We start from the raw sequence: 72,089 nt of genomic DNA, 5'->3' as shown, positions 1-72,089 counted from the left end.
TTGATATATCAGCAAAGGTTACCGCTGTGTCTTCAGTTAACCCAACATCATGTTGGATTTGCTTAGCAATCTGTTCTATTTGAAAACTGCTTCTTCCAGGATTCAAAAGTTGTATAACGCATAAAGCAAAACACATGTTGTCTCATTTTTTTTTGAACAACTTCTGAACTGAAGACCGACCGCATTTTTCTATTACCTGTACCGCCGCGAGGTGCCCGAACTATTGGGATTACTAATTCAAGAGTATTGTCCATAAAAATTTCACGCTTACTTTGAATTGCTTTTTTAAGCATGGTCAGAAAAGACTGCAAATCGATAGACCCATTAACAAGTTGAATGCGCGATAACAAATTGAGCGTATCACCTCTAATTTTAACAGTGACAACATCCTTGGGCGAAATCATTTAATTTGCCACATCTTTCAAACTGTTTAAAATCTCTAAAACATAATTATAAAAGTCTGCAAAGCTGTCAACATTAGCGATTGAGGAAAAATTCACCCTCCTTCTTATCTCGGTGTTGTTAAATCTGTCACGATTAATTATCCTAATATTAGGATCCAACCCGTTACCGAATTGTGCATTTTGAACATCGGAAGATGTTACGCACTCCTCAGCATTATCTATTTGAGGGTTTGACGTTTCAGGGATGTGTTGATTATCAGTTACAGAGTTTTGTGAAACGTTGACAGGGGGATCGATTAAGTTAACCAGATTGTCATTTAACATTATAAGACTTTGATTAAGATCATGAAACACATCTAGAGGAGGTAATGGTTCTTGAGATGTGTTTTCTGGAGATGTGACGTTACCGATGTGATATTGAGAAGGTAAGGTCAACGTCTCGTTCAAACCATTGACGGCTTCAATTAAATCCGGGTTTAACTGCGTAGATGACGGTTGATCATTTAGGCTATTTTGCAACATTAACAAATTACGATTTAATTTAAAAAAATATGTCCTCTTGTGATGTTGGTATATTGGGTGCATTTGGGACTGAGTTTTGGCTGAAATCTTCTGTCCGAGTATTGCTTATGTAACCCAGGTTAGAAATCAGTGTATTTAAAACAAAAATAAATAAATAAATAATAATAATGAAAAAGATGTATATTGAAGTAATTGTACAAAAATAATAATAAAGAAAAACAACAGGAATGCTAAATTTAAATGGGTATTTAAATTTGTTAATAAAACTTCTAAACTATTGGGATAACTATGGGTTTTGTGAGGTACGCACTGTGATGATGTCATCAGTGTGACGGACAGGCGCAGGGAGAGAGAACATGCGCTTTTCAACCAGCGAGTGTCAGCACTGATTCAAAGACGGGTATATCGGTCATTTTTGTTTAAAATGCATAAATAATGCATTAGATAATATTTTAACATGTGTAAAAATCTTATTTGGGTCATCTTAACATGGTTATTGATGTTATTGAAGTGGATGAAGTGCGATTGTAAACTCTGCCAGCTCTGACACGGTTGATTTAAAGAGTGTGGAAATTCTCCGGACTTGGTGAGTTTCAAAATATGACATGCAACTCTGTTAAATTAAGTCTTAATGTGATGTGTTAATGTTTTGAAATGTTTTATGTGAGTTTATATGCATCTATTGGTCACATGTTGTGTTGTAACTTTAGCATTGCAATTCTGGAAGCTCAAAAGTGTAAATTAGCAACTAATCATTTACATAACTGATTTTAAGTGCTTAAACTGTATTTCCCAAGTAGTTTAAGGTTACATGTGGAAGATGTGTTCAGTCTAGCAGTCATGTTAATTGTCTGTGATGTTGTGACACTGTTTGTATAAACAGGTCAGTTTTTTTCCCTTGAGCCTAAGTTGAGATGTTATCCTGAGATGGCGAGCCACCCAGTTGGAGAATCTTGAAAAGCATAATCAGAAGAGAATCCTGCGATTCAGCAAGTGTTGGAAGTTCATCCAGGATTACAGTTGGAATTTATCCATTTTTTCCCCGTGGTAATTTTTCCACGAAATTACCTCATGCTGATCTTTGCCCTGTTTGGCATTTTGCACAACTGAACATTTGCACTACACAAAGACTCTTTTGTTAATTGAATTTGTCATTTAGAGTAAGAAGACATTTCTGTTTTGTTTGTTTTCCATGTTTACATTTATTCTATGGACCAAATTTCTTGTTGCATATTACAATTGTTAGAGTGTTTTATTTATTATGGTTAATTGATTATTTCTCAGATCAGATTGACTTTACTGTAAAAAAATTTAATTTGTGGGTCACAGATTTAGTTCAAATGAGACAAGTAACCAAAGTAAAGCTCCAAAAAGAGTTATTATAAGACTTAAAATAGAAAATAATATAAATTAATTTAAAGTAAACAGATATTGGAAAGGTAATAATTCTAAAACTAGAGCAAGTTAACTATTAACGGAATAAATAGATATAGTGCAATAAAAATATATAAATTAACTAGCTACAAGGAGCTTAAACTTAGTTTTAAAGGGAAAGCATTATTTTATATTATCTGTGCTGTTTGCTATTTAATTTTATGGTTTTATTTTAATTTCCTGGTTTACCACTTTAAAGTAAACAAGCCATTTCAAGTCCTTCTCTTGGTCTGTCTGTTTTGTTACTGTTGTTAACCAACACTCGTGTATATATATTTTGTGCCCTCCTGTAGCGATCCTAGAATCTTGACTGGTCTATTAGTATATCCTTTCACATAGAGCTGTATAGAAAAAAATCTAGTAACCACTGCACTCCTAGTGGCGTGGGTTACACTTAGGCCTGATGGGCTCAAACTTTCATTTAACTGGTTGTCTGCGTCGATTAAATAAGGGTTTAACTGCGCAGATGACAGTTTATCATTTAGGCTATTTTGCAACATTAACAAATTACGATTTAATTCAAAAAATATGTCCTCTCGCGTTCTTGGTATATTGGGTGCATTTGAGTTTTGACTGGAAATTTCCCTTTGACTAGCAACATGGTGGACCGGTGTTACATTTTCATTCAACTGGTTAATTACATCGGATAAGAAAGGGTTCAGGGCTGTGTACTCATTATCAGTTCTCATTTTTTTATTTCTACTCTCTGCGTCCAAAGTGTTATTAGAACGCTTCTCTGCCATAGCTAATATGAAATATCCTTAACAAATCTACAATACCTAAAGACACACCTATTCAACGATTCAAGATTATTATGCAACAATGAAACAATCTCCGCAGGTGAACCGGTATAAACCACGTTATGAAGATCATCCAGTGCATTGTTAAGCCCGCGTCCTCCTTCAGCTGCGTGATGTTCTGGATGAAAATCCTCTTCTACATCACTGGCATGTAACAAAGTGTTAGAGAAAATAATTAAAGTTTTTGCACTCAAAGGACGCCTGACATTGTATATAAAAGCAAAATATATGTGATAGCAGCTCACCTGAAACACTTAATTCCGTCTCCGTGAAAATATCTTCAAATTCGGTATCATCAGGTATATCTAGAACAAAATATATTACGAGTAAACTAGATGACTTTACAATGTAAAAATCATAGTATTATTTTGGTCAAAAGTAGGTTAGAATGATAGAACAAATTCATACCTGTGTTGTTTGGAAATACTGGATATGGGGTAGGATTTTCGTTCTACTCTGTCATCGACTTCCTCCTCTGGTACAGTCTCTAAATAGGGAATAAACGAAAAATATAAATATGCAAGAGAAAAAAGACATTATAGTATTGAGTATTTATACTTTTATTTGTAACTTACGCAAAGGTCTCACAGTTGCTATGGGTCTTTGTAATGAAGAGGTATGTGTTGTAGTTTCAACCTCTTCGTCGGAAATTACAACAATTTTATCTTCTAAAAGATCAGTAAACATGTAAAACACTCTCTCAGTAACCTATCAACAAGTTTTATTTCACTACGCACATCTATGAGACAAAATAAATTACCTAGTAAGCTTGTGTTAATTTGTAAGAATATCCTACGAGCAATCTTACTCTGTAATAAAAAATATGAATTTAATGTTTAGTTAAAAGTAAAAAGTACATGTAAATTTACAACTATTTTGATAAGTCAACAGAAGATAGAAGTCAAATTTTTTCAAACTGTTTTACATCTCCATTAGGTTCTTATTGTAAAATAACTTGAATATCAGTTATTTTCAAATGTTTCTTACCGTTCACAAAAGCCATGGTCTCAGAGGAAATGATGAGGTTCTTTGGAGACTTGGTAAACAGTGAAGGTCTTGACTTGAGTGGGTGTCGGGTTGACCAGCTTTGGACATTTATACCTTGTTTAGATTTGGCTGTCGATGGGGGTAGATCACACCCATTCATCCGTTTTCTAAAACATTAATTTTGTAAAATATACATCTTTCTTACAATAGTAACAGGAATAAGCAAACCAGGTAAAAAAAATAAAAAAAAATCACTGTTATTCCAGTAACATTGATCTATGATTATTCTAAATCCCTACAATCATTAATTTATTGGTGTAGTTAATTCTAAAATAAATTAAACTTTGTGTTATGGTTTTAAAGAAGGTTTAGGAAACATTTGTGTGTTAACTGTTTAATTACCTCCGTGGAAAAGGAGACACCAATTTTCTTAAGGACTAACACACGTGTTAACTTTCACAGGAAAGGAGACAATTTTTCTTAATGACTAACACCTATGTAAACAATGAAAACACAACTACCCTACCATATGTCACCTTTGACCTTTAGCTGTCAAAAATGAATTAATCATAATATAAATAATAATATCACCTTTCACATGACCTTTGACCTTTACCTGTCAAAACAAAGTTTGACGATTTCACGCCTCTACCTCTCTCTTCCAGCCTCCTAACACACAGTATGAGTGCAGATCAATCCCTGCTATTCGTTATCACCCAGATGAGGATGGGTTCCCTGTTGAGTCTGGTTCCTCTCTAGGTTTCTTCCTATTACCATCTCAGGGAGTTTTTCCCTCAGCACCGTCACACTCGGCTCGTTCATCAGGGACGATCTGATCATTTTGATTCACATTCACATCTCATACACACTTAAATAATTATTTTGATTGTGTAAAGCTGCTTTGCGACAATGACAATTGTTAAAAGCGCTAAACAAATAAAATTGAATTGAAAATATAAATAGTTAACATGAGTAAATAAAACTGGGTGTCATTTTTTATACAAGTCAAGTCGTTCGAGTCAAAGAGGGACCATTGATTGTACAGAATAACAGAACGCAGTCCTGAGAGTAAAACCTCCCTTTATTTCTCTATATAATCCCCTGCACCATCAGAAGGGTCACTTCTCTTTTGGTCGTGGATATTCAGTGTCCTGTCTTCACTTAGACTGTCCTTACTCCTTTAGGACCTGTGGAGGTCTGTGCACACACACATTTTATAGATCCTACAGTTTGCAGGAAACTGAAGAGTGTGAAGGTGTGTGACTCTTTAGATCCTAATACAAAAGACTACTTTCCGCATATGAACTGTATAAAGTCTCTGGCAGATGTGATGTTTGAGAGACTGTTTAGTAATAAGTTCAGTTCAGCTCACTGTTTTCATGACCGTGTCACATCTGTCATTTGCAAAGTCAGTTTGAGTTCAGATTTAATTTCATGTCAAATTTAACAAAGAAATGTTTAATTAAAATGTTAATGTGCACATTGTTAATTTGTTTATAATTTGGTTTCAATAGATATATTGACCTGAAATAAAATACTCCTGGAGTAAAAGGTGAATACGATTTTACAAGTTAAAAAAATAAGTAAGTGTAACATAATCATTTTGTTAAATTTGTTAAATAATAATAGTTTTCTGTTCCATCCACCTTGTCTTTTAATTTTATCTACTTGTAAGGTTTTATAATACTGTAAGACATTGTAATCTAATAAGATGATTCCTGTGCCTTGAGAACAGACCCCTCACTGTGCTTCCTCATGCCTTCTGTGGCAACACCTTCTATATCCTGTATCCAGACGAGGATACATCCAGGTGGCTCTTGTCCTCTAGAACCCTTTAGTTTAATCAGGAAAATGTAAATGTATCTCCTCTCACCTGTCTGTCTCCGGGTCTCTCTATGACTGACATGTTAATGATGGTTCTTTTGATGTTCAGGACACAGCACTGTTTAAATGTGCTCTCTTTGCTGAGAACAAACAGAGATCTCCAGACATCATGCCTGCATGTGTGTGTATGTGTGTTTGTCTCTCCCGGTCGATCGGGCCCGGACCAGTAAGTGTATCAAGGTCCGGCAGACACAACAAGAAATAACTCTTCTTCTCTTAGCTTTAAACTTAGCTCGGAAACACACTTCATCATTTAAAACCTAACACTACTCAATTTGTTTTTATTGACGTAGAGTTACCACTGTATTAACTCATGCTTTTTATTATATTTCTTGATTTTTTTGTCTTTGTACTAAATGTAGATATTCAGATCTACTTAATAGTTTTACTGACTTTAACTCAATTCATAAGGTTTATTTAAATGATTTTACAACTTATATATTCACTCAATATTTTTAAGTGTAAAAAAACAAACAAACAAAGTTTTGGCCATTAAAACAGATTTTTTTCATGTGTACAATCTTTTAAACATGAACAGTTTTTCTCTAGTTTAAGCCTGTTATCATCACTTAAATTTAATTGTAGATGTATTATTTTAATAACACATTAGCAGACGTGAAAAACTATTGAGGACTCGGTTGTAGCATCCAATCCACAAGTTATTTCATTTATTTATTTCATTAACCAATCAACAGTTTTACTGCAAAAAACAATAAACATGAATAACAATTGAACAAAATAACAATGACAATTAACAAAGATAACAATAAAAGAAGAACATTGGATTAGGGTGTGTGGGTTTTATTTTGGATGGGAAATAAACTTTAAAACTGACACGGACAGCGTTGATAAAGATATTCCCGTGCAGCCACCAGACCGACAGTACATGCCACATTCACCATTGTTAACATCTTCCTGTGTGTCACACATTTAATAAATAAAAAGCAGAATTAGTACGGGCAGTTAAAAAAGTATCAGGAAATTTATCAGAAAAATTCAACTCACCATTTTTCTGTCTCTCTCTCTACCTTTTCCTCTGCCTCTCTCTCTGCCTTTTCCTCTGCCTCTCTCTCTGCCTCAGCCTTCATCTAATAAGTAAAAACAAATGGGTTTAGTACTTTTATGGGAAAAGAATCAGTGGCATGGTGGTGTGGTGTGAATGGAGGTTTCTCATACCACAGTGAGTTATTAAAGAACAGGTTGTGCATTTTAGTGCCGAGAAAAAGCATTTGCCCCTTCCTAATTTGCCCCTTTTTTGCATATTTGTCACCCATAAATGATTCAGATCATCAATATTAAATATTACACAAAGATAATCTGAGTAAATACAAACGCAGTTTTTAAATGATGAGCTCATGTATTGAAGGAAAAAAGCTGTACAAACCTACCTACCCTTACTAAACCATGAATGAACTGTGATTTTTAAAAAGCTGAGTTAAATTTCACGTTCCACACACAGGCCTGATTACTGCCAGACTGGTTGGATCAAGAAATCACTTAGCTGTCTGAAAAAGTGAATCCACAACCACTTCAGGGACAGCGGCGACACACGGCGCATGTGGCAGGGCTTACAAGCCATCACAAACTACAGGACGACATCACCTGCCTGTGATGGTGACGGCTCCCTTCCAGATGCGCTGAACAACTTCTACGCTCGGTTTGACAGGCAGAACGACGTGGCGGCGAGAAAGACCACCCCTCCTCCGAACGATCAGGTGCTGTGTCTCACTACAGCTGAGGTGAGGAAAACTCTACGCAGAGTCAACCCACTTAAAGCTGCTGGACCAGACAACATTCCAGGCAGAGTGCAAAGATAATGTGCTGAACAGCTGGCTCTCCACATCTCTCTGAGCAGCGCCGTCGTTCCCACGTGCTTCAAGGCCACCACCATTGTCCCCGTGCCCAAGAAGTCTTCTGTGTCCTGTCTCAATGACTACCGTCCCGTTGCACTTACACCCACCATCATGAAGTGCTTTGAGCGGCTTGTCATGAGACACATCAAGACCCTGCTGCCCTCCTCACTGGACCCACTGCAATTTGCGTACCGTCCTAACCGCTCAACGAACGATGCCATCTCCACTACACTCCATCTTGCCCTCACACATTTGGACAAGAAGGACACATACGTTCGAATGCTGTACATAGATTTTAGCTCAGCATTCAACACTATCATCCCCCAACAACTGATTGGGAAGCTGAACCTGTTGGGCCTGAACACCTCCCTCTGCAACTGGATCCTGGACTTTCTGACCGGAAGGCCTCAGTCAGTACGGATCAAGAACTGCACCTCCAGCACCACCACACTGAGCACTGGGGCCCCACAAGGCTGTGTGCTCAGTCCCCTGCTGTTCACACTGCTGACTCACGACTGTATAGCAACACACAGTTTGAACCACATCATTAAGTTCGCTGATGACACGACCGTGGTGGTTCTCATGAGCAAGAATCACGAGTTCTCAGCGTACAGAGAGGAAGTGCAGAGGCTAACGGACTGGTGTAAAGACAACAACCTGTCTCTAAATGTTGACAAGACAAAGGATATGGTTGTTGACTTTAGGAGGACACGAGGCGACCATTCTCCGCTGAGCATCAACGGCTCCTCTGTGGGAATCGTCGAAAGCACCAAATTCCTGGGTGTCCACCTAGAGAAGGACCTCAGCTGGTCCCTCAACACCAGCTCCCTACACAAGAAAGCCCAACAGCGTCTCTTCTTTCTGAGAACACTGAGGAAGGCCCAGCTTTCACCACCGATCCTGACCACCTTCTATAGAGGGACTATCGAGAGCATCCTGAGCGGCTGCATCACTGTCTGATTTGGGAATTGTGCCATATCGGACCGCAAAACCCTACAGCGGATAGTGAGGACAGCAGGACAGCGGAGAAGATCATCGGGGTCTCTCTCCCTTCTATTGAAGACATCTACACCACCACACGCTGCATCCGCAAAGCCACCAGCATTGTGGCTGATCGGACACACCCCTCTCACACAGACTTCACACTCCTGCCATCTGGAAAAAGGTACCAAAGCATTCGGGCTTTGTGTGTTTCGGGCTTTAGATCTTTAAGTCCATCTCATGAAAAATCGGAGCAGAAACAAAGGTGTTGCGTTTATATTTTTGTTGAATGTAATATTTAAGCCAGAGGAACAATGTTGAATAAGGAAATGTTTCATGTGTTATTAATGCACAGGAATTTGCTATTTCAGTCACAGTGATCTACGATTATTCTCATTCCCCTACAATCATTCATTTATTGGTGTAGTTTATCCTTACATAAATTTTTAAAGTTTTGTGTTATGCTTTTAAAGAAAGTTTAGGAAACATTGTGTGTTAATGTGTTAATGTGTTTAATGACTTAAACATGTGTAAACATTTACTACTTGACTTGATACCCATTCTTAATGACTTAAACAACTGTATAAACAATTAAGGGACAACTACCCTAATGACCCTTCCATATGTCACCTTTGACCTTTAGCTGTTAAAATTAAAACTATAGCAATCATAATATAAATATTCACATCACCTTTGACCTTTAAGCAATCAAAGTTTTTGACGTTTTACCTCCTACATTTCTCTCTCTGCCGTCACCCTTGGCTCGCTCATCAGGGACAATCTCATTATTATCCAGACACATTTTTCTCACACATACACATTTTCATAAATTTTCTTTTCAGATTTTCTTTTCATTTTTGTGAAGCTGCTTTGAGACAATGACCATTGTTAAAAGCGCTATATAAATAAAATTTAATTGAATTGAAATGAATTAGCATCATGGTTTCGGAACATGTGGGACAGACCGAAATTTCTGAGACTGGTTTTGGGTTCTCCAATGTATGAAACATAAATCTGTCACTGAAAGTATGAGTTCTGACCAATGTACAGACAAAACCTCTCTTATTTATACAGATTTCTATTAATTTCACATTTCAGAGACCCAACCTACTAACCCTCACCACCATCCACCCATATGTGAAGAAAAACCCTAAACACTATAAATGAGATGAGCAGTGTACCGGGATAATGATGCTCTCTCCTGACAGAGAATCAATACCGTTAACACTTAAATATTTAGTTGGGAGGCTCCAGTAACGCGACACTAACTGTAAGAGGATGTAAGGTGCTGTTATCGCCCTCTACTGAGCTCTCCAGAAGTTGAAACGAATTAGCATCGGTGTAGATTCAGTAACAAATTCGGCTCAGTGGAGTGGGGGGGTATGAAAGTCCATAAAGGACAGATTTATGAAAAGTTTAATGACACAACAAATAAGTGTACATTCCTGTTCTGTGCATATAATAGAAATAAAGTTTACTATGAATAAAGATTTTTCCGCTTACTAATAAAATTAGTGTAAATTAAGTCAAGTTACCTGATTTATTAGATCCTGTATTTCCTGTATAAGACGCCTAAGGTCCTCTAGTTGTTGCTAAAACAGAAAATGTAAATTAATTTGACTATTTATTTAATTGTGTGCATGTGTGTCTGTGTGTATATGTGTGTATTTATAATAAAATATGCTATTGATAAAGCAAACATGTCCATGTGGTTTATCCCTTTGACACCACAAGCAAGTTTTCAACAATAATAATTATTTATGAATGAAAGAGTGTCAGTTTGTATTTTTATCCACTTAAAGTTACATTTCATGTTTAATGAACAACCTTAAAACAAGTTATCACAAGTTACTCAAATTGCCAAGTTACTGAGAAACTGTAGAAGTTTAAACTCATCTGTCCTGAAGATGTCAGAAACCTTAAAGTTACAGCTTTACTGGTACAAAGCACTAACACTGGACACTTCCATAAATGTTAATGAACAGTTCACTTCTACAAGTCCCTGTGAATGATCTGCTACTATTAAATCACCTTCAGCCTAATCAGAGTGCAGACCTGAGCAGTAACGAAACATTAGTTTAAAGCCATAAATATATCACCTGTAAATCTTGTCTGCTGGTGCTGGGCTCCTCCTCACCCCCTGTACCCTGCACTGAACTTGATGGCTGTAAAGGAAGAGAATAAGCATATTAATTTTCCTATCAAGTTCACAACATTAATCTATAAGTTGTTGAACAGAGACGTCATTAAGAACAAAACTGAGTGAGTGAGACTCACATGATTTACGATTGCATCTCTGAGGAGCTCGACCCCCTGCCTCAAGCTTCACACACACACACACACACACACACACACATTTACACATCAATCATTATCAGGAAATGTCAGAATAAAACTATACAGACATGTTTATCTCTCTGACTGTTAATTCACACAAAGCCTGAACCGCTTTAAAGACCTCAACATTTTCATTCTAGATTCTGATTGTTTAGAAGGTGATCATTAATTCTCTATAAATTAATCAATAAATTTTGATGTTAATGAAGGTGAGATGTTTATTTAACATTATGATGTTGATGATGGAAGGAGTCTCCAGCGCTTTGTAACACTCAGATGTAACACTTATTTGTGGTTTCTAGCTAACATGGCAAGCTGTGTATTTGTTTTTTAATGAGATGATGTACATAAGAGTGTGTTCCTGTAAACTACAAGCCCATAAGCCCATGGGGCAGTGGGGGCTCAAAGGGTTAAGGCACTGAGTTACTGATCAGAAGATCACCGGTTCGATCCCCAGCTCCACCAGGTTGCCACTGTTGGGCCCTTGAGCGCGGTCCTTAACCCAAACTGCTCCAGGGCGCTGTATCCTGGCTGACCCTGCGCTCTGACCCCAGTTACACTGGGATATGCGAAGAAGGAATTTCCCTCTGGGATTAATAAAGTTCTAATTATTATTATTATAATAATGTCTGCTACCCTTGCAATTGTTTCTCCACGTCACTGACGGTCACGGTGCTGTCCTCCTCCATTTCAGCAGGTTTTTGTCCTCAGGCAGTTGTTGAAGTGCTGATGCTTGTTCTTGTATGAATCCCTGTGCAGACGTAACAGAAAACAGTGTTACAGGAGAGAGATTAATGTTTTACACTCACTTATTCTGAGGTTCCCCTGGAATGTAGTGAGAGTCACACTCTTTTACAAACTGCACCTTCTTCTGACACCATGACATCATCTTATCACACTAATACAACAATGTAGTCGTATTTCACGCACTTCAGTAGTCCATACATTCAGTATTATGCACGCTTCAGTATTTTTAATACTTTATTAAAAAGTACAATTTACTGTATAATTTAAGTACAGTTTTCTTAGCGTGTTACAAGTGTTACATAGTGTGGGTTTGGCAGCTGCACCACGAGATGTAATAGTGTTTATAAGAACCTTGGCCGTGGTTCTTTAGTACTACTGGAAGGTCTGAGGGAAGGGCACTCTCACTACGATGGCGAATGGGGCCATCCGTTGGCCCTTAACTAACTGCCTGGCCAGCCAGGGAGACCAACGAGATGGAGGAAGGGAACGGGCGGCGTAACACACAGCGCTAACCACTCCTTCCGCATGCGCGAGCTCACATACGCCCCTGATTGGCTGTAGAACCGTGATTAATGTAGGAGCACTAAGTACCTCCCACCCCTCCCCTTTGAGAGAGCTCGGCCAATCAGCTCTCTCTAGACCTCCGGCTGCGAGAGGTTACAGCATCACCCTTCTTAAATGTGTGTAAATTTTAGATCTGTACCAAATTTCCCATATTTACATAAAGCACAAAGTGGGCTTTCATAATGTCGCAGATGTAAATATGTTCTTCATGTGAGACTTTTATACTTGTCTAAGTACACATACCAGAAAATACAATTTCCAAACTCCTAAAAAATAAATGCAGGATTATTTTTTATAGTCTAATGAAAAATGCTTTTCTAAAATGTTGGCTATTGTTATCTACTTCACATATTTGTTAATTTAGTTTAAATGAGGTTTGGGCTCGGGGTGTCGAGTGTCGTGATCCTCCTTCAATTTCCTTCGTGGTCTAATCAGCGCTCAACCGCACGCATGAAGTTTTCCAGAGCCACCGGCAGAAGTAGACAGATGACAGAAGTAGAGTAATGATTATGAACGCGTCGGGAAAACAGCAAGCAGACTGACTCTGACCATTTTAATGATTCATCGATAAATTAGTGATGTCTTTGATCTAGGCCTTAAGCCATGAAGGTAATCATGTCATCTCTTCGTCTCCGCACCAGTGGATGCGCCTACAATTCATTTTCCATACGAATTACATAATCTAAAGTTTGTTTTCCATTAGTTTATATAAAAGCAGACGTTTCGCTTTCTATAAGTATATATTTTTAACATCCGTGAGGCGAGAATACAGAGTTCATTTTCTGATGCATTACAACAAAATACAGAATAGCGCCCCCTGTTTGCTTTCATTATTTTACAAAATCATAACGTTTTTGCGTCATTGTGAGTGCATTTAAATAAAAGTAGAGTCTCATAAAGGCTATATATAATTTATAAAGTTTTATTATATGGTTTTTGCACATTAATCTGACAAACTTTTTCTGGCCATATGCTTTGCTTAAATTCGATACAAATAAGAAACGCCTATATTTAATTTAAATTCTAAATTTGTACTGTAAGTTTAGTACTGTGATTGTAAATTCATTTAATGTTTAAATATTCATTATTTATTAAAGAAAATTATGATGATCATAACAGCCTACTGCATTTCATTCTTATAATAACGCAAAAAACACAAGCGGGGATGAATGACCTCGACATCTGCTGACCCAGATCAGCAGATGTCGTGACATTGTCCTGACAATGTTTTAATTTTATGATCATTTAGTTGTATTTATTTCAGGTAATAAATCTAATACAGATTTAAAGAACACAAAATTTAAGATGACACAAGACCCTACACGCGCAGCTTTTCTAATTACACATGATAAAATCTAAAGGCTCACTGCGTTAACGTTTACTTTGCTTAAATTCGATCCTAAAAAGATTTAATCTAATTTAATTTCTAAATTTGTACTTTAATTTTAGTACTTGATTATAAAATCACAAAGTTTAATCTTGATTTTATCTGCAACTACGTGCGGCTCTAGATGAGCTGCGGCTTATTAATCCTGGAGAGAATGAACTGATGCCCGAGGCGTCGGTCTATAGTTATATAGCGCCACTCAGCGGTAAAAGCCAGCAAGCGCACAAACCCCAATGCTGTTGCCGTGCGCCGCAACGGTAAAAGTAGAATACCGCTTGTCTACCTACTGTATGTTAGAGTAGTACAGAAGATGTATAAAAGCTGTAAGCAGTGGTGAAATGTGCGGTAGGTGTGACAGAAGAGTTTAAAGTGGAGGTGGATCTGCATCAAGGATCGGCTCTGAGCCACTTCTTGTTTGCTATTATGATGGACAGGATGACAGATGAGTTTAGACAGGAGTCTCCATGGACTATGATGTTTGCAGATGACATTGTGCTTTGTAGCAAGAGCAGGGAATAGGTGGAGGAAAATTTGGAAAGGTGGAGGTATGCTCTGGAAAGCAGAGGAATGAAGGTTAGCTGTTAGGAACCTAAGTGAACCCCAGTGAGGCTACAGGGAGCAGAGGTAAAGAAGGTGCAGAATTTTAAGTACGGTCCAGAGCAACGGACAGTGTGGAAAGGAGGTGAAGAGGTGGGTACAGGCAGGTTGGAATGGGTGGAGAAAAGTGTCAGATGTGTTATGTGACAAAAGAGTATCAGCGGGATAAAAGGACAGGTGTAGAGGACTGTAGTGAGACCAGCGATGCTCTGCGGCTTAGAGACAGTGGCACTGAAGAAAAGACAGGAGGCAGAGTTAGAGGTACTGTAGCAGAGCTGAAGATGTTGAGGTTCACCTTGGGAGTGACAAGGATGGATAGGATCAAGAATAAGTCCATCAGAGGGACAACCCATGTTAGATGTTTTGGAGATAAAGTCAAAGAGGCCAGATTGAGATGGTTTGGACATGTTCAGAGGAGAGATTGTTGTTTACTTACACTACTAATTTATTTAAATGATGTTTGGGCTCCGGGATGTTGAGCCAGCACCGTCATCCTTCTCTTTAATTTCCTACATAGTCTAATCAGTGCTTAACTGCACGCATAAAGTTTTCCAGAGCGCACTGGCAGAAGTAGACTAATGATTATGAATGATGATTTTGAAATTACAGTTAAAATTACAGTGCAGTTGAAGCATTTTAACTGTACTTTTAGTACTGCAATTGTGAATTTGTTTAATTACAATGTTTCACTTGAATTTATCTGCTATCACGTGCAGCTCTCAACAAGCTGCAGATCATTGATCCTTGAGAGTATGAACTAAGTCTATAGTTATAGCGCCACTTAGTGGTAAAGCCAGCAAAGACACACCCCTAACGTCATCGCGGTGGTAAAACTATTATTCTGGTACCATTTATATATGTCTAATTTGTGTGTCTTTTTAACTAAACCAAGAGCTCACACTTAACAGGTGGCATGCTGCTCTCTTTAATGCTTCTCTTTGTCTTTTCTTTAGCCCTGTTACTGAAGCGATGTGTTCTTAAACCAGATGCTACCTAATGTTCACACTCCATGTGCTGGTTTCTAGGGCCCTGAATAGACAAGCTTACAGGTGCAGTGGTTGCGCTTACGGCGACGTCGCTTCACAACCACACATATGGGTGACCTCATGGAGATCTGACTGTTCAGAACTAGAGTTAGGCGTAGCCGTCTGCGGACCTGCCTGTTGTAAACAGTGCAGTGTCACCTCGCGGATCTGCCCCTCGCAAGACCCGTGTCATTACAGAAAATATAGCTGCAAGCAATAATGAGCGGGACCGAGCACCATGCGCTATCACCACCCGCGCACAACACACATGAGTATGAGTGTGCACGCGCGTGTGTGTGTGTGTGTACAATAGGCCCCAGATGCTGGAAAAAAAAGCATCAGTCACTCACTGATGTCACTCAACGTGATGTAACTGAACATGATGTCACTCAATATAATGTCACACAGAAAGTTATTAACCACTTTTCGGCGCAAGTTTAAGGCATTGTCACAGCTGACCCGTTTGAGATATAAAAAATTTTGCATCCTGAATGTCTTTAGATCACATGGGCCCGGTTTGTTGACAATCGTATAAATACCCTAGGAGGAGTAAATCAAAATCCATGCGTTTTGACAAACGACCCAAAATAACTGATTTAATAACCTGCCGAGTTGAGTGCGGAAGTTGTTCGACTCAATGAGCTTTAAATGTGTTCCGGGTTTCACGTGCATAAGTGCAAATGTATATGAGCTATGCAGCAAAATCTTGTGTGAGGGCCCCTGAGGGCCCTGTGCCACGCCCTCTCAGGCATCCATTCTAACCTGTTGGAAAAGGTTTATGAGTTTTTGAGCCTGTTAAGATGCCCAAAAATCCAAAAATGGTGAAAAAAAATCCTGAGGAAAACAATATGGTCCTTTACACACTATGACGACATAGGATTGGTGTCATAGTGCTTGGGCCCTAATGAGCACCATAATGTACTGAATATTTAACTGCATGGAGCACAGTATTCCCTTCTACTGAATACTGAAGTGAACATGGTCCAGAACCGCTGTCGTGTCCTGTGGGCCAAGGTTTATAACTTTGTTTTAAAATAAACAGTGTTCAATGGTCCGACAAGTCCAAATTTGACATTCTTATTGGAAATCACTGGCGTTGTGTCTTCCGTGTTAAAGACGTGCGAGACCTTCCAGTGCGTTATCAGCATTCAGTTCAAAAGCCAACATTTCTGATTGTATGAGGTGTATAAATCCATACAGCATGGGCAGTGTGCATGTTTTGGAAGGCACTATGAATGCTGAAACGTGTATATAAAGGTTTTAGACGACATCTGCTTCAGGGAAGACCTTGTGTATTTCAGCAGGGCAATGTAAAACCACATCCTGCAGATATAACAACAGCATGGCTTCGTAGTTGAAGCGTCAGGGTGCTGAATTTGCCCGTCTGCAGTCCAGATCTTTGCCCTATAGAGAACATTTGGTGCATCTGCACTCTTCAGCAGCTGGGATGTGTATAAGAGGCGAGAATAGAACCAAATTGCAACAACAAAACTGCGAAACTCATAACCTCAATGCCCAGACGTCTTCAGAGGAGATGCTACATAACAGTAAACATGCCCATCCCAACTATTTTGAGACCTGTAGCAGGCATTAAATTTGAAATGAACTCATTTTGTGGATAAAAGTGTAAAATTTCTCAGTTTAAACATTTATGTTCTATTGTGAATAAAATATTGGCTCATGTGATTTAAAATTGCTTTAGTTTTGATTTTATTCAAATTTAAAAAATGACCCAACATTTCCGGAATTCTGGTTGTATAACTATAATACATACACACACTTTTCTCTGCCAAGTCTGGATCCGGAGCCCATGGCCAGTCAATCCAGACCCAGCCCACACCTCAAACTTGGAACGCAAACTGTAACGGACTGTATGTTAACTACTTTGAAATAAGGACACTTTATACCTATTAATATACTCTTATTTTTGTAGTCTCTCTGCAGATCACTACGGTGTGATCCTGACCAGAGTTTCGGGTGCTCCCTTCGAGGGGTCACCACAGAACAAACCGATCCGCACAACAACTTGGCACAGGTTTTACGCCAGATGCCTTTCCTGTCGCAACCCTTTCATTGTTGCAGGACACATGCAAAAAAAAATAATCCAACTGTTCAGAATGAAAATCTGTCAAATTAAGATTTTTCTCCTGTACTTAAAATTTCTTCTAAAACATCTGTAAACTTGTTGGAGCTGTTTAGGTTCGCAAGCAACAATTTGAGGAAAACAGTGGCATTAATTTTGCAACTTACATATTTTGGAGCTTTCTGACACTGTATGTTTCTTTTACATTAAGTTGCTGGTTTAAGCATCTGAATGCAGTCACACAGACGGGAGACATTTGGAAATGGTATTTTATGGATATTGACAAATTTCTGTAAGAATGATGTGTGGTATTTGTAACTTTACATTACAAAGGTTACATGTCCCAAAAGGTTACATGTCCCAAATATTCTAATTTCTTCTTAAATATACATATGCCATGTATAATTACATATAGCTTTTTGTCCGGATGCCTGTGTGCTATAATTACCTGCTAGTGGACCTCTGCTTGTCTTTTGCGCTGTGGCTTAAACCCTCTGATGGGGGTTCAGTAGATACGAGATCAGCCTAACACACCCGTGTTCACACTGTGACACCGCCTGGGACACGCTCACAGAAGAACTAAAGTTAATGCCTACTGTGACATCACAGTATGACGGAGGCTGATGACGACGCCACCTACACACCTGTCCTGGGATTGGACATCGCACCTGTCAATCATGGTTTCCAGCGCGACCGCAATTCTCGTGGGAACCAATGAGGCAGCCGAGTATAAGAACTCGGAAGTGACGCAGCAGCGGCGCGGCTTTTTCTTACATTCATATAGATGTTATGGTGATGGTAGTGAGTTGTGAATGGTGTGTGTGTGTGTGTGTGTTTGTTATGGAAGTATAATAGTGCCAAAATTCCTCAAAGCAAAATAGCAGGTTGAATTACATGAACTGAAAAAAACGTGTTGCAATAAATATGTTTGAATTTTTCTGCATTGCAATTTGATCTGAATTGAAAAAAATTCTTAGAGCATTTACAATGTTTGAAATTTTTGCCACTGCAATTTATTGTGGTTGTATATTTCAAGTAAAAATGTAATCCAAGCATTTAAAATTCAATGCAAAAATATTCAAGTTACTAAATTGCAGTTCAAAAATATTTTCAAGTGTTAAAAATACAATCTTCATTATTTTTCAATCTTACAAATTCAGGTAATAAAATTCAGGTTGCAAATATTCAGGTCTTCACATCCGGGATATCACAGGAAGAGCAGTGGAGAGCCGGTTGCTGCTGTCCGTGCCGCAGTGTACTTTAAAGTGTGCTTCCTGCTCCCTGTGTAGTCTACTTCTCACAAACTACTTACCGATCGGAACGCAGCCCTCTTAACTAACAGGCCGGGTTGCCATTTGCACAATAAACGGTGTAATGTGTTAAAATGATCCCTCTGCCGTAAACACTATATTCAAAGCAAAGCCAGCGCTGTTTCATTCACACGCGCGAGCGATGGGTTTCCCGCCCCTGAGCTCGGTGATGTTCAGTCACATTCAGTAACCAGAGGGGATTAATTTATTCAGCAGCAGCAACAACATACATGATGTTTACACTTTGTTACATTTATATTGCTTATAAATAAAGGTAAACACAAAAACTTTGTAATTAAGAAAAACGTAAAGTGTGGATAGTACGGTTTAATGTCAGTCTGATTAAAATATAATATAAATAAATTATATAAATGATTTTATGCAACGCAATTACAACATTTCAGTTTAATATTAAGTATGAAGTCATAAGTCTTCATGTAGTTATTTGAACAGTTAGTAGTATATACTGTATGTGTGTGTTAGTGTTTCATATGTGTGTGTATGAGTGAAGTGTGATTTAAGCCCCATACGGCGCCTCATTAATACCTGTCGCACTGTGACTGTCACTTATAACATTGTACACCATTGGCTGCACTGCAATTAACCCCATTTCTATTTTTTATTGTAATTTATAATCATTATCTTTATATACTTTTATATATAGTTTATATATAGTTTTTGTCCATCGTTGCACAAGTACCTCTGGTCAGTTCCCACATCACCCTGTGTGTACTGACTGTATACTGACTGTAAGATATACAGTGTGGAGTCTATAACCTGTCTTACTGTTACTGTCTCTATTGCTGTTGAATATCTGGAATTTCCTTCCGGGTCAATAGAGTATCTATCTATCTATCTATCTATCTATCTGTCTGTCTTTATTCTTTGTCTTGAATTGTCCCTATCAGAGTCAGACTTCTGCAGTTACTCTGGTGTCACGCGCTGAACTCATGATGTTTGACTGCTTCCTAAATTAGTTTCTGCTGCTGTACAGAATTTTTCCACAGACTGTAACATCACCGAGCTCAGGGGCGGGAAACCCATCGCTCGCGCGTGTGAATGAAAGAGCGCTGGCTTTGCTTTGAATATAGTGTTTACGGAGGAGGAGTAATTTTAACACATACACACTTTATTGTGAAACTGGCAACCCGGCCTGTTAGTTAAGAGGGCTGTGTTCCGATCGGTAAGTAGTTTGTGAGAAGTAGACTACACAGGGAGCAGGAAGCACACTTTAAAGTACACTGCGGCTCGGACAGCAGCAATCGGCTCTCCACTGCTCTTCCTGTGATATCCCGGATGTAAAGACCTGAATATTTGCAACCTGAATTTTATTACCTGAATTTGTAAGATTGAAAAATAATGAAGATTGTATTTTTAACACTTGAAAATATTTTTGAACTGCAATTTAGTAACTTGAATATTTTTGCATTGAATTTTAAATGCTTGGATTACATTTTCACTTGAAATATACAACCACAATAAATTGCAGTGGCAAAAATTTCAAACATTGTAAATGCTCTGAGGATTTTTTTCAATTCAGATCAAATTGCAATGGAGAAAAATTCAAACATATTTATTGCAACACGTTTTTTTCAGTTCATGTAATTCAACCTGCTATTTTGCTTTGAGGAATTTTGGCACTAATATACTTCCATAGTTTGTGTGTGTGCGGCTCAGGGTGCACACAAACAGCACGTAGAGTTAAGGTGTGTTCTATGGAACTCCAAAGTGTTCAAAATTAAATAAATAAATAGGACATGATGAAATAAATAACTCTTTAAATAAATAAGACACATACATGTAATATGAGAATGATATTGTGAAATAATGGAACATATTTTGAAAAAAAGCTTATTATTGTAAAATATATTGCACTCTGCAAATGATTTTCCCCAATAACAGAGATTATTGCAGAGGCATTTTATTTAATTCCAGCTGTTTTTATTCCAAAATGTAATTTTCTCAAAGTCAGTTTTTATTTAAAAATCCCGTTTTTCACGATGGCCTATTTATTTCATAATGCGACTTTTCAGCAGAATGAGTCGTTCTGTCAATCAGCGCCAGTGGGTGGGACCTGCGCCGCTACAGCTAGCGATACCGTGCTGGGCTCAGTGGCGGACTGGCCGTCTGGAGTACCGGGCGATCTCCCGGTGGGCTGCTGGTCAATGTGGCGGCCCAGTCAGTATGTAAATTTAATTTAAATGACGGAAACTATAATATTGCATCTCTTTTCACGCAGATAGATGAGTGCGTTAATGGTACGGGCGCCACCGATAAAGTGCGTGTGTTCTGTAACGGACACCACTGTGTTGTATATCACATCCTGTATGTACAGTATGTTGTATATCACATCCTGTATGTACAGTATGTTGTATATCACATCCTGTATGTACAGTATGTTGTATATCACATCATGTATGTACAGTATGTTGGCCCTTATGAGTCGCTGCGCGTGTCTGCTGAGGAGGTGTGCGCGTGAGGGGGTGTGTGTGCGCGTGAGGAGGTGTGGGTGCGCGCGCGTAAGGAAGTGTGTGCGCGCGTGAGGAGGAGAGAACAGAGCAGGAGCTCAGCTGTGCTGCTCCCCACCGAAACGCTCTATAGTTTTACCCTTTTCTTTACTTTTACTGTATGTTTTGTATTATAGTTTTGTGACGCTGATAAAGGTTTTGTGCTGAACGCTATTGTTGGCTCTGAGCGCTTTTTTCCCGCCTATCCGGCCCAAAGCGGCACAGTTTGTGTGCATGTGAATGTATTATAATCCTATTCCATACGTGTTCTGAAACCACGCCCCCTTTCACTTTTAATTTACAGAGGGAGAGATATGGATCATTTCTCGATACCGCAAAGAATAAATAATTGCCATGGATGAAAATTGAAAAAAAAAGAAAAGGTGGAGCTGAAAATTTATGCAACAAGAAGAAAAAGATTTAAAAGCGGGTGCTGTAAAACTCTTCAAATTAACAGATTCTGCCTTTGGCGTGAGGGGAAATTACAGTTCCACAGGCTCTGACAGCTCTAACATTACGGTCAGGGACAGAGAGTCTGGATCCAGCAACCTCAGGGTCAGTGATGATGATGACCAGCACCTCTCCCCTTCTGTACCCAACACCTCTCCCCTTCTGTACCCAACACCTCTCCCCTTCTGTACCCAACACCCCTCCCCTTCTGTACCCAACACCCCTCCCCTTCTGTACCCAACACCCCTCCCCTTCTGTACCCAACACCTCTCCCCTTCTGTACCCAACACCCCTCCCCTTCTGTACCCAACACCCCACCCCTTCTGTACCCAACACCCCTCCCCTTCTGTACCCAACACCTCTCCCCTTCTGTACCCGAGCCAAGTGAAAATCAACTGAACAGATAAATTGGAATAAAATCAGAGGCAGCATTAGTTCGTGCTAGTAAACTAGTTACTCATTTTAATTAATATTAATTCAAAATAAGGCTGAAAAAATATTATTTTGAAATAATACTGACTACAATAATAATTACTAGCATGAGCTGATGCTGCTACTGATTTTAATCCAGCTTACCTGTTCAGTTTGATTGGCATCATTTTCACTCAGGTAGATCATGGGAGAGGTGTTGGTCATCATCAGCAGGCACTGGTTCATCATCACTGACCTGCTGCACTTACAGATTACACTGATTGGTGTATACTTGCTTGCTGATACACTAAGTGGTGTATTTTACACTGACTGCATCAAGATGATCCTCCCCGACCTGCTAAAATATTGTCTTTATAGTTTTATGTTGTTGGTCTTAATCTTCTTTCCTTGTTTTACAAATATGACCCAATGTACACTACCGTTCCAAAGTTTGGGGTCACTTGCAAATTTCTTTGTTTTTGTTTAGTGATTTATTTTCTACATTCTACAACAATACTGGGGATTTCAAAACTATAAAATAACACATATGGAATTAGGTAATTACGTAACAACAAGAAAAACAAGAGTTAGTTGTTATTTTAAGACACAGAGGTCGGCCTTTCTGTAATAGTTCTTGCAAGAACAGTATTGTCAAGTGCATTCGCGAAATCCGTCAAGCACCATAATGAAACTGTCTCTCATGAAGACCGTCCCAGGAGGGCGAGACCAAAACCTACCTCTGCCGCAGACGAGAAGTTCATTTAGAGTTATCAGCCTAAAAAATGACCAATTAACACCCAGCACCTGAGATTAGAGGCGTTATGAAGTCTTTACAGAGCAGAAGTAGCAGAAACATCTCACCATTAACTGTTCAAAGGAGATTAATGCATTTTTTGGACGCCTTCAGCATTCCTTTACAATGTAAAGGATAAAAATCAGGAACCATCATGGAGTTAGAAAGTGACCCCAAACTTTTGAACAGTAGTGTATGTTCAGTGATTCTTTAAATAATATACTTAAAAAGCATTTATTTCTGTATTGCGTTATATTTTTATACTAGTAAGTTGTGTGCTAAGTCAAAAGTCACGGAAGATGGCGGACTGATGTGAACTTCAGCCAGTTCTGCTCATTTTAGCAGATCAGATAGAGATAAATAATTTACCAGTAGACAGTGTACTGCCACCTACTGCATGGGACACGTATTGCACCATTAGACCTAACTCGATACTTCATGCGCTATTAATTACGTCTGAATAAAGGAGCAACCAATCACACAGCTGGCTCCGCCCTATCGCTCTTGATTGACAGAACGACTCATTCTGCTGAAAAGTCGCATTATGAAATAAATAGGCCATCGTGAAAAACGGGATTTTGAAATAAAAACTGACTTTGAAAAAATGACATTTTGGAATAAAAACAGCTGGAATTAAATGAATAAAATGCCTCTGCAATAATTTCTGTTATTGGGGAAAAACATTTGCAAAGTGCAATATATTTCACAATAATAAGCTTATTTTTCAAAATATGTTCCATTATTTCACAATATCATTCTCATATTACATGTATGCGTCTTATTTATTTAAAGAGTTATTTATTTCATCATTTCCTATTTATTCATTTAATTTTGAACACTTTGGAGTTCCATAGTGTTCGAGCTCATGCTGTGCTGCGCAGACCGATCGGCGAGATGAGCCAAAAGCAGTCGGGGAGGAGCTGAAAACGGAGCCGTCAAGTCGGACGCGTTGGGGATCTCGTGAGACAGGGGTAGCTGAAGCTTGGAGTAATGGGCGTGTCGGAAGGTTGGGGCGTGCCGAAAGCTAGGGGGCGTGCCGAAAGCTCTTCATGATTGGTTGCACAAGTTGCCTGTTTAAAGGCTATGTTATGACCTCTATCGGAATCATAACAGGCTAATATTAGTGGTAAAGTACTCGCCCTATCATCCGGAGATCGCTGGTTCGATCCCTGGGTGATACTGTAACTTCTCACAGCCGGAGGTCTAGAGAGAGCTGATTGGTCGAGCTCTCTCTGGGGGGAGGGATGAGAGGTAGTTGTGCTCCCACATTAATCACGGCTCTACAGCCAATCAGGGGCGTCTGTGAGCTCGCGCACGCAGAAGGAGCGGCTAGCGCTTTGCTCTGAGTGTGTTACTCCGCCCCTAACAGTGCGTGAGCTAGCAGTTTGAAAAGATGCGGTCGGCTCGCGTCACGTGGTTCGGAGGAAACACAGGATAGTCTTCGCCCTCCCGACTGAGTGGTTGTAGTAGCCTTAATGTGGGAGCCCCCTAGTGACGGGGAGGAATTAGCCACGACTAGATTGGGGAGAAAATCGGGGAAAAAAATATATATAATTTTTTCCTGTCAAATATCGATATTACAAATATTCCTTTTTAAACATTCTACTGAGTTGTTACTGTTTATAAACTTACCGTCATTGTTCATTCTGTTGCATTTCTTCAAACAAAAAAGGTATTTCTATAGCTTCAAGTTCATCTGCAATAAAGTAGGCAAACGCCATGTGATCTGCCATGTTTGAGGAAGCAACGAGATCCAATTAGGGATAATTGCAGGCTGGAGCAATAAGGCAAATTCAATTCAATAAGACAATTCAAGACAAAGGTCGGGCGTGCCGAAGGGTAGGGGGCGTGTCGAAAGGTAGGGCATGCCGAAAGGTTTCTCATTGGTGAATGGAGCTTCTGCGTTGGCCAATCAGCGTGCTGAAAGGTAGGGGGCGTGTGAAAAGGTAGGGGGCGTGTCGAAAGGTAGGGGCGTGCAGAAAGGTTTCTCATTGGTGAATAACGCTTCTGCATTGGCCAATCAGCGGTAATCTTATTTATATGCAAGTACCTTTAGTTTAGCATGGAAGAACATGGCGGCGGTAAGGCTTGGTGTGGTTAGTCAATATAAATAATTATTTTCTTTATTTTCATCATTTAATTGTTCGTTTAACTTTGTTGTCAACAGACACATATTACTGTGAGACGAAACACGGACAGGTTTTTACTCGAAGTGAGGGTTGACAGTTTGTATCGGTTTCTGTTTTGCGCTACAGATGTTTTTAGGTCTCATTTTATTCTGACCGAAAGTTTGAAGGATTCTGTCCCATGGACTGCTACTGCAGCATAAATAAATGAATGAATGAGCAGATTGAGTGTACAGGTTGGGTGGAGTACACTCTTAAACGGAGCAGCTCTGCCTCTAAATAAAATGTTTTATTGGCTAAAATTGTCTGTTTACTGAATAAGTGCCACTTCAAAGGTTACTAAACTGTACCCATCCTCCTCTTTATTGTGGGGTTTTATGAACTATTACATTATACATTTTACATTATGTTCATATCTATTTGTAAATTCCTGTCTACAGTTCATAACTTGTATATATTGACCACGCACTGTAAATTTATAATTATAGTTACTTGCAATATGTATCCTATGCTTACATAATATCCTGCACATTATCTTCATATCCATTTGCAAATTTCTGACTACAGTTAATAACCTGTATATACGGCTCATCCACTGTAAATTTATAAGTATAGTTACCAGCAATCTGTATAATATCCTTCTGTAATAGTTACCTATAGCTTCTCTCTGCACATATCCCTCTTAAGTGTACTTAGACTTTATACCTTTATCCTGCACTTTCTGCTAATTGCACTTCTAGTTAGACCTAAACTGCATTTTGTTGCCTTGTACATGTGTAATGACAAGAAAGTTGAATCTAATCTAATATTTGTCCTTATCAGGCAATGTCAAAGTCAACGTTATTGTCAATTCTGCTACATGTACAGTGCATAGATATAGAGAATTGAAATTACATTTCTCTCAACCCTTGTTACAAATAACACTGAAAAAAAAACAACAACAAAAAAAAAAATTAAACACTGGAGAACAACAGAGGTAAGATAATTGAGTTACTGTTCTGCAAAAAGGAACAGTTTACAACACAGAAGGCTGATATGGTGAAAAACGGAACAGTGCAATAAGAATAGTGAAAGTGTGCTTATTTTAGTTGAGTGACATTTTAAAGAGCAATATAAAACATTATAAAAAAAACGGTAAACAAAACAGTATAAACAAGAATGTTTAGTTTTTATGCAGTTTTAGTAAAACACCTGTCAGTTTAAAACATTCTGAATGACTAATTCTGTAACTTTTTTTGGTCTTGTTTACTGTCACGAACAGGGTGTAGTGGCAGGTGTTGAACGCCGTGGGCGGAAGGAGCAGGCATAGAGGCAGAGGGGTGTGTAACTTAAAAAAAAAAAAAAAAAACTTAATGATGGTTAAACACAAAGTATACACTCAAACAATATTTAACTCTGTGCTAACAGGGGCTCTCTGGCAAGACACAGACTGGAGGACAAACACACGCCCTGTGGCGAGACACAGGCAGGAGGAGGACAAACACATAACAGGACGCACAAACTATGCATGGAGCTAAAACTGGACACTAGAGAGAAGGGAGACACATGAGACCCATAGAGACTAGAGGGAGACCAAGAGAGACGGGACGAGGGCTAAAGACATGGCATTCAGCTAGGCATGGCTTTTAGCTAAACATGGTTAAGCTGTGCTTAACCATGGCAGTCAGCTACACATACACCTAGCTAAGCATGTCTTTAGCCCCAACATGCACTAAGCTACACTTACCTAATAGCTTAACACACACTAGGGAATGGGGGCACAGAAACACAGACAGGATACCCAGTGGCTAGGCAAGGCAGCCCTCCAAGACTAAGCGAGGCGGCACTAACAAGCTAGTCGGTAACAAAGCTAGGCGCACTGGGACACTAGGGGGATAGGAAACAGGACAGCTAGAGACACCAAGGGGCTATGGCTAGAAGCATGCTAGTTACTGTAACTCAACATAGATCTTAGCTAAACACGCTCCTAGCCAAACACATACCTAACTACTTACCTGACTCTAGCTAAACACACAAGAACACAGGAGGACAACAACCACAGTACTTACATACATTTAAGACAGGACTGAATCAGCTCCACTAACACAGACACACACAACATACACAGAAACATTGCCAATAAGAGAGCCCAAGTCAACACAACTAAAATCAAAATAAACTAAACAAAGAACAAAAACAAACTAAAACTAAATGCCCACACAAGTGACAGTGGTGATACCAAAAATGCTCGACCCAGTGTCCCAGTCTAAACAGCTATTTATAGAGATGGATTGATGGCTACCTTGGTTCAGGTGTGCACTCGCATCACCTGACCGAGGTGCCTGCTGGGAAACTGAGTCAGCCAACAAAAACTACAAAATGAAAAACAGTGACCTCTAGTGGCGGACCCTTACATTTACTCAATACAATGTTAATAATATTCCAAAAATATTAAAATTACATTAAATTTTATGAACAGCTCGTGGTACTATATTCTTTAAATAATTGTAATTTGATTTTGATTATGGGTTTAATACAGTTAAGGCTAGAAGGAATACAGCTCGAGCTCTATTGGGCATGCGCACATCAATCTAACGTTATTTTTCTCTCACTGTACAACAATAAAACTTTTTGTATTACAGAAAGTATTAGTTTAGACATGAAAAATGATACAATAGGTATAACAATTCATTTCATTGTTAGTTTCTGGTCGGAGCTATATATCCCTTTTAGCCACGCCCATGACTCAAACGTGCGGGGATGACGTCAGTAACAAGTTTATTTAATTTTAAAGTAACTGAACAAATACTGTTTTACAAATCAAGCTTATACTTAATCAAATTATGTTTTGTTTAGTGGTGTTATGTTAGGCTTCTGTAAACAATAAATAATTAGCTGTAATTGCTGTTGGAGAGTAAGCTACTTGTTTTGTGTTTATAGTACAAATACAAATAAGTTTTTATATTGCATGTTCAACAGTCGTGTAAACCTTAATTGTTGGAATCTATCCCAGTTCTACAAAAAACACTGAATGACAATACTTTTGAATTACAATACATGTGTATATAATAAGTACAATAATAATAAGTAAATGTTTTTATTGTATAGATTAGTTCCAAAAGTACGACAATTTGTGGAGGAGGTTGTCCCCCTGTACAGTCCCTCAGAATTTCGCAGTCATTTCAGGCTTTCCGAAGAACAAGTGGTGGTGCGAACTACATAAAGTCAACACAATTTAACTACAATTTGGTATATTCTCCTGAAACCTTATGTTCTACCTTTACAGGATGTCATTACTACCCTTTGTCCTGTTTATATGAATTTACAGCAAAGCAAACTGCCAGTCACACAGTGTTCTTTTCTGCCTTTGGACATTGGCCAATCAGGAGTCATACCGTGGGGTAGCAGACAGATTCAACATCTCAAAATCTACTCTTGCTAAACATCTCCATGAGTTTTGTTGTTATGTTAATACATACATGGCCCATCACATCTCCTGGCCCAGAGGCCAATGGCTGCAAATGTCAAAGTTGAAATTTAACTTAGCAGGTTTCCCAAACACTGTGTGTGCGGTGGATGGGTGTCACATTCCTATAAGGAGACCTCACTGTGATAATTCCCTTGCCTACCTGAATAGGAAGCAATTCTATTCTGTAATTTTAACTGGATTTTGTGACAGTGAGCGCCACTTCTGTCACATCACTGTGGGTCACCCTGGGAGTTGGCATGACGCCAGAGCATTTCGTCTAACAGAGGTTGGACGAGTTCTTGAAGAAGATCCTCATTCCCTTGTTCCACAGGGAATGCATATAATTGGAGACTTTGCTTATCCTCTGTTGCCTCAACCTATGAGGCCTTACAGAGACGATGGACACTTGACTGCTGGGCAAAGACGCTTTAACATAAAGCTAAATGCTGCCCGTGTAGTCATTGAACATGCATTTGGCATTTTGAAGTCTAATTTCAGGAGGCTCCAGTGCCTACACATGCAAAGCATTTCAAATATGAGTTCTGCTGTCTCAGCATGCTGCATTCTGCATAATGTTTGTTTAAAGCCCTGTGACCAATATGTTGGGGTGGATGATCATTTTCATGATGAGCCACACCTCCCACAACCCCACAACCTTGATGCATGCCATAACAGAGACCTGATTTGCAACAACATCTAGAATAAACATCTGGACCAAAACTTTGTATGTACATTTTTGTAGTAAGGGCATTTAATTTGTTCACTGCTTCATTGTGTATCCTTTTTTTCTCCAAAAATATTGTTTGTTTATTAAATAAGAATTGAATGTATCTCAAGACTTTCTGAATTTCTTAGGTGAATTCCACAGTGGTGGGGTGATTTAAAAAACATGGACTCAGCATGTCATATGGATATGTGATCATTGAGAACTATTATGTAGAAGTTTATTAAGGAGTTGAGATTAATTGGGTGAAAATACCAATTAGTGTTGAAAACAATGCAGAAAGGTCAATACTAAACACTTAATACATAATTCCATGTGGCATAACCTCATTTCATAATCGAAAATTCACTTGACACCTGTTGGGTGGATGCTTACATCAGTGGTTCCCAAAGTAGGGGTCACGACCCTCTGAGGAGTCGTGAGACATTAAGTGGAAGATGATTTTCAAGAAATCAAATAATTTTTTTTAACTATTATGAATTTAACAAAAGATAAAAACTAGTAGTTACATTTAAAAAACATGCAAATTAAAAAGCCATCAGCCCTGCAAATTTCTTTCTGTTTGATCACAACCCCTGAGGTGATTACAACAGATTAACGACACATCAATAGCGTCAGTTGCAGCAGATCAATTTACAGCACTATGTTAAACATTTCGACATGTGCACGTAACATGTAGGTAATTTTCATCGCCTTATGCTTAGGATATTATTTTTGTTGAAATGAAACGTTGGTTAATATCGACCAATGACAACGCAAATGGGCCAGCGGAGGAAAGCGGAGAAGCACCACCGTCAGAAAGTCCAACGTCCTCAGGTGCGAAAAGAGAGCGGCGTGTGCATAAAGGGGACAATCATAAACAATCAGCTCAGCCTTACTTTAAGTGTCGAAAGTATCGAGAGGAATTTATCCAGTATGGATTCACATGCGTCATCGTCAATAACCTACAGCATCCCCGATGTCTAGTGTGCACCGAGATGCCTGCACATGAAACCCTAAAGCCTGTAAAAATGCTATGACACTTAAAAACTAAGCACCCCTCTCTTGCTACTAAACCAGTAGATTTTTTCCAGCGAAAGGAGCGAGACTTACAAGGTCAAAAGAAAGTCCTAACTAAACAAACAACATTCCCCACAAAAGCTCAAAAGGCCTCATATGAGGTGGCATATTTAATTGCACAGGCAAAAAAGCCACACACGATCGGGGAAACCCTCATTAAAGCCGCTGCTATAGCTATAAGTCGGGCTATGCATGGGGATAAACTGGCCCGTGAGCTAGAATCAGTGCCGCTGTCTAACAGGACTGTTGCCCGGCGTATCTCCGACATGGCCCAGGACATAAAGTGTCAGCTGGTGGACAGACTGAAGAAAGGGAAATATGCTTTACAGTTAGACGAATCCACAGATATATCAAACTCTCCCCAGCTGCTTGTATTCGTCAGATACAGTTTTAATGGAAAACTTAACGAGGACTTTCTGTTTTGCACCCCACTGGAGGGAACGTGCACAGGCGAGGACATTTTCACAAAATTTGACAACAAACTAAAAGAAGATGGACTGTCTTGGAGCGAGTGCGTCGGTGTGTATACAGACGGTGCTGGAGCGATGCTGGGGAAAAAGAAAGGTCTTAAAGCAAGAGTCTTACAAGTGGCGCCTCACGTAAAATTCATGCATTGTATTATACACAGAGAAGCTCTTGCAAGCAAAACACTTGACCCAGAACTTAAACGTGTTCTTGAGACTAAAAATGGTCAACTATATAAAAGTGCGTCCACTCAATATCAGACTGTTTGCCACTCTCTGTACCGAACTGGGATCGGAACATGAGTGCTTGCTTTTCCATACAGAAGTCAGGTGGCTTTCGCGAGGCGAGTGCTCTGCCGCCTGTTTGAGCTGCGGGATGAAGTGCGCTTATTTCTGATGGAGCATGGGTCCCAGCTCGCTGACCACCTCATTGATCCTGACTGGTTAACAAGGCTAGCGTCTTTGGCTTGCATATTTGAAAAACTGAACGGAATATGTCATTGCAATGTGGGTGAAAAGTGATAGTTCACTTAATGAAATTTGTCATCATTACCCACCCTCAGAATGTGCTAAATGTGTAAATAGCTTTCAGATAATTACAAAGATATTTGGAACAATGTTATCCGCCACAGACTTCCATAGTATTTCTTTTCTGTACTATTGCAGTGGATGGGGGTGAGATATTTAGTTTTTTAATGACCTTTCCTTTAAAACAGATTTTCACTTCTGTAGCTTAGAAAAACTATAAATTGCATGTTGCAGTACCAACATGCAATCATTTCAGTGAAGGTTAAAAATTGTAGACAGTTAATATAATTTAGTCTATAAGACTTACTAGTAAAATTGTATAAAAGTGCAACAAATGCAAGGCAAGAGCTTTGAAGTGTCACCTCAAAGTGCATTTTGAAATTGTAACTTCTCTGTTCTCTGAAATTGTTTCTCTGAGGGCTTGACTGTTCGATAGTTCAGGACTGGAATTTTATACAAGTCTACCTGAGTCTCCAATAACTAACTGGACTCTATATTAACATCAATTAACATCTCCTGTTATACTGAACTTCCAGCCTCCTAACACACAGTATGAGTGCAGATCAATCCCAGCTATCCGTTATCACCCAGGTGAGGATGGGTTCCCTGTTGAGTCTGGTTCCTCTCAAGGTTTCTTCCTATTACCATCTCAGGGAGTTTTTCCTTCAGCACCGTCACCCTCGGCTCTTCATCAGGGACAAACTGATCATTCTGATTCATACACACTCACATCTCATACAAACTTAAATAATTCTTTTGATTGTGTGAAGCTGCTTTGCGACAATGACAATTGTTAAAAGCGCTATACAAATAAAAATTGAATTGAATTGAATTTACTGAAAATAAGAGGCAATTTATACCATTGGAATGATGACAATAAAAGTACATAGACATTTGCTTGAAACAGAATAAGCTTTATTTGCCATGTTTTCAAGAAGGTTTTAGTAACTGTATAATTTGCTCTTGTTGTCTTCTGATTTTCTTTAGCTCCTCCACAACAGTTCCCAAACTGGTCAACATCTTTTTTTCAAAAGATCATCTGCGCCTCTCTTTTAGTTGACGCCATCTCTCCAGGTCCGGCCTTACAAGAGACTCAAGCACAGCTGTTCTTCGTTCTGCATGCGCTTCATATGCCTCAAAAAATTGTGAGGGTTGTGAGGATCTCTGCCTCCTGGACATGCTTGTACTGGCAGAGGTCCCCGGCTGCTCATCTACAGAAGCACCTGCTGCCTGAGCTTGAGGAAGAGAGATTGATGGAGGCCTGTTTTGAGAAGGTGGATCTTCCAAACATAGAGGAGTAGAGCAGATAGTTCCAGGTGGGGCAGTTCCTATTCCAGAGGACCCAAATAGCTCATCCATTTGCTGCAGAAAAAGCACAATGTAATACGAAAGGGAATTTGTAATAAGATGCAAAATTATTTTATACAGTGCAGTCTTAGACTTACTGTGTAGTACTCCCAGGTTTGCTTTCCCTCCCCAGTTGCACGGCGGCGATCCTTAACTCTTTTGTAAGTAGTTAACATGTTGGTTAACTTTTTTCTAATTTTTTCACTTGACAAGGTGTATCCTTTTTGTGAAAAAGTAGTTTGTAGCTTTTTATGAAAAGCAGTTTTGTTGCGGAAGTAGCAATGTCATTTTGTGTGTGATTTCTGAAAAAATAAGTTTTTTTACCACTGCAAACACATGCATCTTTTTTCCAGTCTTAGGTGCCATACCTTGTGATTCAGGGCGGTCTATCTGGACGGAGGATGGGTTTCTGGCTTCTGAAGGGTTACCACCCACTACATCGGTTTTTATGGTGGTAGTCGGTAGGTCCTGGCTAATGGATGTCTGTTGCACAGGGCACTGGCTGGTTGGTGGTTTCACAAAACTGAGATTTAGGGGTACAGGTGACTCAGTGGAGGTAGAGGGACATGGAGAAGGAGGTTGGGGAAACACTGCAGCACAAGCTAGATCGCTGATAGGAGCTGTTTAGAGAGAAAGCTGAAAATGTAGTTGTCACTTATGTGTCCAGTATGTGTTTGTTCATCACAAGTGTTTACCTTGTTTTGTGTCAATGGCTGTAACTTTTGCCATGACATCAGAGAGGAACTTTGCATCTGAGGAAAAACTCAAAACTATCTCACAAATCATTGTTAACTTGTATTTATTCCAGTTCTTCCATTTACTTACCAGTTTTCATTCTTTCTGCAATTTCCTTGGAAACCTTAAGCGTAAAGGTTCTTCCTTTGCTGTCCTTCACATTCATTGTTATATTATTCATTTTGTTTGTTCTTGCACTTGGTAATGCATGGTCTTTATATATGTGAAGTGAGAGACCGTGGGACTATACTCAAGGTGTGTGACTCGTTATGTCTAATAAAAAATAATTAATGCAATAACTTTTAACAGATTTCAATTTGTCTGATTTAAGTGGTTGTCTGTTTGTAATTGTTGTGGTTTAGAATGTATGTGATATTTATGGCATAAACAAGGTTTAGTAAACTAAAAACATTGAACATGTATGACTTGCACATTATAAGGAATTAGGCTGTGTTTTTTTGTAGTTTGATTTAGATTGTAGTTATGTGGTATAATTTTGTAGTTATGTTGTGTTTTGTGGTATGTATTTTTTTTTTACATTTAACTCTTACCTTCAGTTAGCTAAGGGCAGGTTAGACAAACCACTGAGAAAAATCATAGATGCACAATGTATTTGTCTTTATTATAATTTATACCAGTGTATAAAAGTGATCTGAATGTTGTATTTTTCACTTGACAATGCACACTAGCACAATGCAGCACATGCAAGTGAAGCAGCAACTACAGATTTCAGCATCAATCAATGTTGACCACATTACATTAAATGTCTGTGACATTTTAGTTATTCCATAAAACAATTTATCTTAAATATGCAGCTGAATACTATAAGTGGTCTGTATGGAAAAAGTACAATAATAAACTTATGCACAAATCCAATATAAAGAATTTAAGGGAAAAAATGTACTGCAGTCAAAAGATCGTAAACTATTTACGAAATGGCTTGCACATTGATTTGTTATGCAATTATATGGATTGAAGCACGAAACACTCGTGATCATCGTCATGTGGTGAATGTGGCCAATCATGAGAAGCTGTGATGTCATCACAGCCTGGTGCAGTTGCTCCTGAAATGCTGCGCTGGCTGAGCAAGCCGGCTGTTCTCGAAACGCTCTCGCGTTACTTTGATGCCACACGTGAACGTCACGTGGCGCCGGTTCAAGTCGGACAAAATTTCTAACCGGCATGCACTACTTCAAGTCAGCCGTCGATCGGTCTGCGCAGCGCCGCATCAAGTCGAACGCACCTTTAGACTTTGTGTAGACACACTAGATAGGAGTGAGAGCCACTTGTTGTACTTATGTTTTGGCTAGTTAGTGTAGATAGCTTTTTGATTTTGTTTTCATTTTGTTTATAGATTAGATTGACCGCCGCGCATAAGTTAGAAGGTGTTTTGTTCTATTTATTTCTTTGATTTAAGCTCTGCTCGTTGCTCCCACAGTTGAATGTGTATTTGGTATTTTGTATATATTTTCTGTAAATATTATTTCTTTTACTACTTATACTATTGGTTTTCACTGTGTGTATTGGTGCTTTAAAATTACCAAAGTTTGCTAAAACTCAGCGCTACTCTCGAGTTGGTCTCATTCTTGTTCATAAGTGATTTCTCAAAAAGTAATCAGTGACGGTCTTCAATATATTAACCTTCCTTATTTTATTTATTTTTTTCTTATGTCGGCTTCCCATCTCCCTTAGACAAGAGCAAATGTAACAACTAAATAGAACACCGTAACAAGTATACAAACGTAAATAAAAGGTATAAATTTGGGCAGTGTAGTTTTTTTATAGGTTTGGTTCATAGTTTGGTGTTATTTTATAATTAAATGGCTGCGATGTCAAAGCGCCAGCACAATCATTTGAATTTGAATTAAAAAAAAAGACAGGATCCACCGTTCAGACCATCCAGACTACCATAAAGGCCTGATTGGTGGATTGCTGCAAAGATGGTTGTCCTTCTGGAAGGTTCTCCTCTCTCCACAGAGGACCTCTGGAGCTCCGACAGAGTAACCGTAGGGTTCTTGGTCACCTCCCTGACTAAGGCCCTTCTCCCCCGATCGCTCAGTTTAGATGGCCGGTCAGCTCTAGGAAGAGTCCTGGTGGTTTCGAACTCCTTCCACTTACGGATGATGGAGGCAACTGTGCTCATTGGGCCCTTTAAAGCAACAGAGATTCTTCTGTAACCTTTCCCAGATCTGTGCCTGGAGACAATCCTGTCCCGGAGGTCTACAGACAATTTCTTCGACTTCATGCTGGGTTTGTGCTCTGACATGAACTGTCACCTGTGGGACCTTATATAGACAGGTGTGTGTCTCTCCATTTATGTCCAATCAACTGAATTTACCACAAGTGGACTCCAATTAATATGCAGAAACATCTCAAGGATGATCAGGGGAAACAGGATGATCATGGGAAACAGGATGCGTCTGAGCTTAATTTTGAGCTTCATGGCAAAGGGTGTGAATACTTATGTACATGTGCTTTCAATTTTTTATTTTTAATAAGTTTGCAAAAATCTCAAGTAAACTTTGTCATAATGTTGTCATTATGGGGTGTTGAGTGTAGAATTCTGAGGAAAAAAAAAATTGAATCAATTTTATAATAAGGCTGTGACATAACAAAATGTGGGATGCGCTGTGAATACTTTCCGGATGCACTGTATCTTCTTTTCTTCCTCCTCCTCATTCTCAAGTATGGGCTAACGCTTAACAGTTGTGCAATTATGTAGCTACTCAATAATTAAAAAACACAATTGTAATCATTTAAATAACAACCAATATTATGATTAACAATCAGGTAATGTCCCAGTTCTACGCTTTTCAAAAATAATTGTTCTTTTTGTCTCTTTGTCAGGGTAAATCATTCAGTGACAGCCCTGTAACCTTCCATTTAAAACAGGATAATAAATAGTTTAAATGTATGTATCATACAATTGATCATTGAGACAATTGGTGTCCTTTTTTACCGACGGACTGGTAAATTCACGAAAACAAAAGCACACTTGCGTGTCCCTGTTATTGATATAAAATCTTTGGTTTTACACATTTTAAAGGTAGCTTCCTGTTTTCGTATCGTTGCCGCGAAAGTTTGCGTTTGTGTTAGCGTTTAAATTACATACTTTTTTTCATTTATACAATAATAATATTAATAGCAACTAGTTTTTACATCTCACACTATTTGGCTTCGCCTTTTTCTGCGCTTTTTGGAGAACGCGCGAGTTTCTTTTTCTAAAAACAACAAACGGAATTCAGCTCCAAACAACTAAAACTCCGACTCAGGTACGTTATCATGTCTAACATTCAGCTCGTTCAGTGTGTGGAGTGCAGGATGTTTAGACATTCTTTCTCCGTCGTTAGTGGTAATTTTATTTGTGATAGGTGTGTGTTAGTGAGCACTCTGACGGAGAAGATATCAGCGTTAGAGGAGCGCATCCAGACTTTAGAGAGGGTTAGAGAGTGTAAGAGCAGTGTTATTCCTGTAGCGGACAGTCTGGGTGCCGCAGGCGGAGATAACCAGCCCCCGACTCCGGCATTAGAGCCCTCACAGCGGGGCGAGTGGGTGACGACTCGGCGGCATACTCGTTCAGCCAAAGCTAACGCTAAGGCTAGCCCACCGGAGCACACCTCTTCTGCGCTTCACGTGTCCAACAGGTTTGCTCTCCTCAGTGATGCACCCACTGAGAAACCTGAAAGAGCTCTGGTTATAGGAGACTCTATAATGAGACACGTGAAATTAGCTAGACCTTTAGCGGCACCAGCGGCAGTGGTTAGGTGTATCCCGGGAGCCAGAGCACCGGACATAGCAGGTAATCTTAGGGCTCTAGGACAGCACAGGTTCTCCAAGATAGTGGTACATGCTGGAGCTAACGATATACGCCTTCGTCAGTCAGAGGTTAGTAAGAATAACTTTATAGAGGTGTTTAAATTAGCGAAGGCGATGTCCGATGGAGTAGTATGCTCTGGTCCCATCCCAATGAGACGTGGTGACATAACTTACAGCAGGTTATGGTCGCTGAACCGCTGGATGTCCAGGTGGTGCTCCGAAAACAACGTGGGCTTTATTGATAATTGGAAGACCTTTGAGGGCAAAGCTGGCCTGTTAGGGCGGGACGGTGTCCATCCCACTCGGGAAGGTGCTGCTCTCATTTCTTGTAGTATAGCTCATAGTCTTAGAAAAGGCCTAGTTAATCGGTGACAATCCAGAGCCCAGGCCAGGGAGCAGACAGACAGGCTAAACCAACCGTCTGCTAGCTGCATAGAGTCGTCACTCAGGGTTCACTCTATTGAGACTGTGTCTGTTCCCCGAGCTAAAAACAAATTTAGAAAGACTCAGAAAGTCTGTTTTAGTAATTTAATTAGCATAAAGACCACAAACTTGGATCAGACTGAATGCGCAGCCGGCACCTCTGATCTGAAGCTAGGACTGTTAAATATTAGATCTCTCGCATCTAAAGCAGTTATAGTTAATGAAATTATCACAGATCAGGAGTTTGATATACTCTGTTTAACAGAAACCTGGATTAAACAGGACGAGTATGTAGCTCTAAATGAAGCTAGTCCTCCTGGATACAGCTACATACACCAGCCTCGGTTAACTGGTAGAGGAGGAGGCGTCGCAGTTATTCACAATGATAATTTGACTATTGTACAAAAACACGGACACAAATTTAATTCATTTGAAATTCTTTATAGTAACATAAGTGTATTTAACTATATTAAGTCAGCTCAGTCGATCCCGCTAATTGTCATTTACAGACCTCCAGGGCCGTACTCGGAATTTCTTAGTGAATTTGCAGATTTCCTCTCAAACCTAGTCATTTCTGTAGACAAAGTGTTAATTGCTGGAGATTTTAATATTCATTTTGAAAACCCAGAAGACCCTCTGAGAACTGCATTTATGTCTATACTGGACTCGGTAGGAGTAAATCAGTGTGTAGTAGGACCCACTCATAAAGCAGGTCACACTTTAGATTTAATAATATTATTTGGATTAAGTATAAAAAATTTATTCACAATACCACTATCTGAAGTTATCTCAGATCACTATCTTGTCTCAATTCAAGTGTGTCACAATAATAATGTACACACAGCGCCGCGCTACCGTATGAAACGTACATTCACATCAACTACCAAACAGAGTTTTATCAGTAATCTCCCAGAGTTCCCAACTACGATTAGATCACCGTCTGACCCCACAGAACTCGATCAGGCGACTGAATATTTAGAGTCGACATTTCGCTATACCCTAGATAATGTAGCTCCAGTTAAGAGAAAAATTATTAGAGATAAAAAACTTGCTCCCTGGTATAACGATCACACGCGCACTCTAAAACAGACCGCTCGGAAATTAGAGCGTAAATGGCGTCAAACTAAATTACTAGTATTTCAAATAGCATGGAAGGAGAGCATCCTGAACTATAGAAAAGCTCTTAGTGTAGCTAGATCAACATATCTCTCCACTCTTATAGAAAATAACAAAAATAATCCTACATTCTTATTTAATGCTGTAGCCAAATTAACCAGAAATAAGACCACTGCAGAAATCTCCACAACAACATCATGCAATAGTGAGGACTTCATGAACTTTTTTAATAATAAAATTGTAAATATTAGGCATAAAATTGAGGTTTTGAAACCGAACAATGTAATTGATTGTCACGACCCGCTCGTTTAAGGTTGCAACATAAAAGGGGATCACACCAAAATATATAATCAATAAAGACTATTTATTTATTGATATGAATCCAAGTAAAAATAATTAACATAAAGTCTAGGGATAAATAAGCAAACAATCATAAACAGAACTTAATCTACATGTTACAAAAAAAAGAAAGAAATGCACAAGAGAAAACACAAAATTAAAGAGTCAGCAAAAAGGTGACATTACACAACAGACCCACTCCTGAGACTCCCTCCCCACAGAGCCTCGCCTCAATTAACCCCCACAGAGTCTTATATAGGATGCCAATTAGCAACCAATTATAGGATAGGCCAATCAAGATCAGCTACTCTCTTCCCAGTAGGATATGAAGAAATCTCAGGGTCGTCACATTGATGCAGATGTTAATCTAGCCATGTCAGACCAGAACCTAGAATACTTTACTCCCCTTGAAGAGAATGAACTAATTTCACTCATCTCTTCTTCAAATTCATCAACCTGTATATTAGATCCTGTACCGACACATTTTCTTAAACAGATAGTACCAGCAATAATAGAACCCCTGTTGAGAATAATTAATTCTTCACTCAGCATTGGATATGTTCCAAAATCTTTTAAATTAGCAGTTATCAAACCAATAATTAAGAAACCTGACCTCGACCCCTGTCAGCTGTCCAGTTACAGACCAATATCAAACCTCCCCTTTATCTCTAAGATCCTGGAAAAGATAGTAGCGGAGCAGCTATGCTCATATATACATAGAAATGGCATACATGAACTGTATCAGTCAGGATTTAGGCCTCATCACAGTACAGAGACAGCGCTCGTTAAAGTAGTAAATGACATTCTATTGGCCTCTGATCAGGGTTGTGTAACTATGCTTGTATTACTTGACCTCAGTGCAGCTTTTGACACTGTTGATCACGCTATTCTTCTTCACAGATTAGAAAATGTAGTGGGAATTAAGGGTACAGCCCTCTCCTGGCTCAGATCCTATCTGACCCATCGTTATCAGTATGTAGACTTAAATGGTGATTATTCTGCATGTTCTCTAGTGGAGTTTGGCGTTCCGCAGGGTTCAGTTTTAGGTCCACTGCTTTTTTCCCTTTACATGCTTCCTCTGGGCAACATAATCCGTAAGCATGGTATTAGTTTTCATTGTTATGCTGATGATACACAGTTATATGTCTCAGCAAAACCTGATGAGAAAAAACAGCTTACTAAAATTGAGCAATGTGTGCAGGACATAAGAAATTGGATGCTAACTAACTTCCTTCTGCTAAATCCGGACAGAAGTTCTAGTCATAGGACCGCATACAGCTAGGAGTAAAATTTTAGATCATACCGTAACTTTAGATGGCCTTTCTGTTCCATCAAATGCAACAGTGAAAGACCTTGGTGTGATTATTGATTCCAGCCTTTCATTTGAAGCACATGTAGATAATATTACCAGGATAGCATTCTTTCACCTCAGAAATATTGCCAGAATAAGAAATTTATTGTCGCTAAACGACGCAGAAAAACTAGTTCATGCTTTTATCACCTCTAGGTTGGACTATTGTAATGCCTTACTGTCTGGTTGTTCAGCTAGATGCATAAATAAGCTTCAGCTAGTCCAGAATGCAGCAGCGAGAGTCCTCACCAGAACCAGAAGATATGAGCACATCACCCCTATCTTATCTTCACTCCATTGGCTCCCTGTGAAATTTCGCATTGATTTTAAAATACTACTCTTGACATATAAAGCATTAAATGGTCTCGCGCCGCAGTACCTGAGCGAACTGCTAGTGTCTTACGATCCGCCACGCCTACTTCGATCAAAGGATGCAGGCTGCTTGTCAGTACCGCGTATTATGAAAAATACAGCTGGGGGCAGAGCTTTTTCTTACAAAGCCCCAAAGTTATGGAATAGTCTTCCAAATAGTGTTCGGGACTCAGACACAGTCTCACAGTCCTGCCGGAGTCTCTGCTTGCACGCTACAGTTAATATACATTCACATTATACATTGTGTGACTGTGACCATACCTAACTGCCATCTCTCCTCTTCTTCTCTTTCCCCCCCTCTTTCTTTTTCCTCTCTCCTCCTGTCCCCCCCTTTCACTCTTTCTCTCTCTCTCTGTCGAGCTACACATGTCGTTCCTGAGCTGCCAGTGATCCAGACTCCCTCTGCCCTCCGGACCTGTCTGACCCATCCTGGTGCCCCGCTTCTGGCTGAAGATCTCGTCACATGGATGCCCCGTGTGTCTCTCTGGGATGCGTCTGGTGTCTGGGAATGATTCTCTCTACCTAGAAAATGGTTCTGGCCTTGACTGGTGTTGGCAACTGTTTCTCTGGGGACTTGACAGTTCGATAGTTCATGACTGGAACTTCTTACAAGTCTACCTGGGTCTTCAATAACTACCTGGACTCCATATTAACATCAATTAACATCAGCTATTATAGCTGAACTGCCTCCCACCCTACACACTGTATAAATGCAGATCATTTACTGCTTTCTGTTTCACCCAAATGAGGATGGGTTCCCTGTTGAGTCTGGTTCCTCTCAAGGTTTCTTCCTCTTACCATCTCAGGGAGTTTTTCCTTGCCACTGTCGCCCTCGGCTTGCTCACCAGGGACAAACTGACCATTTTGATTCATACAAATTCACATTTCATACAAACCTAAATAATTCTTTTGACTATGTAAAGCTGCTTTGCGGCAATGAAAATTGCTAAAAGCGCTATACAAATAAAATTGAATTGAATTGAATTGAATAAATAAGCTTCAGCTAGTCCAGAATGCAGCAGCGAGAGTCCTCACCAGAACCAGAAGATATGAGCACATCACCCCTATCTTATCTTCACTCAATTGGCTCCCTGTGAAATTTCGCATTGATTTTAAAATACTACTCTTGACATATAAAGCATTAAATGGTCTCGCGCCGCAGTACCTGAGCGAAATGCTAGTGTCTTACGATCCGCCACGCCTACTTCGATCAAAGGATGCAGGCTGCTTGTCAGTACCGCGTATTATGAAAAATACAGCTGGGGGCAGAGCTTTTTCTTATAAAGCCCCAAAGTTATGGAATAGTCTTCCAAATAGTGTTCGGGACTCAGACACAGTCTCAGTGTTTAAGTCCAGGCTAAAAACCTATTTATTTAGCCAAGCATTTTTATAAATAGATTTGCCATAGGTAAAGGAGCAGATCTGGGGGACTCATGGACATAGAGTATTATGGTGAACTGGTATGTTTGGATGCTGTCTTCCTCACTCTCATTGATCACTCAGGTTTGCTGACGGTGAGGTGATTGTTTGCTTTACATCTCAGTTCCCCCTCATGTTTGTGTTTCCTTCTGGCTCTCCCTTTTAGTTATGCTGTCATAGTTAGTCCTGCCGGAGTCTCTGCTTGCACGCTACAGTTAATATACATTCACATTATACACTGTGTGACTGTGACCATACCTAACTGCCATCTCTCCTCTTCTTCTCTTTCCCCCCCTCTTTCTTTTTCCTCTCTCCTCCTGTCCCCCCTTTCACTCTTTCTCTCTCTCTCTGTCGAGCTACACATGTCGTTCCTGAGCTGCCAGTGATCCAGACTCCCTCTGCCCTCCGGACCTGTCTGACCCATCCTGGTGCCCCGCTTCTGGCTGAAGATCTCGTCACATGGATGCCCCGTGTGTCTCTCTGGGATGCGTCTGGTGTCTGGGAATGATTCTCTCCACCTAGAAAATGGTTCTGGCCTTGACTGGTGTTGGCAACTGTTTCTCTGGGGACTTGACAGTTCGATAGTTCATGACTGGAACTTCTTACAAGTCTACCTGGGTCTTCAATAACTACCTGGACTCCATATTAACATCAATTAACATCAGCTATTATAGCTGAACTGCCTCCCACCCTACACACTGTATAAATGCAGATCATTTACTGCTTTCTGTTTCACCCAAATGAGGATGGGTTCCCTGTTGAGTCTGGTTCCTCTCAAGGTTTCTTCCTATTACCATCTCAGGGAGTTTTTCCTTGCCACTGTCGCCCTCGGCTTGCTCACCAGGGACAAACTGACCATTTTGATTCATACAAATTCACATTTCATACAAACTTAAATAATTCTTTTGACTATGTAAAGCTGCTTTGCGGCAATGAAAATTGCTAAAAGCGCTATACAAATAAAATTGAATTGAATTGAATTAAAGGAAAGACAAAGACACATTTACGCCATTGAATGTACAGTAACACTTTAGGACCTTGACGATATTTACGTTATTAGTGTCAACAATGAAAGATAATTAATTCATTTGCTTCAACATTCATCCTGACTAAAGCATGTATAGCCACACTTGGACGCTCAGTTGTGAGCAGGGCGGAGCAGAAAATCAAATACAGCCTTCCTCGCTATACACTAAAACAACAAAAACTGATGGTTCAGTGCAAGTCAAAGTGCGGACGATTATCAAATTAAGACGATTATACAGATACATCTGTATAGAATCTGTCTAAACAAAATTAAACTAATGTTTTCTTTTTTACTCATTATTGTACAATAAATGTAAATAGCTCTGGTTCAGATTTTTCATGTTTGTTGTATAAAGTACTTAGATGTGGAAATGATCATCATTGTAGTATTTCTCCTATACAAATATTATGACTTTATTATGACTTATGAATTAAAGAAACTGCCCTAATTGCAGCTGTTTTGCAAAATGTCTCTTTGCACCACCTGGCGGTCATTTTACAAATTACTTTGAAATACGACTGATTTATTTTGCCCGTTGTCGTTTTGCCACGATGGTGACCATGGCGGTAATAGGCATTCTGGTTGACTACCTACTGGAAATGTTCAAACATGGTACACTGGTTTCTGGGAGCTTAAATAGCCTACTGGCCAGGTGTAATGTGTTCATTCAGGTTGCCAGCGTGGCGGAGTTGCCTAGAAACCGCACCCGTCTGCCCCTCTGCCGCTCTATAAATCCACTGAGTGGACCCCCACGTGTCTGCTGGGTGGCCGTGTTACAGTACAGCCGCACCGTTGCATAGTGGTTAGCACTGTGACCTCGCACCTCCAGGGTCAGGTTTCGATTCCCGTCTCAGGGTCTGTGTGTGTGGAGTTTGCATGTTCTCCCTGTGCTTGCTGTTTTTCCTCCGGGTACTCCAGTTTCCTCCATATTACAGTCCAATGACATGCAGTTGAGGATAATTAGTTTTTCCAAATAGACCGTAGTGTGTGAATGATTCTGCTGCCTTTTAAATATCACAATAATAGAAAGGTTTTGTTATCATAATACAATCTTTGACAATCACATATGGCATTGTTTGAGTTGAACATATCAAAATGTTGTCAGTCTTTCAGTTTTGAGGGGTGATCTTATCTGGTCTATATATACGTATGTCTTTTTCTTTCTGTTTCTTTTTTTTTTCAGATAGTACTCCATGTCAGAATGATTTAAGTGGGTGTATTTAACAGAAAAGGGTAGTCTAAGATAAATCATGATAAATGGGATAAAAGTGCCATCTACTGTCCAGGTACCACACCTGCAGTGATATAAAATGGGCCAGGGGTAGCTCAGTGGTTAAGGCATTGGACTACGGTTCAGAAGATCCCAGGTTCAAACCCCACAACCACCCAGTTGCCACTGTTGGGCCCTTGAGCGCGGCCCTTAACCCTCAACTGCTCAGATGTGTAATAAGATAAAAAAAATGATAATAACTCGCTCAATAAGAGCGTCTACCAAATACCTAAATGTAAATGTAAAATGCCAGGGACTGTGGGAGATCCTCAGACAGGAAGTTTAGGGTAGGAAATAAAGCAGCTGATAAATGTACAAAGGACGCAGTAACAAAAAGTCACATTGACCTTATAGTAAATGAGAAATGAGGACCATAATTAAACAAAAGATGAAAGGATGGTGTCAGAAACAGTGGGAAGAAGAAAGTACTGGAAGCCATTTATACACAATACAACAGGAAGGAGGGAATGATTAGGAGCACTGGGAAATAGACAAGAGCAGTCAATAATATCCAGAAGGTTCAGTAAACTGCAGTAAACAACACATTATTTAAAATGGGGAAACACAAGGCAGGAAAATGTGAATATTGTGGACAGGAAGAAACGATAGAGCATGTCATGCTGTTTTGTCCAAAATATGATGGTGAAAGGCACGAGATCTAGCACAAGAACTGAGAAACATAAATGTACAATTTAATCTACAGGAGCTGGTACAAAAGCATGGAGGAGATACAATTCAATTAAATACATTTTTATTTGTATTGCACTTTTAACAATGATCCTTGTCACAAAGTAGCTTTACAGAATCAAATGAAAATAAAAAAATCCGTGTGAAATGTGTGAGAAAATATGTATTGAAGATCAAAGCCAAGAAGACGAACAGAGTCCGTGATCTAAATTAATGTTCAAGATGCAAGATCAGGGGTTGTTATCCAGAAATCCAAACAAACAAGCATCCAAGACGTGAAGCAAAAAGCATGATCTGTAAAACAAAGCATGAGTCGAGATCCAAATAGCAAGGCAGGTGAAATCACTGGAGAATTGGGCATTAAGGCACACAATAATCTGGCAACAGGTGGTTGTTTGTGAGCAAGTTAAATAGAGCAGAGGGATGAATGAAATGAGTTACAGGTGTGCACAAGCCGGTTAATGAGGACTGGAGTATGAAATGGAGTTGTGGGAGATCATGGCTTGACAGTTGGTGGTTCAGGTGTTTCTCATCTTCCTCTTGACAATAGCTCAGAGATTCTCTATAGGGTTCAGCTCAGGTCAGTTTACTGGCCAGTCAGGCAAAAGTGTAGGCAAACCTAAGATAGCCAGGCTAACAGGCTAGCGATGCTAATGAGATGGCCGGCTAGAAGCGAGTGTGCTGGAAGACAATTAAAACTAATGATATAACAAGCGTTTTAAATTAGTATGTTATGAAACACTTATATGTCACGTGTTCACTCTTCGTAAGAGAAAAAAAGTTCGAATAATAAAATGGATTAAGGTGGAAAATTGGGAATTATAAATTAGACTGGCGGAGCACAGGAAAAAATCAGTGTTATCTGTGTAGCTGTGTTGTTTTTAAACAATGAGCTCATCTACCTACCCTTACTCAACCATAAATAAACTGTGATTTTTAAATAAACGTTCCACACACAGGCCTGATTACTGCCAGACTGGTTGGATCAAGAAATCACTTAAATAGAACCTGACTGACAAAGTGAAGCACGCTATCTTAATAAGCAACACATCATGCTGCAATTTAAGGAAATTCAATAACAGATGAGGAACAAAGGAATTGGCATGTATCAGTGTGGAAAGGGTTACAGAGATGTTTCTAAGGCTTTGGGACTGCAGTGAACCACGGTGAGAGACATTATCCACCTGGACCAGTGGTGAACCTTCCCTTTAGTGGCCGGCCGACCAAAATGACTCCAAGAGCACAAAGACACCTCATCCAGGAGCTCATAAAAAAACCCAGAGTGTGAAAGAACATGAGGATCATTTTCTACTGATCTAATTACATTTATTATTTTGGTATGTGGAACTTATTCCTTTCCTATTCTTTTTTTTTTATAACTCACAGGTGTGAAATATACTTGCAGTGGTAGCGAGCGGATCAGACTCCATTACCTGCAGCACAGGAGTGGTCTACTACATACAATAAACAATACATACAGAGGCAAGAAAATGTATGTGAACCTTTTGGAACTTCATGGTTTTCTACATTAATTCATAAAAAAAAGTCAAGAGTATAATGTGCCTAAAATAGTAACACAAAAAGTTCTGATCTTTCATGTCTTTATTGAGAACAACCATAGAAACCTCATAGTGCTAGTGGGAAAAGTAGTTAAATCCTTTAGTTAATGACCTCAAAAAGCTAATTGGAGTGGCTAATGAGTTAAGAAAATGAGTTTGGAGGTGTGGACGGAGTTTTACATCTGTAGATTCAGAAACAAATCAGTAACAAATTCGGCTCAGTGGAGTGGTATAAAAGTATAAAAGTCCATAAAGGACAGATTTATAAAAAAGTTTATTGACAAATAAGTGTACATTCTTGTTCTGTGCATATAATAGAAGGAAAGTTTACTATGAATAAAGATTTTTCTGCTTACCAATAAAATTATTGTAAATTAAGTGAAGTTACCTGATTTATCAAATAAGGCACCTATGTATAAGACACCTCTGGTCCTCTAGTTGTTGCTAAAACATCTTCTTTGTCTTTGGGCTGTTCCCTTTCAGGGGTTGCCACAGCGAATCATCTGCCTCCATCTAACCCTATCCTCTGCATCCTCTTCTCTCACACCAACTAACTTCATGTCCTCTCTCACCGCATCCATAAATCTTCTCTTTGGTCTTCCTCTAGACCTCCTGCCTGGCAGTTCCAACCTCAGCATCCTTCTACCGATATATTCACCATCTCTCCTCTGAACATGTCCAAACCACCTCAATCCGGCCTCTCTCTGGCCAAAACATCTAACATGGGTTGTCCCTCTAATGAAATAATTTTTCACCCTATCCATCCTTGTCACTCCCAAAGAGAACCTCAACATCTTCATCTCTGCTACCTCTAGCTCTGCCTCCTGTCTTTTCTTCAGCGCCACTGTCTCTAAGACGTAGAGCATCACTGGTCTCACTACTGGGCTCACCAGCATGTTAGAGTGATTAAAGATAGGGATGGAAATGTACTGACAGGTGCCAAGTGGGTAATGGGAAGATGGAAGGAGTACTCTGAAAAGTTGATTATTGAGGAAAATGAAAGAGAAGGAAGAGTAGAAGAGGTGCAAAAATCAGTAAGAGTGAAAAAGCAGTTGGTCCCGATGACATACCTGTAGAGGTATTCTACGTTTCTGTTCTGAAGACCAAACCTGCCCATCATATTCTCATCACCTCTGATCACCTTCCCCAACATATCCATTAAAATCTGCACCACTCACCACTCTCTCACCTCTGGGGATGCTCTGCATCACTTCATCTAACTCACTCCAAAATTTATCCTTCTCTTCTAACTCACATCCTACCTGTGGGGCATAACCACTAACAACATTGAACATCACTCCATTTCATTTCCTATCCACACCATGGTAAAACAAATTGAACCCTCATCCTAATTATTAAAAGTTTCATTTCAATTTTGTTTGCATGCCCCCCCCCCCAAAAAAAAAAAAAAAAACATTTGTTATATAACATTTTCTGCCTCATGCTTTCAAAGTATTTTTCTTTTCCTGTCAAGTTCACAACAGTAATCTATGAGTTGTTGAACAGAGAGATCACTAAACAAAACTGAGTGGGATATTTAAAGATTAAATTCTGTCCCCTGTTCTCACATGTATCACATTTGCAGCTTTAATTTAATTCATGAGGAGCTGGACCACATGCCTCAAGTTTCACAAACACACATTTACACATTAATCACTAGAAAGTGTCAGAATAAAACTACAGGTACTGTAGTTCCCTACTTACGGAAGAGTTCTGTTCTAGAAACATGTTCATAAGTCGGATTTGTTTATAAGCCGAGTGAGTCATACACCTTTGACACAAATATACAATATAAAGCATACCAATCCACTTGACTAAATCTGCCCCCTTTCACAACAATACCACAACAAGCCATAACCGCACCTAAGGCAATAAATCCTCCCATAAAATGTTTTCTCAATCTTGACGAGGGGAATCACAGACACCATTTTGTCTCAGAGTTGTTTTCCACTGTATTGGACTGTAAACTCTGTCTCGTTGAGGATTTTCCAAAATTAGGATTATTCACGATCAGGGAAGCTTTACAGGACAGACATTTTCTATCATTGTGCCGCCAGACTGATTCACTGAAACCAGTGAGGCCGACTAATTTCTCCTGCACACACTACCATATACACAGAATATACCGGACTAAATTTTATACATACATATTGTATATACAGTGAAACCTCGGACCGCGAGTAACGCGGTTTGCCAGTGTTCTGCAAGACGAGCAAAGAGTTTTAATAAATTTTGACTTGGAAAACTAACAAGGCTTGGTTTACGAGTACCGAGTATCATGTATCACGCTGGTGCTTCATATTTTGACGCCGAGCGTCACGTGATCACAACTGAGCCAACGTTTTTTCTCTCTCTTGTGGTAAAGTGAAGGTTAATTTGTTTTAGTTTTACTTTATAATTTGTATTAATTATTTTTTGTACTTATTTTTTGGGGGGCTGTGGAACGAATAATTTGAGTTTCCATTATTTCTTTGGTTTACAAGTCTTTTGAAATACGAGCCCGCTTCCGGAACGAATTATGCTTGTAATCCAAGGTTCCACTGTAGCAGGAGATTATATAGCAAGAGATTATATAGAGAAATAAAGGGAGTTTTTACTCACAGAACTGTGTTCTGTTATCATAGACACAATCTAAAGTCCCACTTTAACTCGAACGCCCATCATAAAACTAATATTAATATTCATATTTTTGGTACTTATTGTTTTAAGAACTCTTAATTTTTTGTGTGTTTATTTATTACTTTAAATCAGGCTAGACCAGAGGGTGACTGTACATCACTTTCAAAAATGTTTAGGCCTCATGGCAGCTGCATCCACGGTGATACCTTTGGGCCTTCTGGACATGAGAGCTTTTCAGTTGTGGCTAAGAGCCAGGGGATTTCATGCAAGGGCCAATCCCCAAAGGCAAATAAGAGTTACGTGCAAAGGACAAATTGGTCCATGTGGTTCAGACCCCGGTTCCTGACATTGGGTCCGTTTGCACCTTTAATTGATAGCGCCCTGTTGGCTGACCAGAGTGTGGTTCTTGGACCTAATATCCCTCCTCGACGGCTCACCGTGGGTGATTCCAGTGAGGAGGGATCTTCTGTCTCAGGTGCAGGGGACAATATTTCATCCCTGGCCCAAGCTTTGGAACCTTCACTGGCTACCTGTTCAGTTTAGAATTAATTACAAAATAGTATTACTTACATACAAGGCCTTAAATGGTTTAGCTCCCACATACCTAACCAGTCTTCTGATACTCTATAATCCACCACGTTCCTTAAGATCACAAAAGTCTGGACTTCTTGTAATTCCCAGAATTTCAAAATCTACAAAAGGGGGTAGGGCTTTTTCATATTTAGCTCCAAAGCTTTGGAATAGCCTTCCAGACAGTGTTCGGGGAGCAGACACGGTTTTCCAGTTTAAAAGTAGACTCAAGACGCATCTCTTTAATCAGTCATACACGTAACTCATCCCATAACCTCATACTCCAGTACATCTATCCCGAATGGCTGAACTACGCTAATTCTCTCCATCTGTTCTGTACTTTTCTACCCATCCCGAGGCATCTGGAGATTGTACCAGCTTTAGTAGACAAAGGCCAACCCTGCGAGGATCCTGAGGCATCCAAAGAAAGACCAGCTCCAGATGAATTCTGCTTCATAATGGTTGGAGCTACACATCCTGCTCCTGTGCTCCAGACCCCATCTGCCCTCTGCACCTACTGACTCCCTGTGCTGAACTGGACTTCATGTTAATTTAAAGAACTTCTGTTATAACTTTCGGCTGCACAACACACATGATGTTATTTCTATCTGTTATCACCCAGATGAGGATGGGTTCCCTGTTGAGTCTGGTTCCTCTCAAGGTTTCTTCCTATTGCCATCTCAGGGAGTTTTTCCTTGCCGCCGTCGCCGTCACCCTTGGCTTGCTCATCAGAGACATTTCATTCATCATTCATTAATCATTTATTTATTCATCTCATTATTATCTAGACACATTTTTCTCACACATACAGTACACATTTTTTTTCTTTTCTGTTCAAGTGAAATTGAAAAAAAATGAATTTCTTTAATTTTTGTGACGCTGCTTTGAGACAATGACTATTGTTAAAATCGCTATATAAATAAAATTAAATTGAAAATTGAAATTAATCTAGTGGTGGAGAGAGAGAGAGACTATATTCTCTTAATCAGATTGATTCTCTTTATATATTTTATAAGGAATATGTTACTTTTATTTCCGCCATGTTTTTGTAACAGCTCTTGTAGATTAAACATATTTAATCAAATATTTTTGCTCCAGAGAACAAGGAATTACCACAGTCACATTTACCATGCAGCTGTTCTTAGTGTAAAAGGATCTGCATTATGGTTTTCCAAGCCTCATATGGTTTATACACAATTCAATGTTTTTGAATACCAGGTAAGTGACTAATCTGTTATCACTTCTTTAGAGAAATTGCGCACATCACTATTAGAGCGTACCTCTACATGTGTGTGTGTGTGTGTGTGTCACGGTTGATCGATTACAGATGAGGCAGAAGTGCAGAGGTTAAGACATTTAATAATATAAAGAAAACATAAACAAAATAAACATGAAGCTATGTATTAAAGTGACTCTAAACAATAACATGAAGCATGTTTAACAAAAAGACAGGTAACAAAACAGTAGAAGTACAGAACTGATGCAAGACAAAACTAAACTAAAGACATGACTATTTAGAACTAAACTAATTAGCAACCTGTGACCGAGGTGCACTCTGGGAAATGGAGTGCAAACAACACAAAGTCTCTTGGTGCAGGGCGACCTCTAGGGGTTACTCCTGACAGTGTAAATCTATAATAAAAGAAAGTCAGTGATAAGCATCAATGGGGATTTTATCAATCATAGATCAAAAGGGGATTTAACTATTTAGATTTAAAATAAAATGGGATTTAACTAAACTTCAGTATAGAACCCCTTAAGACACCTTTCTCCTGTTACCTGTCCTGTGATGAGTCCCTGACCTCCAGAATTACGACAATTTGAACTAGATTGGTCCAAGACAGTTCTAGAGTCCAGGTCATTCTCAGTATATCTGAGAACACATTTGTGTCTAAAACAGCACACACTCACATAATAATATGTAATTAATAATAATATTAATAAAATTTACTGCTCCTGACAAGGGGTCGCCACAGCAGACCATCCGGTCCGAACACACGAGCGTGGCACAGGTTTTACACCGGATGTCCTTCCTAAGGCAACCCTCCCATTTTATCCAGGCTTGTGAAATCACATGATAAAATCAGACATTGGGTATAAAACTCCCAGCTCAGTGTCTAAACTCAGGTAAGTAAATGTATCAACAGTCGCACTAAATAATTTGATATATCAGTACTGAAGGTGTCATTTTAATGTCCATTTCTAATGATCAGGTGTTAAATCACTGTTTATAACTGCTCAAGCGCTCAGTTTATATATATATATAATTTTATTGTGTCTTCTTTACATTTAACAAACATATATAAGCAATATAAGCATTATGTTCACATATTATTACATCGGAAGGGGAAATAAAATACAAATCAAATAACAAGATAGATAAATTGAAATGATTATAATAGAGAGGAGGAATTTAGTTTAAAAAGTCCTTGTAATGTTTTAAAATAAATTCTCAAATAAACCTTGGCATGGCATCTCTTGTCCTTATACTGATGTTGATCCACTCAGTACAGATTTTCAACTTCAATCAAAACAAAAGAAAAACATTACACTGATGAGTCGTTCATGAAGGTTTTGTTCTTTTTGAACGAGTCTTTAAAGTGACTCGGATGAACGAGTGACTCGGAGAGTGATTCATTCATGGGCTACTGGGTGCGCATGCGCAAATCATCGCAAACCCTACGTGTGTTATATACAGGAAGCAGGAATGAGGAGTTACCTTTTATTTTATTAATATAAATATATAATATATTAATGTTGTGTATGTAGACGTGTTGGGGGTCTGTTTATTACAAGTGAAACATTTTATTTTGTTTCTGATAATAGAACGAAATGAACTAAATGACTAAAAAAAAAACTGATGAAAGAGATTCAAAGAACCGATTCACTAAAATGATTCAAACTTCACATCACTGATAATATTAATGAGCCAACCGGAAGCACCAGAGAGTGCAGGTCGATTATTATTATTATTATTGTTGTTGTTGTTGTTGTTAAAGGGCCATAAACACATAAAGATTTAAGCAAGTGGAAGCGCCTTCCTTTAACCCGTTACATACCTGATACATTCAAATAGATCAAAGAGACTCCACACATTCCACTAATGTAACAGAAGTCAGAGATCAGCTTCCTATCACTTGAGATAAATGATGTGTATCATTTTAAAGTATATTTCACTAACATTATTATTATTACCACAGTTTTCTCTCAGAGTAATCTCAGGTGTTTATATAAAACTATTGCAGTGAATCTAAAGAATTTCATTCTAAAGTGTCCATTTCTGCACAGTTCCGCCAATTGCTGCAGTGACGTCATCGCCCCGCCCACTTCCACCGCGACCCAGTTCCGTATCTGAATCTGACGTCATTTCCGCCCTCTCCAGTCGGCACGCGCTGTCTGTGGTGCTGAAACGGTAATGTAGAGCGACTCTGTTCTCTTTAACTATAAACCTACAGTGAGCGCGTGATTTATTTAACCGGTTTTGGATTCATTGCATTTCTGTGACTGAGGTGCACGTCCTGATCCTCACGGCGATCCCTTTAGATGTTCATTCACATCATATCATCAGGTCTAAGGGACAGAACACTGCAGTCTGGGATCACAAACCTGTTACAGTGTATAATTACACAGGTGTGTTCAGAGCGGGTACTGTGTATACTGTGTACAGTGTGTGTGTGTGTGTGTGTGTGTGTGTGTGTGTCCATGGTGCAAACTGTGGCACGGAAACCATTAAATTTCAGATCACTCTCACTGAAACACTAAGCAAAAGCTCCATGCTGTGATTGATTTTCTGTCTTTCTCTGACTTTGAACTGTTTCTATACAACACTGGTATAGAAACAAAGGTATTATAAACAAGGAAAGTAGGTATTAAAAAAACATTAAGAACTGTTGCAGTGTAAAATGTTTCTGTTTTCTGGTTCCTCAGAGTCTCCATGCTGATGGATGAGGAGTGTGTGTCAGGTTCTGTCCGGCCGGAGTGTAACAGCACCTCGGGACAGCGTTCAGTGCTGCTGGTGTGTGAAGGTCATGCGGATCAGATCCTCACAGTCCTGCGCTCGTTCCGTGACAGAGGCCTGCTGTTCGACTTCCACATTCGTGTTCAGGATGAGGTGGTTCCATGCCATCGCTGCGTCCTCGCTGCCTGCAGTGACTTCTTCAGGTTAAAAACATCTTACCGTCACTCAGTAGTGAATACACTTAGATTTAGAATTGTTTATTAGCTTTTATTAGCATTTTACAACCGAAAATAATTATCCTGAAGCAACTATCATTAAATGAAATATGAGCTCGGCCTCTTTCTGTAACCCCCGAGTGACACGTGAATGTCAGCAGCAGTTGGTTTCTTGTCTTTGTTTCCACCACAGGGCCATGTTCGAGGTGGACATGCGAGAGCGTGATGACGGGTCCGTCACACTCAGCACTCTCTCTCCGCAGGCCGTACGCAGCTTCCTGGACTTCGCGTACTCGGGCCGCGTGGAAATCGTGGAGGAAAACGTCGACATGTTTTTCCAGTTGTCGTCTTTTCTACAGGTGACACTTTACAAAGAGCTCGCGGCTAGTGTGGGATCAGATCAGCAGTGCGCGCGGGATTAATGATCCGGGTCCCGAACACTACTGAGGGCTCCAGCCTTCATTAAACCATAAGTGCTTTATAAACTGTCACTTTAAAGTCACACTGATAGTAGATTTATTTCTTGTGACTAGTTCATAATTGTTTTTTTATTTTATTTTATTCCTATTTTTTTTTAAGTCTACATTATATGTGATTATTTAATGAGAATTTTCATTCCTCTCTTTCTCACCATCACAAACTCTCCACTATGTGAGAAACTAAAGAGTTATTTTTCATAATAAATGTACCTATAAATGATCTCATCTCTAAAACCTTTGCCATAACACACAAAAATAATTTATTTAACAAATCTCTATTGCTATCTGCGCTGAATAATTAAACCCTTTCCTGAGTATTTAGTGTGATTTAGTTCAGTTCGTTAATGTTAATTATTTGATGATTAATGTGTGTGTGCAGGTGAGCGCGCTCTCTAAGGCCTGCAGTGACTTTTTAATCCAGATGCTCGATCTCTCGAACTGCCTTCACCTGTTGTCTGTCGCCGAGGGTTACGGCTCATCGCACCTTCTGGACCGAGCGACTGAGTTTGTGATGACCAACTTCCACGCGCTCTCCTCCAGTCCAGACTTCCTGGAGATGCCTGCAGGGATCCTGAGACGCTGCCTGGCTTCAGATTCTCTCAATGTGCCGGATGAAGAAAGTGCGCTGCGATCGCTGATCCTCTGGACTCGGCATCACCTGCGATTTCGGCAGGGTTCTCTCCCTGAGCTCCTCTCACACATCCGACTGCACCACCTCCCCCCTGCCAGGCTGGAGGAAATGAGCCGGTCCGAGGCACTGATACTCAACAGTGTAGAATGTTCCAGAGCAGTGACGAAAGCGTTGGCACAAGCGACAGAGTCTGAAGGTCTTTTTCCAGACGCCCGTCCGTCCACGGTGTCCAGCTACGTCTACGTGCACAAAACCGAGGAGAACGGAGAGAAGCGCCACACATTCTGCTACCATGTGGAAACAAACCGCTGGCTCCAGCTGCCACCTTCAGAGCTTGCTGACCTCCCAGGCTCATCTGTTACCAGTTTTGGAGAGAAGCTGTTTGTCATGGGTGGATGCCGGGGCAAATGCTGCAGGACGGTGAGACTTCACATTGCCGAGCCTGAGCACGAGGCTACAAAGGAAGCGTGGAGCTACTGTCCTGTCTCTGGCCAGTTTGTAGAAATCCAGGCCATGCGATATCCTCGAACACTGCATGTCTCTGTTTCTGCCCTGCACCACATTTACGTCATAGGCGGTAAAACTCTGGGAAGCCACGGCCTCCTGGATGTGGAGCGCTTTGACCCACTGGGCCGCACATGGAGGTCTGTGAGTTCATTACCGCGCCGGATCTATTTCCCAGAGGCAGCAGTGTGTGGCGCCATCATCTACATTCTAGGCTCAGAGATGGAGACCTCCGATGCCTTCAACCCGTCACTGGACTGTTTTTTCCGCTACGATGCTGAAGCTGATCAGTGGTGCCAGCTGGTGGCAGAGTTCGGACAGTTCTTTCATGCCACGCTTGTTAAAGCTGTGTCTATTAAGAAGACACTCTACCTGTGTGACCTGTCCACATATAAGGTGTACAGTTTCTGTCCAGAGACGTGTGTGTGGAAGGGTGAGGGATCTTTCGAGTGTGCGGGCTTTAACGCAGGTGCCGTGGGCGTGCAGGAAAAAATCTACATCCTGGGAGGAGACTACTCTCCCGATGAGGTCACGGATGAGGTGCAGGTTTATGACAGTGGGAAGAGCGAGTGGCAGGAGGTGGCGCCGATGCCGTGTCCATTAACTGAGTTCCACTGCCAGGTGATCAGCTTTAACCGCTACAGAGACCCCTGGAGACCCAAACCTGCAGAGATACAATAAACATACAGTCTTATGGTAAGTCCTGTACTTACTAACACACTCTCACATTCTTACACACATTCAACTACAATGTACATTTATTTATGTAAAAACACACACACACACACACACACACAGCCCAAAAAAGTCACAGCCTAGATGTAATTAAGTGAATAGTTGAGTCCGTGTCCACACGTAGCCGGGTGGGATTTTCCTCTGCGGTTTTGTCCTTTCGTCCAAACGCTAACGCGGTTTCAATAAAAACTCTGTCCAAAGTGAAGATGTTCCAGAACTCCGTGTTCAGTGGGGTTGTGTGTGTACAGACGGGGAAACTGAGATTTTGGCTTGTTGTAACGTCACCTTGTGTGCCGATGATGTCATCGTCTGTGTGCTCGTCTCCTTCATTTGACGTCAGCTTTGTTTATGAAAATATTTTGTATAATAGTGGACGTACGTACAGTAAACCAGTGACTGTGTTAACAATGCGTACTGGACTGTTTACATGCGTGTACACACCCACACACACACACACACACAGTTACTCACACATTCCGTTAATGAACAGAGGAGCCTGAATGTCCTACGAATCTCATTCCACACAGACCCCACAGACAGCGGCGGCGGTTTTGTCCGAGACTCGTCGGACTTCTACATGGTGGAACCAGTAATGACGTTTTGTCTAGGCTTCTGATTGGCCCCCTGATGATTAGAGAGGCTCCTAACACGGCGTTTTGCGTTTCCATGTGGAGAAAGATATTTTTGAAACGTAGGTCGTGTGGACGCAATTATTTAAAAAATGAAGTAGAAAAAAAGTTTTTAAAAATACCTGGCTAAGTGTGGACATGTCCTCAGTGTCTTCCACTGGACAATAACTGTGATTGATACGTTCAGTTTCAGCACGTTATTAAACCCTGACTGATGCAGTCAGAGCTTCAGGCCTATCCTGTGGGCGTGGCTAATGTGTTCCTCTGTTTCAGAAGAGTCTAATTATTGTCCTGCATCAAGCAAAGAAAACAGATGGACTGGGTTACAGTCCAACACATTAATAGACTCTGAAAGGACAGAGCTGAACCCGTCGTCTTCAAGGAATAAATGTGTCTGGAAAAACATCCTGCATGAGCGTAACGGAAAACACTTAAACATTTACTGATATTATATTATGAACAAACAACAGTAGAATTTATATTATGTTTAATAATGAAAGTAAGATTATTTTCACACACACACACACACACACACACACACAGTGTGATGAGAACTCTAGGACTAAACATCTGTGTGTCCATAAGAAAACCACTTGTTATTGAGACTCATTGGAAAAAAAGTCTTCAGTTTGTTAGGGATCATAAAGACTGGACTTTGGAGCGATGGAGAAAGGTCATGTGACCTGATGAGTCCAGACTGATCCTATTCCAGAGTGATGGGCGTGTCAGGGTGAGAAGGGAAGGACATGAAGCGATGCTCCCATCATGCATAGTGTCCACTGTACAAGCCTCTGGAGACAGTGTTATGATCTGGGGTTGATCAGTTACTCAGGTCTAGACTCAGTAACGTTATGGGGCAATAAAATGAAGTCAGCTGACCACCTGAATGTACTGAACCACCAGAGGATCACATCTATGGAGGGTTTCTTCTTTACTGATGGAGTGGAGTATATCCCAGGAGAGAGCGTCTCTGGGAGCATCAGGAATCATTTACACACATGAACTGGACACCACAGTGTCCTGACCTTTAACCCCAGTGAGAATCTTTGGGACGTGTTGAAGAAGGCTTTACTCAGCGCTCCGACTCTTACGCCATCACTACGAGATCCTGAAGAGAAATTAATGCGACTCTGGGCAGAAATAAATGTTGTGACGTTCCATAAGCTTATTGAAACGATCTTACACTTTATTACAGTCAGGACGGAAGTGGAGACACAAGGCAGGAATATTCTACTCCAAACTGAAATGAATGAAATCCAATAATGAAATGTGAGTAAATTAGAAGCTTTAATGATACATTAGTCAGATGTTTGAATGTCAAATCATCAAGGTTGAGATTTTATATGTATTGAATAATATAATAAAACTAAAATAACTATAAGTAAATATATATAATAACATGACATGCCCCCCCCCCTGCACTTTTGACCTGCTGTTTTACACCTTTGCCGTTTCCGTGTCTGGTGTGAAGGTGTTCAGTGTTTATGGGTGTCGATTAATAAAACACTGCTCATGAAACCTCCAGCTTCTCTCAGTCTCCATCGTTCCACCTCCAGTTTTCTGTGGCTTTTATAAGATACAGCTGTGACTAATTAGAGACTATTTCTAGACGAGGACTCTCTACTGTTACAGGACTCTGAGGACAGGGAGTCTCTCTGTACTGATCAATCAGTTCTGGCTGATCAGTGATGACTTTAAAGCCCTCAGGACAGAGATGGGTTCATCCTCTGGTAAAATGTTTTTTGTGGTTTGACGGCGAGCGTCTGGTCTCAGGATTAAGTGTCCTAGTGAACTGAGGAACTCAGGACTGTGCGATAGTGAGTGCTGTGAACGTAGTGACAGAAATAATGCAGATTCAGGAAGCAATGAAGTACGACTCAATGTGGATGATGATATGGGTGTGATGATCTCATCATCTATAACACTATATCCTGTGTACAGGGTCACGGGAGGGTCAGGAGACCTGAGGCGGGGTACACCAGGGACGGGGTGCTGATCTATCACAGGACACACACACACACACACACACCCCGAGGTGGGAATCGATCCCTGACCCTGGAGGTGCGAGGCCACAGTGCTAACCGCTACACCATCGCGCCACCTGAATGTGATGAACTAATGTTAATTATTAATTATATTGATTGTTATATACAGTATGAAATGGAAAGTGTTGATATTTATTCTAAACACTGCTGTGACTCAGACACACACTAACACATCGTTCCTTTTTATTGGAGGCACAACTTTAAAAATGAGTAAATTTGAGCAATGATTTATAAAGTTTACACATTCTTTGGATATTCAAATGATTCACAAGTTGTGCAGACGTACATAAGAGCAGGAAAAATACTCAAGGGTCACTTTTGAATTATTCATCTTATCAGATGTAATCAGATCTTAACCACAACATTTGGGGCGCGGTCAGCCTGGGCTGATCCTGGCAGCCGGTTCTCCCACATGCTCTCGCTCCGGACCGGGCGCTTCACGCCTCCTGATAGGACCTGACGAGCAGCCACATGAGCAGGACTGTGATCAGCACTATCATGAAGTTCAGAAAGAGCTCCTGTGTGGATCGATCCATTTCTCCCAGGCGAGGGGGCGGGGCACAGCGGGGGCGGGCCGGGGCGGGTCTGGAGGAGAGAGCGGGGAGACGATTTATTCATTTAAACTGTTTCACATCACGCAGGAAGAAAGAGCAGCATGAACTTTAATAAAGGCTTTTCCCAGAGCTGAATTCACACATCAGAGAGGGCTTGTGTCGGAGCCACGCCCACATTTAAACCGACCAATCACACTGAAGTCTTAATTCTCTCCTCTCATCTGTCCAACTGTTTCACACTGACAGCTCTCTGGCCTTGTTTCACCCTTACATAAACACCAACACACACACACACACACACACCGATCCCCCCCCCCACACACACACACACACAGAACAATGCTGCTGTTATAATAATAGTACGTGTAGAGGCCGTGAGCAATAAATAGTTGTGAATATCTGAAATTCATAAAGTCTCGTCTCTCTACAGCGTCTACGTCTTTATATATTTAAAGACATTAATAACAGTATTAAAGAGTAAATACACAAAACCTCTTCATTCACTTACTGCTGAATAATAACTAATAGTCGAATAATAATCTGCTTTTGAGGACTTTAAAGGCTCCTGACTGGCTGAACTTTCTGCAGATTTTTGTGAGAATTTCTGCAGTTAAATAAAAATAACTACAAACAGTACTAAAGTCGTTTTTGTTCAAATTACACACACACACACACACACACACACACACAGATTTTGGCTCAGATTTTTTAAAGCAAATATAGAAGTTATGACTGAGACATTAAAATCTATCAGTGAGATAACACACACACACACACACACACACACACACACAGGTGATGCTGACCTGCTGAGAGACTTCTGAGGTCACTGACGTCTAAAGAAACAGAAATCGTCTCGTTTGTTTCTTTTGTTGTCTCTCGTCTCTTATCTCGTGCAGATCTCGGTGTCGCACTGAAGCTCTGCAGAACTTCTCTCCCTAAAAGTACTCTGATGATGAAGCACCTCCCCGATCCTCCTGTCACTGAGACATTATCAAACACTTATGCCAAGAGGAATTAAATTCTGTGTGTGTGTGTGTGTGTGTGTGTGCTTACATGTTTACAGTGTTAGACTTGGACAGATTAAATTGATGAAATCACATGACTGCTGATTTCCATCATTTCTTTCTGACGGTGTGGCGGCGGCGGCGTGTGTGACATCACATCTCATTACTCCGCCCCCATTTAAGAGACAGTGACGTCAGCGCTGAACCTGGTGGAGCTTAAAGCCACTTACATAAACAACAAAAGCAAGGGAGCGTGAAAGCTTTTATTTCACAGATATGTATAAATATACACAAAAATATACCGTTTCATTTCCACATACGCGGCTTTTCTAAAGTCTGAACCGTTTCCACACTGACGACGTGAGACACTTCAGTCTCTATACGTTTCTCATCACTAATGCTTTGGTTTTATCTTTAATATTTAAGTACGCTTTGTTTAAATCTGATAAATATGAGTTCTTACTAAACACGTCAGGACAGAGAGATGGCGTAATAAAAGCAGGTCATGCTACAGAAGGAAAGGGGCGGGGCATGTGGGGTTCGAGGTGTTTCCGATTCGTATATATTTAATCTGGATTATTTAAGAACAGGAAATAATTTGTAACTTTTGTTTTGTCTAACGACACGTTTTGTCTGATATGAAGTGATCTGATTTAATATTAATGTGTTTTACGTCTTAAAACCGGCCACAGGTTTAATGTAAACATGTATAATAATAATTCTTCTTATTCAGTGACTCGGGACATTAAAAGTCTCTTATGAAGCGTCTTGATGTCGTCCTGTGATGGTGAAATGCATCGGGCTAAATCTTTAACATCTCCTGTTTCTGTGTTCTATATTTAACGCCTCTATTTGTCACGTAGAAGCTTAGGGAAGTGTTGGCCTTCATCAGACATCTTAAAATGACAACAATATTTACTGAGCACTGATGATGAATAAAACATTAATGGTTTAAGTTTTGAAAAACATTTCTGCTGAAGGACGAGGATCCTGACCGGAACGTTCCAGACGAGGCAGATGATCGACGCTCGCCTTCGCCTGCGGGCTCTAAACACTATAGATCTGTAGAAGACAAACAGGTACATAAACAAATGAAGGCGCGGCCAGTGTAGAACTTCACATCATAAACGGAGCATTTCTTCTGGAACGAGTGTAAACTTGAGTCTCTGGAACGATCCAGAAGGTCTGGCAGCTTCAGCTCACAGCTGTTCACATCCCTGACCCAGATAAAGACTGAAAATAGACTTTACATGATTCCTCCGTGTCAAACTCTAAACTGGGCTCGCACAAATCTTCATCATTTTCACCGCTTTAATGTTTACGGGTCCGGTTCCGTCCCGGCGCCGTCTCACTGATCCATTCTGATAAAAGCTTTTAAATTACAATTCTCTTCATATTTCTATATTTGGACGTCGTCACTGTGCATGTTGTTGTTTCTGAAGTTAGTGTGGGACAGTGAGGAAGTGTAAACACACACACACACACACACACACACACACACACACACACACAGCTCTGCCCTGGTAACAGTACAGATCTCATCACGTCCTCACTGTAATCTCACGTACACAGTCTGGCACACACACGCAGAAGCGGCACGTAGTTCCTGTAACGTTAGTCAGCAGCAGAAAAGGTCTGAGAGCCTGGAGACACAGAGACAGGAAGCATGGACGATATACTACACACACACACACACACACACACACACTGCAGCTCTGTTACAGAGGTGTGTAAATGAAAAATGTGATCTTTCTAGTGATGTTATATAAGATCAAAGTGGGGAGTCACATGATCTAAAATTAGTGAAGGGAGGAGACTAAAGGACATCAGAGACATGAGACACTGATTCCAGTCCTAAAGGGGTTTTAGTGTTTCAGTAACCAGTTCATTTACTGGTCAAAAGCATCATCACATCACAAAACACCAAGAAGCAAATAAATACAGTGAGTGTGTGTGTGTGTGTGTGTGTGTAGAGGGGTGGCGCGGGGCTTTGCACTGAGACCTGCAGGGCCCGGGTTCGATTTCCTCCCCTTGGATGGTGTGTGTGTTTGTGTATGTGTGTGTGTGTGTGGAACATGTTCTCCTCGTGCTTGGTGGGTTTTCTCTGGGTCCAGTTTCCTCCCACAGTGCAAAGTTATGCAGATTAGGCTAATTGGTGTTCCTAAACTGCTCGTAGTGTGTGTGTGTGTGTGTGTGTGTGTGTGTGTGCCTATAGAGAATGAGTGAATGGATGCGATGCAGTGCAATGAAACTGCAGGTATTTAAAGCTACACACAACACTAAAGAAGAAATGCACACAGTAACATAAACAGAGGCGTTAATTAGGTGACGGGTGTGAAACAGGTGTGTGTGAGCAGTGAGGCGTGGGACGCGATACGCGATGATGTGGCGACCCCTAGCAGGGACACGCCCGCGGATTACAAAGCACTTTGTCTGGTTACAGTTTCAGACGTCACACACACTTCAGCATCACACAGCGAGTGTTAAACTCATCTTTAAACTGACTGCGTTTGAAATGAAATATGACCCAAATTTAACTGAAGTTTTCAGAATAAATAAAACGTTTCTGTGGTTCTGGTGCTGTTGGGTTCAGTTTCAATCACCATCCAATTAAATAACAGAAAGAACAAACAGGGTGAACCTGAGGCAGGTGTGGAGCTGGAGGTCTGTGGAATCACAAGACACACACACACACACACACACACACACACTCCAGGAGTAATCTATAGAGAAACGAGGAGAACATCAGCTCGTCTGGTCTCACACGGGACGTGTCAGAATTTTAAAAAGCATTTCACCCTAAAGATATTTCTCACTAATTGAGGGAACGCCGCTCTGATTGCGACACCTGTCACTCACTCTAACCGATCGCTGCTGACGTCTCAGAGATGGTGTTACATGGCTTAGATTCTTTCTTTGGATGTGTCAGGAGACGGGACGAGGGGACGAGGGGACAAATGAAGTGAACATGACACGTGGAGTGAAGTTTAATGTTGTCTTGGTCTTGTGCCAGGAAATACTTTGGAAATGTTTTGATGCCTTCTGTCAACACACAGCTCTATACGTGACCTCCACATCAGAACAACCAGAAACATGACTCCGTATAGAGAGCGGCTGCTTTCAACACACACACACACACACACACACTTTTAGTATTGGATACATTTACAATCCAAAATATATGGCGAAATTGACTCCTTGAATTACCGATGTTTAAAGAATAAAATAATATGTACTTGGCATGAAATTCGTTGGTGTGATCCAACGCTCCAGAGACTTTCAGGATAAAAACTATTTATCGTACAGTTTCCACATGATCACATCATCAGATCACATTGTGTACGTCCCCATAGTCTGGCCTTGGCCTGTTCCCTCCCACCAGCCGGCTCTTCCGTGTCCTACAACAGCTGTCACGTATGGAGGTTAACATGCGAGACACGTGACAGGAACACATGAAGTTAACCCGAGATTCTCACAGTGTGTGTGTGTGTGTGTGTGTGTGTGTGTGTAAATGAAAGCACTATCTGCTACATACTGTACTGGACATTAAATATTAACTAAACAGGTTAACATTAGGGTTCGATATGACAAATAAATGAATTAAGATTTTATCCTTCATCGTTTCCTCTTCAAGGCCCTTCTCTGAACTTCTCGTAAAAATATTTGCCCGGCATCATCGATCCTTCCTCTTATTGTTCTTTTTACTGTTTGAAACAGATCTTTGACTGTGTAACTGAAATAAATTTGTAAACAGGTTAGCGCATGTGCTAGCTGCAGGTTGTAAAACAAGTAAAAAGTAAGTTGTGCCTTTGAAGCATGCTCATGGGGGGTTTTATTGACCCGCAGCAAACTAGTGAGAATTACACACTCCTGATTCCACAGGATGTCCCAGGGCATAAAGACACCCAGGACGTGAGCAGGCTAGATCTTTAACCTTCCTTCCTTCCTTCCAGGTTCCTTTAACCTGAGTTAAAAAAAAAAAAAACTATCACACAGCATCCTTTATTTTATAGAAATATCCTGGGTTTAGGGAGAAAACGTTTTTATTTAACTTATTCACTCACAGTCACACTGATGACAAGCTGTCCAGATAAGATAAGTCCTTATTAATCCTAAGGGAAACTGTGGTTCTGCAGCAGCACTGTGTGGTTCCTGTGACATTAAAAAATGTCTTCTTTTATTCTGAGGGCGCTGTGGAGCGCTAGTTCACAATGAAAATCACCTTTTATCATTTGCATGTAGTGAGACACACAGAGACACAACATAGAAATGTACAGATAATAAAAAGTACAAGTGACTAGAGTTAAAATGTTAAACCTTAAAATAATCTGCTGATCTTTAATGTAAGATAAGATTTCCCTTTATTCATCCCACAGCGGGGAAATTTCTTATAAATTCTTATATTTCAGGTTAAGGCCACGTACATGTCTGTCTGTCTGTACAGCAGAACTCTCTGTCTAACTTATTAATACAAAGAAAAAGTAGATCAAAGGATAAAGATGAAGTTTTGTCTTAAAACCACTCCAGCGTGTTAAAATTCACTTATACCACTTCAGCGCTGTTATTTCAGCCAAAGTGAAAATATGAACTAATCCCAGTCAAAATATTCACTTTATCTTTTCTAATTAATATCTATTGGTGCAGGTGTTTGTTTACATTGAGACAGTAGCGCATTAGTAGATTATTTTACAGTAGATTATTAAATCCCACACATAACTGTTCATAACATCACTTTTACTCCACATTTAGATTCACTGATGGTGCAGATTAAACTTCAGGCAGAGATCTAAGAACTGCAGGAGATTCAGTAAAGTCTAGACAGACAGTTTTGTGTGATGCTGCGACAGACAGACAGACAGACAGACAGGTTCCTGATCGTCCAGTGTGTGAAACACAAACAAATCCCTGTAAGAATTCTGACTAATGTACAGACTAAACCTGCCTTTTATTTCTATAGATAATAAACCTAGACTTCTCCTGATTGGTCAGCACGCGGCCCCGGGCTGTGACGTGGCGGGACGCTATTGGACAGCCTGGAGGTGACCGTGTTTTAAGTCCGTGCGCGCGCGGCGGTCAGACCCGAGAAGCTCCAGATGGACTCGTGCGTCCCGTCGGTGCTCGCGCTGCTGCTCCTGCTCGGTATTTCCGGTACATCACCGGATGGTGTGTTGGACGCAGTGACGTCAGATGGTGTGTCCGGTGCGGTGGTGTCGGTGGAGCCGGGCAGCAGCGCGCGCTCTGTGTGCAGGCCCGTGCCCGGCGCGATGACTCTGTGCCGCGGTCTCGGTTACGCGCACATGCGGCTTCCCACGCTGCTGGGTCACGAGAGCGCGCGCGAGGCGCAGCAGCAGTCGGGCGCGTGGCTGGCTCTGGTCCATAAGCGGTGTCACCGGGACACCACGCGCTTCCTGTGCACGCTCTTCGCCCCCGCGTGCCTCCCCGAGCTCCCTGCGCCCGTGCGCCCGTGCCGCGGCCTGTGTGAGAGCGTGCGCGGCGCGTGCGCGCCGGTGATGAACGCGTTCGGGTTCCCGTGGCCTGAAGCCTTCAACTGCAGCCGCTTCCCCGCTCGCAGCTCCTCACTCTGCGTCCCCGGAAGTGACGTCACCAGCGGGGACCACGTGGGGCCCACTGACGTCATCCAAGGTTTCGTGTTGTTTCTCATTTTACACACTTCCGGTCTTACCTTGGTGACGTCACTAGCGGAGTTTTTCAGGTACAGAACTACAGTGAATTCTGGGTAATCAGGTGTGTGTGTGTGTGTGTGTGTGTGTGTGTGTGTGTGTGTGTCCATGCACAGGTACAGTGGTGTGTGAGGCATGCAGCCCGGAGTCTGAGGCCGAGAGGGAGATCGAGGAGAACTTCTGCACCAATCAGTTTGGTAAGACACGTGTGTGTGTGTGTGTGTGTGTGTGTGTGTGTGTGTGTAAGACGTGTGTGTGAGAGAGTAGGTGTTCAATTTTATTTGTATAGATCTTTTAACAATTGTCAATGTCGCAAAAGCAGATTTACACAATCAAAATAAATTACAGAAGTGTGTATGAGATGTGTGTGTGTGTGTGTGTGTGTGTGTGTGTGTGTGAATCAGAATGATCAGATCGTCCCTGATGAACGAGTCGAGGGTGACGGTGCTGAGTGAAAAACTCCCTGAGATGGTAAAAGGAAGAAACCTTGAGAGGAACCAGACTCAACAGGGAACCCATCCTCATCTGGGTGATAACAGATAGCAGGGATTGATCTGCACTCATACTGTGTGTTAGGAGGCTGGAAGTTCAGTAGAACAGGAGATGTGGAGAAGTTCATATGGAGTCCAGTTGGTTATGTTCTCCACGTGGGTTTTTCTCCTGTTATTCTGGTTTCCTCCCACGGTCCAAAGACATGCTTGTGTGTGTGTGTGTGTGTGTAAACTCCTTAAGATCAGTCTCTAAAAACAGTGTGTGTGTGTGTGTGTGTGTGTGTGTGTGTGTGTGTGTACATACAGAGGGGCCTAAAAATGTAAAAACACTTCAACAGTTATCCAGACCCTTTACTAAAACTCTAATTAAATTATAGCAGCAGTGTGTCGTATTACGTTTCCTCTAAAGATCGCCCCACCTACTGGTCCTGTCATGTGACCATCAGAAGAGAGGCGTATATTTTTCATGTTATGGTGTGTGCACATAATTTCGGCCCCTCTCTAAAATTGATTTACACAAACATTTATTTCCAGAGGCCGTTCTGTAATCATTTCCTGTCTGTTTTTCTGCTTCTCCCAAATAAGCATTCAGGCTTCAGATTGGCTCCTCCTCCCTGGAGGGGCGTGACCTGCGAGTGGAGCCTCAGGGGCGGAGTCGGGTCCTGCGGTGGGAAGGCAGCGAGTCGGAGCAGCAGGCGGCGATGCAGCAGAGCGCCCTCTGGCTGAGAGACGCCGGTAACTGCTCATGTCAGGCCCTGGATGGGCGGAGCTTGGGTCCAGTCCTGGCCCTGGGGAACATGGAGGACGGACGCATCGTCCTCTCCCAGCTCGTGAAATGGCCTCATCGCGAGAAGGAGCTGAAAAAGTTCATCAGGAAACTGAGCAGGAAGTCATGCTGACGTCCCCGCCGATACACGTGAAGAGGCGTGTCGATTTCCATCGTTCTGACTTAACGAGGAGAGAGTTTAATTTCAAACCTGAGGCCCGATAGTTTCTGATGTCAAGTGAAAAGAGAAATGATGGATTTAATTAGAAACCTTAGTAATTATCCTGCTAATGCTGTTAATATCAGCACTGAACTAATTCTAGTGATTTACTTTTACACACTGCTTTCAAAAGTGTTTTTCAAACATCACGATTTTAATTATAAAATTAATTCTAAAGTTCCTTTAATTTTATAGAATGTTTGAGTTTATTTCTGTGTTAAATTATCTCATTTTTATTAAAAATTTTTTTTTTTTTTTTAACCAAACTCTATTCCCCTCCAGGTTGTTGTAATATATTAGTGTAAACTGATACGGTGGTGTTCTCAATGTAAAACGTGTTTAATGCATTCCCTCACGTGATCATGTGACTTGTGTGAAGTTTTACACTGATGTGAATTATCCAATAAAAGCAGAAAATTTTAATCATTAATGTCTGTGTAACGAGGGACGGAACACACTCGGGTCGGTGTGCTCATCTCCTTCAGGACAGATGGACACACCCGCACACACCTTCATACGGGCTGGGGGGGGCAGGGTGGGACACACACACACCCGCGTGAAACAGTAACTTGAGCTCAGGCTGGATCCTGGACTGAGTTTAAGAAGAAAATGTTCATAACTGCACCGGATTTATTTATATATAGTTTTTTATTTATTTGTTTAATTCACATGGTGTAATAAAGGCCAAGGTGTGTGTGTGTGTGTGTGTGTTTTCTCAGAACTGCTTGGTGTAAGAGGATCACTGAGCTAATTAATAATTCAGAAATGGAAGCTCATTGGCTATAATGACTCCAGTTCACCACACACACACACACACACTGAAACCATTCTCCTCTCCATCTGTTTGCCTCATAGTCAACTGAAACATCAAGAAACTCAGAAACTGTAATTGTGACATTCTCAAGGTAAGTTGGGCTGCAGGACTGTGTGTGTGTGTCTGTGTTTGTGAAGTCAGTTGTTCCTACATCACTCCTCAGTCGCTGTATATTTTCTGTACTTTATGTTCAATAACACTGTCGCCTGGTGACAGACGTGTGTGTGTGTGAGATTTGTCTCATTAGAATCCCTACTATACGAATCCAGTCATGTTTATTTAAGACAGGAAATCCTTTAATTCATAAAGGTTATATAATTGTTTATTTAAGATTTATTTTGAACGCAGCAGCTCTGAGTGACGTCTAGAGAACCAACAGAACCAACACTTCCAACATCACACAGACAATAAACGCCTTGCTCATTAACAGATTACTATTAGTGGTTCAGGTGCGTCTCAATAAATTAGAATATCATCAAAAAGTTGATTTATTTTAGTAATTCAATTAAAAAAGTGAAACTTATTATATAGATTCATTACACACAGACCAACATATATCTGATATATTCTTTTCATTTTAAAAACCCAAAATTCAGAATCTCAGAAAATTTCAATATTAAAGACAAATAAAATAAACATTGGACGAATTTGCTGGACAGTCCGACTCTGTGCTGCCGGTCACTTCATGTGAATCGTCCACAAACTTTTGAAGGGCTTCATTTCCCACTCCATGTGAGGCCCGTTATCTCTGTTCCTTCTGCACGCTGAGAACCTCCGGCCCACAGAGACCATTTAAAGGCTCAGGAAACCTCCGAAGGCCTTTAGAGTTAATTATCTGATTAATTATCATAACTGTGACTGAAATCCTGGTTTACTGAGATGCTCCTGTATTAGTGTTAAATTAAACAGAGGTTCAAAAAAAGTGTTAAAATACATTTTAAGATAAACAAATAAATATATTAAAGTCTTGGTCAGCTGATGCGAATCAGTATGATGTTGGAGTTTTGCTCTTTAATTAGAAGAGAATTAATTAATTCTTGTTTATGAACAAAATATTAATTGACATTTCTGTATATTCAATTAAAATAAATCAAGAGAATTACGTCAGCCAATCAGACTCATTAATTAAATTCTGTTTAGAGAAAGAAAGAGCTGGAGCTCAGAAGTTTTTACACGTGTGTGAGTGTGTGTGTGTGTGTGAGGAGACAGTGAGCTGCAGTTTCACTAAATAATAAATAACATTTCATGATGGTCGTGGAGGATGTGAGCACGTGGAGGTGTGTGTGTGTGTGTGTGTGTGTGTCTGTGTGTGTGTGAGTCAGGTCGATGCTGAGGCTGTACGGGACGTGATCAGGTGTTTGTCCTGAGCCGTGGTGTTTAGGCGTGATATAATACTCACACTACTGAATCTGAACCTCTCTCACACACACACACACACACACACACAGTTTGTACACATGCCAATACTAAGTATTTAAGCAGCTCACTGTAACGTTAAGAGTAATACTGAACATCTCTTGGTATTGAACTGCAGCGGTGCATTGTGGGAAATGGTGTCCGCAGCCATCGCTCTGGCCTTCGTGCCGCTGCTGCTCACGCTGCTCATCCGGTACCGGTTCTACTTCGTGCTGTTCTACCGAGCCGTGCTGCTCCGCTGGATTCAGGACTTTATGACGGGCCTCAGCAGGGAGGAGAGGGTGTACGAGTACGTCCTCACACACGCCACGCCCGGAGATCCGGACAACATCCTCAACACCTTCGACCTCTGGTGCAGCAACGTCGAGTTCATCAGCCATATAGGACCTAAAAAAGGTACAGAGCCGGGATTCTCATCCTGGAGAATCCCAGACACACACACACACACACGTGCACGTCAATTAAGAAAAGGCTGTTAATAAGTTGGCATGTCTCAGGGCTGATTCTGGACCGTCTGCTGAAGGAGCTCTGTCCCCTGACGGTGCTGGAGCTCGGGACGCACTGCGGCTACACCACGGTGAGGATGGCTCGCTCGCTGCCCCTCGGCGCTCGGCTCTACTCAGTCGAGATGGACGAGAGGAACGCACGAGTGGCCGAGAAGATCATCCGACTGGCTGGTTACGACGAGGACACAGTAAGCACTCACACACACACACACACACACACACAGATATTTCAGATTAAATATACATGGAGTAAACACTGTGTACGTGGAAATGTCGTTCATTAACCCTAATGTGGGGTTCAGGAGAAGTTTAAACTTCACATTATTTAGACTCTTGGGGCAGCTTGACCTTTAACCCCTCACCCCTGTCCTGCTGCAGGTGGAGCTGATCGTGCGACCTTCTGACGAGGTGATTCCCCGCCTGCGTGAGGATTTCGGAGTCGAGCGGTTGGACTTTGTGTTCATGGACCACTGGAAGCGGTGCTACCTGCCGGACCTGCGGGCACTGGAGGACAGCGGGCTGCTGGGCGATGGCTCCGTGGTGCTGGCCGATAACGTGCTGTTTCCCGGCGCTCCCAGCTTCTTGCGCTACGTGCGTCGCTCCGGCCTCTACGAACACCGCGTGCACCGCGCAGCACTCGAATACATCAGAGGGATCCGTGACGGAATGGCCGAACTCGTGTACCGCGGCATCAAGTAAAGGACACGCGCGATCCGAGCACCGAGACACGGAGCACGAGCTCTCGGTTACTGCGGCTACACGAGAGACCGCGTGATCACGCAGGAACCAGAACCGAGAAACACCATCATCAAACTGCAGATTCAAAATGCACAAGTAACAAAACCATAAAATTTTTTCAGAAATGTCAGTAAAACTTTCCTTTGAATAAAATAAAGCTCTCGATACAGAGAGATCCGACTGCAGACTTCAACAGACTCGTGCACAAAAATACAGATTTTACAATAAAGTCAATTTTATGCAACAAAAATTATGTTTTTCACCAACAAACTGTTATCACGTCACAACCCTCTGAGCCGGTTAGCTAACTTTAGCTTCAATTTAGTTTCGCCATTAAAAAAGTGTTTTGTGGGGCCTCCGAGTGGCGCAGTGGTAAAGTGCTCGCCCTATCGTACCCTCTCACAGCCGGAGGTCTAGAGGGAGCTGATTGGCCGAGCTCTCTCAGGGGGGAGGGGTGAGAGGTACTTGCGCTCCCACATTAATCACGTCTCTACAGCCAATCAGGGGCGTCTGTGAGCTCGCGCACGCGGAAGGAGCGGCTAGCGCTTTCCTCCGAGTGTGTTACTCCGCCCCTAACGGTGCGTGAGCAAGATCGAAAAGATGCGGTCGGCTGGGGTCACGTGGA

General features: G+C 40.7%; 4 protein-coding genes across 4 annotated transcripts; 3 read left to right on the top strand and 1 right to left on the bottom strand.

Moving 5' to 3' along the window:
* Positions 1-53,439: 53,439 nt before the first annotated feature.
* On the top strand, positions 53,440-56,552 carry kbtbd3 (kelch repeat and BTB (POZ) domain containing 3). Its single transcript, XM_053507744.1, has 4 exons — positions 53,440-53,487; positions 54,003-54,236; positions 54,442-54,607; positions 55,107-56,552. The coding sequence occupies exons 2-4, from the start codon at positions 54,010-54,012 to the stop codon at positions 56,541-56,543; spliced, it is 1,830 nt and encodes a 609-aa protein (XP_053363719.1). The 5' UTR covers positions 53,440-53,487; positions 54,003-54,009; the 3' UTR covers positions 56,544-56,552.
* Positions 56,553-59,696: 3,144 nt separating this feature from the next.
* On the bottom strand, positions 59,697-59,848 carry LOC128533703 (sarcolipin). The gene has a single exon (XM_053507997.1). It carries the CDS (start codon positions 59,805-59,807, stop codon positions 59,709-59,711), a length of 99 nt encoding a protein of 32 aa, XP_053363972.1. The 5' UTR covers positions 59,808-59,848; the 3' UTR covers positions 59,697-59,708.
* A 5,835-nt stretch (positions 59,849-65,683) lies between these two features.
* Positions 65,684-68,205, top strand: sfrp2l (secreted frizzled-related protein 2 like). The gene is made up of 3 exons (XM_053506872.1): positions 65,684-66,475; positions 66,630-66,710; positions 67,590-68,205. Exons 1-3 carry the CDS (start codon positions 65,926-65,928, stop codon positions 67,901-67,903), a joined length of 945 nt encoding a protein of 314 aa, XP_053362847.1. The 5' UTR covers positions 65,684-65,925; the 3' UTR covers positions 67,904-68,205.
* Positions 68,206-68,873: 668 nt separating this feature from the next.
* On the top strand, positions 68,874-71,622 carry tomt (transmembrane O-methyltransferase). The gene is made up of 4 exons (XM_053506873.1): positions 68,874-68,895; positions 70,339-70,616; positions 70,718-70,914; positions 71,105-71,622. Exons 2-4 carry the CDS (start codon positions 70,355-70,357, stop codon positions 71,423-71,425), a joined length of 780 nt encoding a protein of 259 aa, XP_053362848.1. The 5' UTR covers positions 68,874-68,895; positions 70,339-70,354; the 3' UTR covers positions 71,426-71,622.
* Positions 71,623-72,089: the final 467 nt, after the last annotated feature.

The sequence above is a fragment of the Clarias gariepinus genome, chromosome 11 (genome assembly GCF_024256425.1).
Source record: "Clarias gariepinus isolate MV-2021 ecotype Netherlands chromosome 11, CGAR_prim_01v2, whole genome shotgun sequence".
NCBI classification, from domain to species: domain Eukaryota; kingdom Metazoa; phylum Chordata; class Actinopteri; order Siluriformes; family Clariidae; genus Clarias; species Clarias gariepinus.
Note: the sequence above shows the minus strand (reverse complement) of the source record. Positions and strands in the feature narration are given on the sequence as shown.

What these genes read in the sequence shown, in the direction of transcription:
- kbtbd3 (XM_053507744.1), top strand. Translation starts at nt 54,010, where the DNA reads ATGCTGATGGATGAGGAGTGTGTGTCAGGTTCTGTCCGGCCGGAGTGT. An exon ending in GCCTGCAGTGACTTCTTCAG is followed by an intron (nt 54,237 to 54,441) that starts GTTAAAAACATC and finishes TTTCCACCACAG; the next exon opens with GGCCATGTTCGAGGTGGACA. An exon ending in AGTTGTCGTCTTTTCTACAG is followed by an intron (nt 54,608 to 55,106) that starts GTGACACTTTAC and finishes GTGTGTGTGCAG; the next exon opens with GTGAGCGCGCTCTCTAAGGC.
- LOC128533703 (XM_053507997.1), bottom strand. Translation starts at nt 59,807, where the DNA reads ATGGATCGATCCACACAGGAGCTCTTTCTGAACTTCATGATAGTGCTG.
- sfrp2l (XM_053506872.1), top strand. Translation starts at nt 65,926, where the DNA reads ATGGACTCGTGCGTCCCGTCGGTGCTCGCGCTGCTGCTCCTGCTCGGT. An exon ending in GCCCACTGACGTCATCCAAG is followed by an intron (nt 66,476 to 66,629) that starts GTTTCGTGTTGT and finishes GTCCATGCACAG; the next exon opens with GTACAGTGGTGTGTGAGGCA. An exon ending in CTTCTGCACCAATCAGTTTG is followed by an intron (nt 66,711 to 67,589) that starts GTAAGACACGTG and finishes CTCCCAAATAAG; the next exon opens with CATTCAGGCTTCAGATTGGC.
- tomt (XM_053506873.1), top strand. Translation starts at nt 70,355, where the DNA reads ATGGTGTCCGCAGCCATCGCTCTGGCCTTCGTGCCGCTGCTGCTCACG. An exon ending in CCATATAGGACCTAAAAAAG is followed by an intron (nt 70,617 to 70,717) that starts GTACAGAGCCGG and finishes GGCATGTCTCAG; the next exon opens with GGCTGATTCTGGACCGTCTG. An exon ending in CTGGTTACGACGAGGACACA is followed by an intron (nt 70,915 to 71,104) that starts GTAAGCACTCAC and finishes GTCCTGCTGCAG; the next exon opens with GTGGAGCTGATCGTGCGACC.